This window comes from Lipophrys pholis (assembly GCF_963383615.2).
Source record: "Lipophrys pholis genome assembly, chromosome: 7".
Classification (NCBI taxonomy): Eukaryota; Metazoa; Chordata; class Actinopteri; order Blenniiformes; family Blenniidae; genus Lipophrys; species Lipophrys pholis.
The window spans coordinates 4618431-4690519 of record NC_137638.1 but is presented as its reverse complement, the minus strand read 5'-3'; the positions used below and the strand labels follow the sequence as shown (position 1 = coordinate 4690519).

Genomic DNA, 72089 nt, shown 5'->3' with positions numbered 1-72089 from the left:
CCCGTCCTCCAATCCCGCCGCTCGCCACGACTATTAAATGGCAACAAACCGTCAGGAGCGCCGTGGAAGTCAGCGGGGCCCAATCCATCACCTCGGAGGGGGAGCGGGAGCGGGAGAGGCTTCACCAGCAGAGGGGGGATGGGATGGAGTGGATATGGCGGTGGGATGGAAGGAGGTGGGGGGGGGGGGGGGGGGGTATATTTAAATGGTCCCTTATAACGTTCACCTCGGAGCAGCTGACTTATGGAGATTGGATTGGATGGTGTATCCTTGAGCAAGGTCAGAATCATGAGCAGCCCAAGTGTAAAAGCCTTCCACACGGGCAGATCAAACTGGAGCGAGGCGGCGGGCAGAACGATGCTTCCGCATGATCCACTGACACATTTCTCTTCTTCTCGCACAAGATAAATAGTCTGGCCTTGAGGAAATACTCTTTGTGTAAATCTTATATGTGACCGGAGGGTTTCCATGTCGAGCCAAATCGAACAAGATCCTGCAGCGTGTCGGCAATGAATTTTAATGGAGGACGCAGGCCGCCGTTTAATGATTGAGTGAGCGTATCTGGGGAAAGAAAACAACTCATTGTTTAAAGTACTTTTTTTTTTTTTTTTTTCTTTTTCTTTACAAAACTTGAAATTATTATTCTGGGAAAAAAAACACAAGGTGAAACTTGGCATGAAAATTCATGACTGGTATTTAGCTGAATTTGAAACTGAGTTTCTCTTTTTCTACTGTTGAGGGCGGCACAGTGCTGATGTGGTTAGAACTCTGATCTCACAGAGGGAAAACCCCGGTTCGATTCTCTAGCTTCTCCAGAGACGAATGGGCCTTTCACATTCAGATAGTCCGGGACTTGGTTCACTTGGTTAATTTTGCACGGGTGGCGTTCACATTCACTTTTGAGACCGGATCACACCACCTGGGAAATGTCACACAATTACAACAGCCCCTCACTTCCCAATCGGAAGGTTGCCGGTTCGATTCCCATCCCCATTTGTCCACGCATCGAAGTGTCCTTGAGCAAGACACTGAACCCCACACTGCTCCCAGTGGATGGACCGAGTGCCTTGCATGGTAGCCGCCTCCATCGGTGTGTGAATGTGTGTGTGAATGGGTGAATGTGATTAACAGTGTAAAGTCCTTTGGGGACTGGTGACGTGGTGGAAAAGTGGTATGTGAAGTGAAATCCATTTACCATTAAAGACTCTCCAAACCACGGACATGGCTCATCCAGGCAAATTTGCCGACGCATGATGTCAAGTAATATATATTAAGTTGTATCAGAGAGCTTTTACCGAGTACAAGTACTCAGTGTGGTATCAGACCCGATACGCAATACTGGTATCGGTGCATCCCCGCTACCCACATATGTGAAGTGACAAGTGCAAATGTGGAACCAAAAGATCTACTTACACTCGTCCCCTCAAGGCTTGTGTGACTAATGTGCCTCAATTGAAACAACGCTGGGTGTGTTTGTACCTCAGTATTAGGCTGCTTTCTGTGGGAGATGCCGGATTCCTCGGGGTCATTTACCCCGTCACCTTCACTCATCCTCACCACAAAAGGCATTTTGTCTTTTATCCTTCGCTCCGCCGCTGGCCGCCACGTTACCGTCGCGTTTCCCGGGCCCAACCTGACAGGGATGCGAGGCAGCAGATGGTGCTAAACCAGGATATCGGGTCAGTCGGTACACTTTATTGGAACGGTTGTAGACTATTAAAAACGCACATTTGAGACATTTGGGAAATCAGGCAGGTTGCCTATCAAACACTATGCATACTAATAGAAGGTCACAGCAGGTTCAGGTATTTCAAGCTCAGCTCAGCTTCACGAATAGAAACTCTGTGTTGCAGCAACAGCACTTTGTGCATTTATTCATGTGAAACACTTCAGCAGTGGGCGGCAATTAAACCCCTGCGTCCTGAAGGCTGCCATGAGTGTACAACAGGTATGAAAACCACGTTTGCGCAACAATGTTTTCGAGTGAAAATGGAAATTGTTTGTGGTGTTTGGGGTGTTGGTTCCCACTACAACGGTGCTCGGAGCCACTGAAAATGCAACTTTTTAAAAAAAACATTCTGACTCTGTCTCCATGTAAATGGAGGAAACAGCAACTTTTCGGAAATGCAACACGACTGTAGTAAATAGTTCTTCTGCACATGCTCAGTAGATGGACAATAAGAACAATGTTTCCTCCAGAGTGTCATGACTCTGAGTCCAGATTCTCCTGGGACTTGGTAGTTTTATTTTGAAAATCTCCATAATAACAATCCAACTTGGTCGTCTGTCCACTAGAATGTCCGTGTTGTTAATGTTTATAGCGTATTGTTCTCTGCTGCATCTGTGTGTGTGGTTCCATTACAAAAACACACAACAGCTCCAACTAGTGGCCCAATTTGAAAACTATATTGTTTAAAGTGTAAAACCTTTCTGAAATGAAGATGATGATGTGTTTTCTCTTGAAATGTCGTCCTCATGCCACTCTGGAGGAATGCGATCGTTCTTATTGTCCATCTTCTTGCACATGTGCAGAAGAACTTTTTACTACCACCATAGTGTGTTTTCATTGGCTCCGGCCAAAGCACAGCGAAAGTTTTCTGTTTTCAGTTGAAAACGTTGTGCGAATGGGGCCTCGAATGGTGAGTTGCAAATTTAGCCCTTGTATGGTAAATATTCTGCTTTTAACATCAATGTCAAGGACAAAATGTAAAACGCTCCACCAACTGGTGCAATGAGGAGATAATCCTTGTTATTCACCTCTCATCGCTGATTGGAGGAAGTTCGGAGTTTTTTTTCTTTTTTATTAATAACTTGTATTTTCAGACACAATGCTTGACTGATTTTACTCCTCTTGCTCGTATTGCACACAGCCTACACGTCCACCAGCCCCGTCCATTACCGTCCTGCGGGGCCGGCTCTTTACGGCCCTGCACTCCCCTCCGCAGCCTGCAGCAGCACGCTATATCACAGCTATAAACTTGTCTTGTCACGGGGGGTAGAGGTTCATGATTACACAGCACAGGCATGTTATTGCTCGCTCCCCCGTGTTGCACACACTCCTATTTATATGTATATTGTTGTTCTGCCTCGGTTAATCTGCACCGTTATGGCCTCTCTGGGATTTTAGACTGCAGATGAAAAGGGATAAAAGAGGAAAGGTCCCATCACTTTCTTTGGATTATGTGGTGGTGAAGTGGTTTATCATCAGACTGTGGTCTGATTTGATGGTGCAAGATGTAGAAAGTTGATATCAGGACACAATGACTTTATTGTAAATAAGACACCAGGTTTGGATAATAAACAAACACAAATATGCGTCGAAGCCCTCCCAGTTTTCCGATTTTTCCTTTTTGTTAAATGATAATTTTTCAAACAACAGCTTTGACTAATACACAGCAAACAGCTTGAACCCAAATATAACGTATAAACACTAAATTTGAGGACATTTCTTAATACTGGTGAAAGTATCAGTCAATGCAGCAAGTAAAGTTTACTGGATAAGAAATCTTGAATTGATGTCGATTTAAGATTATACTGCAACCGAAAATAAGTAAATGACTTTTAAAACAGGACAAAAGATCACTTATGTCTAAAAGATCTTAAATCTTGTCAAGTGAAAAATAATCAGCAGCATAGTGAAGTTGGTTCCTGGTTTAAAATTCATGTTTTTTAAAACAAAAAGTTGTACCAATACAATCAGAAAGCCAAAGCCCCGTTTATACGACAACATCTTAAGTGAAGCGCATCGCTTTCGCATCTTCAATTCAGACAAGTTTTGCTTTTGCACTGCAACGTTTTGAAAACGATGCCTGTTTACATGGAAATGCCGGAAACGCTGAATATCATGTAGTTAGCACGTTGGGCCACGAGTTGGCGGTGTTGGTTGTTTTTATCATGAAATCACACGAGAGAACGATACGCTATGATCATTAGGATGTTCGACTGTGGAGGCCGCCATTCTTGTTATTGTCTGTCAAGTCGCACATGTTCAGATGAAGTCTTTACTTTGCCAGTCGTGAGCACGCACAGTAGTGGTTTTAGAGAAGTTGCACTTTGCTCCATTTCTACAGCAACGGAGTCGGGGGGTTTTCAAAAAGTTCCACCTTGGGACCTGTTTTCAAAAAGCTGCATTTTCAAGGGGCTCAGAGCACCGTTGTGTGAACGGACTCCCAAAACGCAACGAATGTTTTACTTTTTCATTTGGATCGTTGTCTCCTGGTTTGTTGCCGTCTTTCATGGACCCAGAACATCAATTATGGCTTTGTAAAGGTATCTAGAGAAACGTTTCGTTTTCTTAAATACCCACGAGAACACAGGAGATGCCACCTGAAGGACTTGATTGAAGTGTCTATTTGAGCGTATCTAGAGTCAACCCTCTGTACGGCCCAGACCTCGAGTGCAGTGATCCCAGCAGTGACGAGTCTTTTTGAAAATGAAGAGTAGCATGGCCTCTCGCTTTATGCTGCGTCGCACAAATGTTCCACCTGAGGTGCTGCGGCTGCATCGTAAGGAACCCGTCAGGCTGATTAGCATCCCGTCTCTCTGGGCCTCGAACCTCTGCTGAGCTCGGGCTCCATCACAGTGGCTGGATTACTCTCCCTCAGAGGATTACTCTCCCTCAGAGGATTACTCTCCCTCACAGTGATGTCTAACACAGGCTTCTTATCATCCATTCTCTCAAGATGAATTATGTCGTTTTAAAAAATATATGCTGTAACTCAACTAACATCGATCTTCTGTACTTCTTGTTTTTCTTTTAGTTTCGAGTGAATTTGTAAAAAAAAAAAAAACTCAAGCAAAGAAAAGGCTTTTAGTGACATTCTGCGACAGATGAATGTCAACATAACGGGTGCTCTTTCATCTGCCTCGGTTTGGCAGCGAGGAAATGATCTGACGTGACTTGAATTGCTGTCAGCAGGCACCCACCGAGTGCTGGATACTTGTAATAAAGAGACGTATCAGGTATGCACACACATCACTGCCCAGCACAGAGGAACTTCCCTCCTGCTGCTCGTGGCTGATAAGAAAAGAGCTGTCAGAGGAGTTTTGCTGTAATTCTGATGTAACAAGTCGAGAGAGAGAGAGTGAGAGAGCGAGAGAGAGAGAAAAACATCTTACCTGTTGAAAATGCAAAATGAAAAGCAAAAGTACAACTTGTTCTCTTCGCTGTGTCCGACTCGAAGAAGACATCTGCCGGATTAAAGTGGAACATTAATCCTCTAATGGGTGGAAAATTAAATCGCTCGCATATCTAAAAGAACACAACCTGATCCCAGGTACGTAACATGAACCACGGCGTCCTGATGTCAGCGTCACACAAGCACTGAACATATTCTGGTGGCTCCTCTGGTTGGGTGATGCAAAGCAAATCCTTATTTTATTATTAATTCACCTCAAAGAGAAGCAGCCTGGTGAAAAGAGAAGAAACCCAGCTTCAGATTTAGAGAGTGACTGCTCTATATTCTGTAATCCAGATGTTAGAGGGAGGAAGATGCTCTATAATCTGGATGTTAGAAGAGGAAGATGCTCGATAATCTGGAAGTTGGAGGGAGGAAGATGCTCTATAATGTGGATGGTAGATTAAGAAAATGCTCTAATCCAGATGTTAGTGGAGGAAGATGCTCTATAATCTGGATGTTAGAAGAGGAAGATGCTCGATAATTTGGAAGTTGGAGGGAGGAAGATGCTCTATAATCTGGATGTTGGTGGGAGGAAGATGCTCAATAATCTGGATGTTAGAAGAGGAAGATGCTCGATAATCTGGAAGTTGGAGGGAGGAAGATGCTCTATAATGTGGATGGTAGATTAAGAAAATGCTCTAATCCAGATGTTAGTGGAGGAAGATGCTCTATAATCTGGATGTTAGAAGAGGAAGATGCTCGATAATTTGGAAGTTGGAGGGAGGAAGATGCTCTATAATCTGGATGTTGGTGGGAGGAAGATGCTCAATAATCTGGATGTTAGAAGAGGAAGATGCTCGATAATCTGGATGTTGGAGGGAGGGAGATGCTCTATAATCCAAATGTTAGAGGGAGGAAGATGCTCAGTAATCTGGATGTAGGGGGGAGGAAGATGCTCTATAATCTAGATGTTCGTGGGAGGAAGATGCTCTATATTCTAGATGTTAATGGGAGGAAGATGCGCTATAATATGGATTCCAAGAAGAAGATGCTCTATATTCCAGATGTAAGAGGAGGAAGATGCTCTATAATCTGGATGTTAGTTGGAGGAAGATGCTCTATAATGTAGATGGTAGAGGAAGAAGATGCTCTAATCCAGATGTTAGTGGAGGAAGATGATCTGTAATCTGGATGCTAAGAAGATGTCCAATGGTTGACCTTCCTTAAAAAACGCTTGTACTGGATCATAATCTCTTGGTGGGATAGTGATGTAAATCTGTGTGTCGTCTGTATATAGATTTGAAAACACATTTTGTTTTTATCCGAAATCTGAGCCAGTGGGAAAATGTGGATGTAAAATGGAAGTGGGCCCAGGATGGAACCTCGAGGAACTCCACATTAATTTGGGTCAAACCGATCTTGAAACTAATGGATGACACAAATAAGTCAATTTTCTCGATTGATAGACATTTATTGCCTGTAGACATGGAGTTTGACAACAATACCTTTTTTTTTTTTTTATATAGCATTAGAAATCCGAACATGAACAAACCTGCTTTCCTTGGCGTGAGCAAAAGGTGAGGGTTAGGGTTAATATCATTAATATCAGTTTGAAGTAGAGGTGTCAAACAACTACACCAGTTTCTTGGACATTTCACTTTATTTTGCACCTAAACTATCATAAAAATGGATTTAATGTTGAGATAGTAGTAATTTTTTGTAGTAAATGTTTGGTTTTGTGACAATATAGACATTTTCATCATATATACTCTGCAACAACAAAGAAAAAGTTTACATTTAAAGGCTGTTGTGGCATTACTTTGACAGTCGTTCGTCCATTCGCTCAAAATGAAATTGCCCTGCATGTGGCTCCTGGACTAAAATGTGAGCGACACGTCATTGAGATTTTAAATACAATTATTTTACGTTTTTTTTGCTGTATCCTGCTGGTGAAGTAGCTTTAAATAATAAGCAGGGGAGCTACACTTTATCACCACCTTATACAACCTTCTCATTCAGAGAAATTCTATTACAGTTTGTGCAAATTTGATTGCAAATTAGAATCCACAGACACCAAACTTCACTCTCCTGCTTGCACGCCTTCAGCAGGCGACGTCTGCGACTGAAACTCCTTACAGCCGCACATTTTGCATCCTCCGCTTGACCTTTTCCATACAGCATGTGTATAAATCACACATTGCCTTCGCACACATTGATTCACATTAAACTCCTCAGACACTTACTGCAGAGCTCCTGTCTGAAGCCCTCAGGGCCCAAACAGAATTACTTTCCAATTAAACTAAAATGCTTAATTAGTAAAATAATTGCGTTTGATAATTGGCGCTTGTGTTTCAAGATTATCGGAGTGTAAATGTGAAATATTTGAGCTCAATCATCTCTGGAGCTAAATGTGTACTGAGGAATGATGACTTCGGGTGACTATATTGGAGCTTATATCAGCTTCATGGCTCAGATGTGGCAGGAAGAGGAGTCACATGAAACCATGGCTGGGAGCGATAATGTCTTAGATGAGAGATTTGCCCCTGAGCTGTTAACTTGCCCCCGGAAACCCGCTTCTGATCGGAGAAGCGACGCACCGCAGCTCCTGTGAGTGAGGACCGAAGGTATGCCGCCTTTCTGGGCACTTCAACTTGAAGTTGAAGTGCCTCCGTCCCTCCATCGCAGTGACTCGGATCAGTAACAGCTGATCAGCAGTATCACGCCGCCATTCATCACACTCCCGCAGCTGAATTATGATCGCCACTCATTAGCGTCGCCCCCAACAGGATTGCGTATTGTTCTCATGGGGTTTTTCATTCCCCCTTTTGATGGAAGCTTTTACACGACAGGCTGTTTTCTTTGTAGTTCTACCAACCGGCCTGGATGATACACATGCAGCACTCACACACACACACACACACACCCGTCGCAGCCTCGTAGATCCTCAAACGTCTCGGTGTGTGCGATTGTTGCTCAGATCCGTCACCGTGTGAGTAGGTAAATAAATTAATTAATGCCTCCTCAAATATTCATTACAGTCGATTTGTTGACGTGCCTCACGTGCCGCAGCAGGAGGAGGAGGAGGAGGAAGATGCGGGAGGAGTGATGGATGTAGGGGGGCGTTCAGGGTCTGCAGTCTGGGGAGTGACCCCTCCTCCTGGGCTTTTCCCACTGGACTCATTAGGAAAGGAAACACTCATATTTTCTGTTTTCACACCCAAAACAGGTGCGACACGGCTCTGCTAGTCCGGCCACATGTTAGTGTTCACTTCATGCATCCTTCAATCGGTGTTCTTCACAGAGAAGCTGTTGAAGGTAATTTCTCGACGCAAATTTGCCCCGGGGTGTAAATGTGGGAGTTTGTCCGGCCGTCTGTCTGCTCGTGTTGTGAACGGCCGGCAGCAATCTCCTGCAGCGAGTCTCGACACCGAGTCGAGTCAAACGTGTCGATGGCGGGCGGACAGAGCTTGAATTTGGTAGAACTAAATGCCGGTCCACACGAAAACGGCCTGAAAATAGAATTTTTTGAAAGGCAAGACGGATAATATCTGAAAACAGTGATGTCATCGCCCCACCGCTCGATAACCACACGACCATTTCCACGACGTCACTTAACAACAATGGCGGACTGCATCTTCCACATCGAGCTGCAAAAGCTACGGATGCTATTTGGTTTAAAAAGGCCAGATGTTGGATTTGTTCGGTTTCTGCATGTCTTCTCTGTTTTGGGCGTATTTCTGTGGAAGTGTTATAGCGCCACCTACAGGCCCGGCATGTGTAGGACACCATTTTGAGTAGTTTGTCACGTGGACCAGATGTTTTCTGTGTGGATGGGAAACTTTAATAACGACAGAGAGGGAAAAAAGGATGGTTTTGGCTGGTGTGGACAGGACCTTAAACCCATCAGATTCACATTTTAACAAACACAATAATAATAATTTTCTCAAAGCTTCAGGAAGCCACGAGGTCACAGGTTGCACATCTCTATCCAGCAGGAATTACAGTTCTGGCTTCTTCATTTTCCACTGTCAACTCTGATGCTTAGAAACGGTTGGTCACATTGTTTTCTTCAGTGCAGCGAGGAAACTATTCCTCGGCAGAACATCCATCCATCTTCTTCTGCTTCAGGCGGCCGATCCCAGCTGACAGAGGGCGAAGGCAGAGTAGACGCACCGGCCCAACACAGTGGCAGAGAACCAAGCGCGCTCACATTCCCACCGACTCTCAGTTTATCTTCACCAACAAACCTCACGTGCATGTTTAGGCGCGGATAGAGCCAGAAGGAAAACTTTTGTTGCCTTTTCGGGGTCCGTTTACAGTGCCAGAGCCACTGAAAACATTGTCGGGCATGGTAAAACCCCTGGACTACTGTGCGTGCGCACCACCACCATGGTCAAGGGTTGTTTAGCACAAGCATAACTCCCAGTCCGTCTTCTCCTGGGACCTGGGAGTTTTATAGTTGACAGTCACCGTAATAACAATCCAACTTAGTCGTCTGTCCGTATGAATGTCTGTGTTCTCACATTGTTAATGTTTATAGCATTTAGTTCTTTGTACATATGTTTGTGGTTTCATTACAAAACCAAACAACAGCGCTAACTCGTAGCCTGTGGTGCTAACCGCAGCCTTTTCAGTGTTTCTCCCATTTCTATGGAAACAGACATCGTTTTCAGAATGTTGCAGTGTAAATGTGACACTTGTCATGTAAACGGGGCCTCAGTCGTTCCCTGACATTTTCATGTTCGTCTTCCTTCCGTAATTCCATGTTGGATTTGGACTTTTGCAGTTTTCTGGAGTTCTGGACTTCCTGTTCTGCCACTGGTTGTATGTGTTGGTCTTCAGTCCATGCAGTCTGACAGGTGCAAAGCAACACCAACAGTATTTTAGCATTACAGTGTTCAGTGATGAAACTAAATTGTTATTGTAATTTTGCATTGTGTTCGTGCAATCAGCCAGCGCTGGAAACCACCATGCCATATTTAATGTTGCATATGGAATCAATTCGAATGCAATCACATCATGATACAACTTGGAGACATTTTCTTGCGTTCAGCTTCTTTTTTCTTTTTCCACTAATGTCACGGCGCCCTGAGTGACCGTGCCATTGTGTGCGGAGCGAGCGGGATACGACCCCGCAGGAGCAATGTAATCACACGGTGGGTTTTTCACACTGCCAGTCTGGCATGAGTCCGCCGTGTCCACGCACTTTATTAGCACCGACACGCTGTGTTTTTTTTTTTTTCTTCATATTGAAGTCGGGGATTGTGGACTCGGATGGCGATGATGTCGCAGCTCCTCGGTGTGTGTCGCCGCTCCGACAGGCTGTCGGATGCTCCCGAGACGAGCAGCACCGAGGGCAGCGTTCGCACAGAACGTCCCCTGCACTTTGCGCCGTACACTGCACCAGCTCCCAGAACCAGATCCAGAACCAGGCAAAGAGCTGCGTTTCCCTTCCATTCTTTATGGAGGAGCAAATGAAAATCAAAGGAGCTGCTTCTGTTTGCCACACTTTTATTAATGTTAATGTAACGGTTCTAGGACCTGTGGAGAAATTAAAGAGGAAGTCCTGCTCTGATGTTCTCAAATTTTGAAGAGAATCAACTCTAATGACACGTTAACATTTACCACGTGAAAATGGGAAACTTTTGTCGTGTTTTGGGCGTCAGTATACACCACAATGTTGCTTGGAGAACTTTTCTCAACTGCTGCGACTGGGCATGCGCATCACGGCATAATGCACATGTGCAGTTAGATGGACAATAACAACAATGTTTTCCTCCAGAGTGTCATGACTCCCAGTCCATATTCTCCTGGATTTGGTAGTTTTAATTTGACAGTCACCGTAATAACAATCCAACTTGGTCGTCTGTCCACTAGAATGTCCGTGTTCTCCTATTGTTAATGTTTATAGCGTATTGTTCTCTGCTGCATGTCTGTGTGGGTTTCAGTACAACAACAAACAACAGCACCCACTAGTGGGCCTACAGGTAAACTACATCATTTTCAGTGTTTCTGACGTTGCCGTGTAAAGAAACATTGTTTTCAGAGCGTTACTCAGTAAACGTGAAACTTTTCTAAAACAAAAACGCAATAACAGTGCCTCTATACTTCACGTTTCACGTTGTCATGTAAACGGCGCTTCAATCTCATAAACACAACTGGGCCTCTCTTTGTTTCCACGTGTTCCCTGAGCCTAAATTGGTTTTCTATTCTTTTTTTTTTTCTCACACGATCCGAAATCCTCCTGTACTTTTATTTTATGTCTCTAATTTATGTAAATGTGTGTAGTGTGTTTTAATAGGTCTCACTTGTGAATTAGAACATGTGTCTCAAGGTGATTACCTGTATAAACATCTAAATAAATGCCTGTACAGAGATGAGGGCACAAATTAACGTTGATCCTGGTTTCATTATCCTGGGTAAATGCAAAGAGTGCAGAATATGTTTTAGCAGACAATCTTAGTCAACATATGATTGTCATCTTTGATGTAGTTTCGACTGTCTTAAACAACTGGTTAGACGTCGTATGCAGCAATAACAACTGGAACCGTAATAACAATCCAACTTGGTTTATGGATTTCACTCACTCTCTCACTTGTCACATTCACACACCAGTGAAGGCGGCTGTCATGCCGTGTTGCTCAAATCCACTTGCCGACAGGTAGGTAATCCAACCGTTAACCTTCCGCTTAAGAGACGACCTCTTCACCACTCGTACCGCCTACAGTGATTACATAACGCGTCTCAAGGTGGTTATAAGTGTCAGTACAGAGATGTGGGCACAAATTGTACTCCCGTCGTTAATGTTTATAGTAAATTGTTCCCTGCGTGGATGTGTGTGTTGTTTTATTACAAAAACATCCAACAGCACCAACTCCTGGCCAAACATGCTAACTACATCATTTTACAGACATCGTATTTAGAACTGCATGAAACTTTTCTGAAACAAAAACAGTTGTGATAAAGTGTTTTCATTTGTCATTGAAACGAGGTCCCTGACATGCAGGGTGAGAATCAGTCGACCCACGATTGGCGTGTGTTTAATGAAAGTTTGAACTTTATACAGAAACACCTTGAAGTGAGTACATAGCATAGTTTGTAAGTTACTTTATTAATCTGGTACCTTTTAAAATAATTGGTTATATCCTGTATTAAATAATGCAACGCTGCTCTTATGTTCCATTCCTTTCCATAAAAATATGACAAATACAAGTTTTATGTATTTAAGATTGATTATATTGATCAAGTTTTTTTTTTATTATAATATTTTTTTAATCTTTATGATAGTCTAAAATGATCAAACATTTTCTTATTGCACTTTTTCACTAAACGTTTATCCAACACATTACCACAAATTAAACCTTTTTTTTTTCAGATAAATTATTTTGTGGACCTCATTTACTTTGAATTTGAGTAAACAACAACAACAACAATAAAAAGCCCAAAACTGAATCATTTGGGAACAGAGGCAGATGTAATGATGCTTCATCTCAGACTAGTGTAGATTAAAGTTTAGTCAAGATGGAAGTCAGTGTTGCATTAGGTGATATACATTTTAATAAATATGCATACTTCAACATATAAGCCCAGTAGGAATATATACGTATGTTACTGTCAAGGAAATATATGAAAGAAAAAAACCAGACGTATGATCCATTAACTTTTAAAATGGGGTAAAATCGTCCACAATATGGTTGAATAAGCTTTTCTTTTTCCAGATATAACCCGCTGTGTTTATAGAATGAGCCCGTAAATCGTGCGCGCACCTCTTCCCATGGTGGTGGTGATGATGATGATGATGATGATGATGATGATGATGGTGAGGATGGTGATGAAGAGGAACCTGGGTGTTTTCTCTCCTCCCTCTATCACCTGTCCGGGTCGTGCTGCTCTTCCTTTTATGGTCAGGCTTCCTTCCTGCTTCTCTTCAGTCGGAGCGCAGAGGAGCGCAGAGCAGAGCGCACTCCGCGCAGCGCAGAGCGCCCCACTTCTCCTCCTCCATCACCTCCATCTCCACCTCCTCCTCTTCCAGCTGCTGCGCCGCTGCACACCGAACCGAGCCGTGCTGAGCCGGCACCTCTTTCCTGGATCATTCACCCCTCCACACCGTGTGAATATGAGCTGACCAAAGCGCAGAGTCGCCGGATGCGGATGATTTCCAGCGTTCCTCCGCCGTTTCTCTCCGCTCCGCTCCGCCCGCCGATCACTCTGTGGAATGGTCCGCGCTTTCTCCCGTGGGTCGTTTCCACTCCAGCATGGGAACTGCGGTGTCCAAAAGGAAGAATCTGAGGAGTGATGCGATATCTTCCGTGGCCGCAAAAGTTCGGTGAGTGTCCCGGGGACGGAGGGCGCAGCTGGCGGGGAAGGTGGCGCGGTGGCTGGTGCGCCGCGGAGCGCACACTGGAGCCGTCTGGGAGATGACTTCAGAGCCACTGACACTACCGAAAAACAACCTCAAACCTTAAAAAACTGCATTTATTATGCACAACTGGATCGTTTATCACGTCTTCTCTTCTTTCTTATAATTATTATAACCCTTAAAATAAAACTAATGAACAAAAAACAGAAAAACCCTGCACTAATCTTTTCTGGATATAAATGTTGAGCCCTCGTTTTTATGTTTCCATGGCTTATAAACTAGTTTGGAGGATTCAAATAGCTCAGGGGAGTTCTCACATTATGGATATCAGTATCGATGTGTCGTGTGTTCTCGGGCTGAATTTATTATCAGCTTCATAATCTCGATTTTGCATAACATTACTGGAAAAGTCAGCATTATTTAATGGTTGTCAAGCTTGAATCAAACTTTAATCATATCAACTCCCATATATGTTTGTGAATATATTATAGTGGGCTCACAATTATCAATCTGTGGAACCTGACTCTTCCTCTATGGTTCAACAGTTTGTTTCTAACGCCGCAAACATTTGATTTGATAAACTTACAGGGAGATCAGTACCTTCACCTAATGATTTGCACATTGTTCTTATCTTTTTGAAAAGTCTGGACACAATATGCTAATTGTTGTCATCAAAGATCAAAAGACAAAACATCAGCATGTAAAGTGCAATATAAAAATAATGTATTATTATTATTATTATTATTATTAGCATGGAAAGACTTTGATTAAAAGCCAAATATCTTCATTTTATATCCTGATTTTGCTGTTTGATGTAATATTTACACTAAGTTAGAGGCTCATGATAACCTCAAATGCATGTTTGTGGTCTGTATGAGAAATCCCATGCATGCACAGGGAGAACATGCAAACCTCCTCACCTCCTGCTATGAGGTGAGATTGCAAACCGCAGCACCACCGAGCAGCTATCATTTTTCATTATTGATGTATTCAGACTGTCGGTCAGACCAAACAAACCTTGAGGCCACCTGGGACTTTGTTAAACTGTGAGGGGAATTTTAAAGTCGTGCCAGTCCTGCATTCTTTTTTGTTTTTAATTCAATAAGTGAATAAACAGTGAGAATAAATTGCTATTTAATTGACATCGAATACTCTGAGGTTCCTGTTTCAGGAACCATTAGTTAAAGATAAAGTGCCACTAAATAATAAAAAAACAAACATTTGTTTTGATTCATTTGAACACATTTCTTTGCACATATAATACATCTTGAAATGCAGTGAACCAGGAATGCACCGATACTTCTTTTTTAAAGGACGAGTACTAACTTTAGCAACTCGCTGATAACAAGTACCGATACGAGTACTTGTTAAATGCTATCAAGCCCAATTGAGACTCCATACAAAGATGATATGCGAAAGCTGTATGGTACAGCAAACCGCCTCACCAGCCGCTACGTCGCATCCAACAACGTTACAGTATACAGTACACATAGCGTAGCAAATATCTACGTACTGCGCTACACGTACTGTAGACCGTAGACTGAGGGACCGAGCTCCCTGTGTGCCGCCACACGCTTGAACTCGCTGTTAATGAGTGTATCAGTTCTACTTTAATCATGTTTAACATGTAGCATCGCTGGTGTGTGAGCACCAATACTCTTTAGCATGTAGCATGTAGCATGGCTCAGAGTTTGTTTTGTTGGAAAATTAAAAACCACAACAGGAAAAGCTAAAGTTAAATACTAATAGATGCTAAGCAGACTTACTTCCCATTGCAATATTACCCTCCAGGTTGTCCTAACCCTTTGAGCCACGACCGCGTCCATGTTCTCCTCCTCCTCTGTATTGTGGTGATTTCTTCCCAAACACATAAATGCCACAACGCTGAGGCGCCGTTCATATGTGTGTTTCAGACGTTATTTATTCCGCGATTGCGTAACCCCCGCCGGCTGCGAGTCAGCATGTATGTTTGTACAATCTGCAGACAGATTATTTACATTTGTCAGTGCGAGGAGAGGCTGTGACTACTAAAAATTTTTTGAAATTGCACAGTGTGAGGAAAACTTTACTTTTGTCATTGACAATGAAGAATCTCCAAACCGCTTGACATAGCTCGTGCTCTCTTGTGTCATGCAGTAGCCGCCGGATTGTATTGCTTTTTCTGAGTATGAGCACTCTGCTGTGCAGTATCCAGTCTGATACTCAAAACTTGTATCAGTATCGTTGCATCCCTACTGTGAACCCAACAGTGAGCTCCGTTTTGCACTGTGTACACTTACTGTAGATAGAATGTGCAACCTTTGGTCTCTAATGATGCATGAACCTCCAGCTGGAGTCGCCGTACTTGTGAGTCCGATGACATTTAACTTTTGAACGTGTGAGTCATGCGATGAAAGGTCTCGGGTGTCATGGGTGTCAGATCAGTGTGTTCTTGATCCGAAGGCTGCAGGATGACTAATGGTATATTATACGGTCGGAGATTTGCACCGCGTCGCCCACTTCCCTAACTCCCAGAGACCAGAAAGAAGCAAAGCCGCCGACTTTCTTCCTCTGGAGTGCTCCTTTTCCGACTCTATCCGTCTCTGTCTTCCTCTGGCCGTTTATCTGTTTATGGCGTCCCTCTCTGCCTCTCCTGGTCACACTTAGCTCTCCATAAATCACGCTGATCGCAGCCAAAGTCTCCGGCGCACGTGTGGAGCGCGGCCAAAGACGCTCGCGCACCAGTCTCCGTCCTCGAGCGCGCCGCCGCACTCCAGTTGACGAGGAGATTAATGGCTCTCTGTGAACAATAGGCGCCCAACACCATCATCACCATCATCATCCTCGCCACCCCGAACTGGGATCTGCGGCGTCTCGAGTCTTGATCTCAGCGAAAAGGTCTCAACCCTTTTTCTTGTTTTAGATGCCTCGCCGACAAATCCAGCCGTGTGCCTTTGTGTGCACAGCGGAGGGATTACTGTGAATGTAACCGAGTGTGATAACATCTTCTTCTCTCCAGCAACCAGCCATAACATTATGACCGCTGACGGCTCGAGTGAGCAACGCTGATCTCTTTATTCTGTCAAGTGAACATTTTGTCCTGGAAGTTGAGGACAATGGGCAAAGCATCTCCTCGTATCGGAGCGTCGGTTAAAAGTGGTCCAAGGAAGGGAAAATTTTTTAACCGTGACAGGGTCTCGCTTAACCAAGGTCCCGTTTACACGACTACGTTCTCAGTAAAAACGCGTTGCTTCAGAAAAGTTTTGCGTTTACACAGAAACGGCAGAAGAAACACTGGAAACCGAGTAGTTCGCATGACAGGTCACGAGTTGGCACTGTTTGTTATTTTATGTAATGAAACAATGGCGAGCACACGGACATTCGTATGGACATGGATGCTATTGCATTGGCGTTTAACTATAAATATACCAATATGGACTAACTAGAATATTAACTGGGAGTCATGCCACTTTCTTATTCTCCAGAGAATTATTCACCACTGCAGTGTTTCCGCCATCAAAAAGGAGATGGGCCCTGAGTCTTGTTTTTGCCCGTTTCCACGGTGATGGACCCTGCGCGTTTTTGAAATGTTGAATTTTCCGTGGCTCCGAGCACCGATGTCACGTAAACAGGTTTTGTGTTTTCACTTAAAACCGTTTCTGTGTAAACGGACCCTAAAGTCCATCGGTGCGGTTGGGAAGTAAATGCTGGTTTATGTTCAGTCCAGCAGCGACTGTCCTTCAAACTGCTGCAGAGGTTCTTACTGGGTCGAATGGAAAGCAGCTGGGAAACTCAGTGCGGCACAGTTTGCTCGGTATGAGGCTGCAGGTCTGTACACTACGCAGAGCTCCACCCGGCAATACAAGACCTGATGGATCATGTTTTCTTTGGCAGCGTGCATCACTTATCTGGGGAATACATGGCACAAGGATGCATTATGGGTAAGAAGTTGATCCCGTGGAGGCAGAGCGATGCATGTTCCTGAAATATCTTGTCTTGAATATCTTAGAAGTCTTCCTGCTTCGACACATGACTACACCAAGACGCCAAGTTCTGAAGAAAACCCTATTATCAGTCCAGTCTGTGGTTTGCATTGGCCTTTTTTTTTTTCTTTGGCGGTTATTGAGATTTGGTAGTTACAGTCCAGAACAGGTCCAGTGAGCTGGCTTGTCATTTCAGTGACTCAACACGCCATCTTGTGGTGCAAACTGGTATGGCAAGAGTTAACAGCTTGAGGAATGATGATTCATTTCCTGATTTTGGTAACTATACCAGCAGTGATTCAGAATATTGTCTTTGAGACCTGATTCATCTCATTCTGCTGATTATTTTTGCTCATATGTTGATATGCAGTAAGCAAAAATATAAATGTCGTACTTTGTAAGGACCCCATTAAAAATTAAAAGTCATGACTCTGTGATGTGTCAATGTTGAGTCAATTTTAACAAAATTTCCTCATGCTTGTTCGAGTGACTCAATGCACCACCTTGTGGTGAAAAGTGGTATTGCAAAAGTTAACACTGTGAGGAAAGAAGAATTACTTGCTGATTTCTGTAAATATACCTGCAGTACCTCAGGTTAGTTCAAACCAGACAGTTCTATGAAGTGTTTTGTCTCATATTTGAGGTTAAGTTGGTATCCAGCAATTACAAATGTCATACTTTGCCACAGCCACATTGAAAACGAAAGTCTAGAGTTAGACTCTGTTGCAATGTAGAGTAAATTTTCTTCTTTTTGATTAGTAATTGGCTGGTTTGAGTGAGTCTCTTCCTTCTGCTTCTTCGAAGGACTCAATGCACCAACTTGTGGTGGAAAGTTGTACTGCAAGGCCAACTGGATCTCTTGCACATTTTGACAAATATGTTGTGCTTGTTATTTGAGGTTATATTGATTCAAATTAAAATATAATTATCTGCTATATAAGTAGAAGATTTGCGGAGATTAATTACCTCACTTTCTTCAACCAGCAAATTAATTAGAAATATCTTTAAAAACCCAGTTAATATGCGCTGTGGGTGTTCTGGCTGAAAATGCCAGTGTGCGAATGAAAAAACAAGCAGTTTACTATGTGAACCAGCCAAGAAGTGACGGGTCAAACTTCATCATCAGGTGTGCCGCTTGCATTTCCACAACCTGCCAAAAACTATTCCTGGCACTGCTTTAAAGAGCTCAGCGTCTCTGAATTTCCGCCAGTGTGGCTTGTTAACCCCTCAACATTTATTCACTTTTCCACTCATAAGCTTGAAGAGTTTTGGTTGTTGGCTCACAGAGGGAAAGAAGTTTGCAGGACATCGTGGTTCAACACGTACATGCGACTATGGGAGTCACATACTGTGGGAAACTGCTGCCGAAGTCTTTATTATTAACTTGAGGTGATATTAGTGCTGCAGTTTGGAGCCTTGAAACAACGGGCCATATGTAGTGTGATGAGAGTTGCTCTATTTAGTGGTAGCAGCAACTGCTCCAGAAAGTACAGTTACTCAACTTCAATATGATGATAGTTCAGGTAAAATACATCAGTTAGTGGGAGGAAGATGCTCTATAATCTGGATGTTAGTGAAGGAAGATGCTCTATAATCTGGATGTTAGTGGAGGTAGATGCTCTATAATCTAGATCTAAGTGGTGGGATATGCTCTATAATCTGGATGTTAGTTGAGGAAGATGCTCTATAATCTGGATGTTAGTGGAGGTAGATGCTCTATAATCTAGATCTAAGTGGGTGGAAGATGCTCTATAATCTGGATGTTCGTGGAGGAAGATGTTCTATCATTGGGATGTTAGTGGAGGAAGATGCTCTATAATCTGGGTGTTAGTGGAGGAAGATGCTCTATAATCGGGATGTTATTTTACCCATAATTGCTTGTTTCTTCTAATTCATCTAATCTGGATGAATCAAATCAGCATAATAATCCCAGTGGAACAATTATCTAAATACTTATTTTTAGATGCTGGGTGATGGATGGATGGATGTTTTGCTGATCCAGATTGGAGTTGTGCTTCCCTCTCCTCTCTTTCGCTCCCGTCCCTGAGAAAGTCGGGATTATATTTGTGTTTGCTTCTCATCTCTGAGCTGTTTTTCTCGGCACGCTGAGTCAGACACCGGCCAGGGTTTGCAAACACAAGTGAGCTGTGAAGAGTTTACCAAATAACACCTTGCAGGTTTTTGTGGGGAGGAGATATTCAACCAGATATTCAGTTTGGAGCCTTTAGATAAATACCTCTGGATCGCTGTCAATCTGTGATGTGACTGTGTGAGCAGCTGGCGACCAGAGCGGTGGATCGCTGCCCTCCAGTGACTATTAACCTGGAATTAAACCACTATTCCACTTCGATTATACGCAATGCTTTTACTGCATGAGCTGAGTTCATCAGGAAAATGGAAAGAAAGTGGCACCGGGCTCAAAAGTAAGAAGCCAAAGAGGGACTCTGCCAAAATGAATCTGCATTTGAAAATTGGCTGATTTTAAGCTCTCATTTGCATTTCGCTACCGCACACGTGCTATTTCATTGAAAAAGAGGACTTTGCAGAAAGAGAGAGGTTAAAAAATTGGAGGCTCGCCATGAAAACAGCTCTGAAATGGACAGTCTGTTTCTGCACCGGGTCATATTTTACATTTATTATCAAGTTAAGCCAAATAGTAAATTTGCAATAATAACTCCACTATTCAGAGTAGCATAGTGAAAATCACAAAGCAAATAACTTTTTGGTGAGTTTTATTTGTATTGGGATATAACCAAAACTACAAAGATTTTGAAACTGTCGAATTTTGCATTAAGACGTCACCATACTACTAGAAAAGCACAAACGATTGTGATACTATTGTGGAAATACACAATATGTACGCGAATTACAACCACAAATTGCATTAAATTGAAGTTACATTGAAATTACTGCAAAATGGCAATAATGATATATTATTAAAAAACAGACAAAGATTTCTCAATAATTCACAACTATAAACATACACTGTCAAATCATCACAGCAGAATTTAGACAATTCTAATAAATCAGTTATAATAACAAAATACTGCAAAATGTAGTATTTATCAAAAAACAAACCTGATAAAATCTTTTAAATCCAATCACAGTTAAAATCACAAAATACTGGAAAATATAGCATTAGATGAAAAAAACAACAACAGTATAATCAATAATAAATACTGCAGGGAAAAAAATCACTTGAAATATAAAAAAAAAAAATCCTGGAATATTTTGAAAATATCACTGTGAAAATTACAAAATTGGAGAATTTAATCGTTCATTAAAAGAAATATAAAACTAGTGCATTTAAAGGTAAAATCAAAATCCAAATGAAATATATGAGGATAAAAAAATAATTTGAATGAATAATTTTCCGCAAGATTGTTGAAAATCACAGAATTTAATCCACTACGCTAACAAAAAAACCTGTTAACATCACAAAATATTGTAAAATCATTCATAAATCCAGGACTGCAAAAAAATAAATAAATAGAGGGGACATATTGTACAATTTTTTTTTTTTTATTAAAGTTTCAATGGACTATAAAACTACAGTCAAAGTGCAAACAAAAACATAGTACATTTTGTATCACTGAAAAATAAGTCATTGTTTTGACGACTGGTGTAAAACGCCCTGCTATTGTGATATAATATATTTATTTCACGTGACTCTACAGTGAAAGTGTTTTACGGTAAATTACTGTGAAACAGAATTTCATGGTGCTTGCAGCAATTCTCTTAATTGTGTGTTTAATGTCTGAGTGTTTGCTTTGGAATGAGCCTGAAGCCTTCGGCGCCACGCCGCCTCTCCGTTCCTGTTCGTGACAGATCTTTGGAGAACGGCGCGCCGAAAACGGCCCGTCTGCTTCGATCAGCTGCTCGATGGGGAAGATTACGAGCACTTTGCAGTTTAATGTCGCCTTTAATATTTCAACAATGTTGGGAGTCGTACCCCTGAAAGGAATTGCGGAGCACAACAGTTTTTAGGCTTTAATAGTTTCCACTTTGAGGAAAATGTGAATTTCACGGCCTCGTTCCCCCGAGGCCGAGTGACCAGCAGCCGCCACCTCGTCGTCTTCGCTTCACCGATTAGCTCCGGCGGCGGTGGTGCGACGTGGATATCAGTGAGAACGCATCTGGTCCACTTCTGAAACACTGACTTGTCAGAATCGGTGTGGAGACGCCACATGAGAAGGAAAACACAAGACTTTATGAAAAAATAAAAAATAAAAAGCTTTTGGAATAATGGTGTGCTTGCTGAGATGCAATTATACCATTTTATAACATTAAAACGTGCAAAAGACCACATGAATATTGCAGTCACAACCATATAATCCACATAAATGCTCAACAACAGCGCTCAGCTGAATTTAATGAGGATGTAGAAACACCCAATGTAATCGCTTTAGGTCATTTCCTGACTCAGAAAAGCAGAATACATGAAAGACGTTGTCTCAGTTCCAGCATTGGTGGTGCAGTGGTTAGCACTGTCGCCTCACAGCAAGAAGGTTGTCGGTTAAAATACCGGCTGGGGCATGTTTTCTCCTTGTGTGAGTGGGTTTCCTCCTACAGTCCCTAAAAATATGAGCTGCTTTGTGGCTGCTACCGATGGGTCACTTCGGTAAAGGAGTACAAGAAATCAACGTGAGGAACTTTCAGGCCCCGTTTACCGTAAGTTCTAGACTATTGAGCACACCTAATTATAAGCTGCACCTACCAAATTTTAAAAGGAAGTTTGTAGTTACGTGATGCACCTGAACGCATCACCAATGAATTGGCGGCATGAAGCTCGTTATAAAAATCCATAAATTAGCCGCGTCATTGTTTGAGCCGCAGGGTTCAAAGCCTGTGAAAAAAGTAGCGGCTTACAGTCGGGAAATGACGGTACTTGTTTTCAAGTGAAAAGGGAAAACTTCGGGGAGGGATGCACCAATACCGACACCAGTATCATGTATCGGGTCCGATACTGCACAGAGGACTCGTACTAATACTCTTCTATTACATCCGCGGTTCTGAGATTCTTAGATATGAATGAGAATGACAAAAATCTGAAAATGATGTTCGTACAACAGCAGCAACTTAATCACAAGTTTTTGAAAATTGCCCCCCACGGTGGAACTTTTTTGAAATCTAGGTCTCTGTGTAAAAGAGAAAAGCACAACTCTCCTGAAATTCTGCTACTAGTCATACACACCACAAACGTAGCAAGTAGTTCTTCTCCACATGCGCGGGTAGATGGACAATAACAACAGGATTATAAAGTTGTGCCTTGTGTGTGTTTTTTTTATTTTTCTAACAGTTATTATATCTCATCTTTATTGTTTGAAACACCGAGGGGAGCTGTCAAAGATGAAGGACTTCACGCTTTTGGAGAGTTGCTCTAAAAGCTTCAATTTACCTGAATTCAATCACCCTGAAGCCACTCAATGTGCACTTTGGGTCACTAATCTCTCTGAGATCTCAGTATTTAAGTTGTGTACTGTTGGTTCGTCCATCCAGTTTCTGCAGAGAAGGACTTCCACTGGGAACAAAACAGCCTTGACGTGTGACTTCACCACAATTACATTAAACAGATGGCAGGTGAAGAAAGAAAAGGAACAGTTTGTAAATGCTATTGCATGCTGTACTTTTATGAATTTCCTATAAGCGGATCGCACATCAAGAGGACGGTTTAGAACCCTCAGGCTACTTCTTTCTTCTTGTATATTTCTAGTATTACTCAGTCGGGTGACGACAGTTTGTCTCCCGTCGTCCCCTCAGCTCCTCGGGAGCGCTGCAGTTGACAGGACTGTTGTTGTTGTTTTTTAAGGACCCAGATGGTTTAACGTGAAGCAGAGTCACGATTAGTTCTGACGAGCTGCAGAAACCTCCCAAGAAATCCCAATGAGGGACAAACAACCCGTCTGTCTTGTAAATCAAAAACAAAGAAACATTTCAGTAGCTTCAGCTGTTGGTTCTTACGGATTATTATGATTAATAATTAATAATAATAATAATAATAACTATGGATTTTTAAGGGATAGGCAAAAATGAATAGTCAATACCCATTTTGACTACAGAAATTGAAATTGAAAAAAAAATTGTGTGTGTGAACTTTTAAGCACCATGAACTAAATGCACAAAATTCTAAATATTTGCACTGTGACTGTAACCGAAATAATTCATTCATTCATTCATTCATTCATAATGATAAAGAGCAACATAAAACAACTTGTTTAAATAAAGAGGTTTATTAAATCCCTTCATGCTGCGTCCTTAACCTTTTGTTGTCTTGGGAAAGAGTTCTATTTAGTCTATTTCTAGGGACATATAAGGATCCGTTTACACGACAACATTTCAAGTGAAAGTGTGTTGTTTTTGTTGTTTTGAAAACGATGTCCGTTTACAGGGAAATGGCAAAAAACACTTAAAAAACAATGTAGTTTTCATCTTTGGCCGCCAGAGGGTGCTGTTGGTTGTTTTTGTAATGAAACCACACGCGTGCACAGAGAACAATGCGCTATAAACATTAACAATGGGAGAACACGGTCATTCTAGTGGACAGACGACCAACTTGGATTGTTATTCCGGTAACTGTCAAAATAAAAGTCCCAGGAGAATATGGACTGGGAGTCACGACACTCTGGAGGAACACATTGTTGTTATTGTCCATCTACTGAGCATGTGCAGAATAATTATTTACGACAATAATGGTATAACAGTAGCAGTGTTTTGGAAAGGTTGCGTTTTCCCCGCGTCTCCACGGCGACGGAGTCGGAGCGTTTTCAAAAAAATTCAACCTTTTACAAAAAGGATTGTCGTGTAAACAAACCACCAAAACGCAACGAAACGAAAGCTGGCCAATAGAAGTGTGACGACGGAGGTGAGCTCGTTTCAGCTTCCTGATGAAATCCAGTCTCCCCTGGCCCGTTTTCCTGCTGATGGGAGATTTCAGTATTCCAGCAGAGGTCAGCTGAGAAGTGGACTCCGAGGAATTTAAAGCTCTCCATCCTCTCTATGCTATTAGCTTCCATGCAGTTTACATACTGGGATATCGAACTGTGACATATTTCTTTAACAACGTTGGAGGTCACGTCATAAGTTACATGCGGGTTTTGAATTGTCCTCCAGATTTATGTGTTTGCCAAACTACATAAAGCTCTCAGCTGCAGGAGCAGAAGATCTCAATTCCCTTAAGAGTCTCCTGGGTTTTCACAATTCAGTTCAATTCATTTCTTTTTCTACAGTCATGTAGAGTCAATAATAACTGAGCTCAGAGCCTGAATCAATGAGCGGAGTGGTTTTTCAATGTGGGGGACAAATGGTTCCAAAGGGGGTATCTGAAGGTCAGGAGGAAGCTGTGTCTCGACATGATTTAATTCTCTTGACTTTTAGTTCAATTAACTTCATTATGCCTTTAGTTTGTTCATATGTGTGTTGCTTTTCTTCTTTCCGAGCGAGCAGGTTTTTCCAAAACACTTCGACCGCGTTCATCCGTCTTCATCAGAAACCTCATCTCTGGATTTTTGTGGAGAAATACTCCGCCAAAAAATAATCAGAGACTCTTACTAATTCGTTTATATTGAAACAATCAGAAAAAGTGGACGCAGAAATAAAAAGTTGGACGTGGAGTAGTGAGGAAGAGGTAGTGAGGAAGACTCTCATTGATATCTGGTATGAAGACTATACATCGCGGTTGTTTGTGGCTACCCATTAGCCACGAGCTAACTAGCCTCGCCACCACGGGCTAAAGCGGCGGGACTTCCGTTTTCGGTCCGGACCAATCAATGAGCCGTGTTTCCTCTTTACTCCCTCTCTGGTCAGTGTTTGTTTCTGGGCGACAGCACCCCCTGGCCACCAGCCGTTGTAATTGCGTGACATTTTTCCAGGCGGTTTGATCCGATCTGAAAAAGGAACGTGAACGCCACATCGAACCAACTGAAGGCGTGAAAATGAGGCTACAGTGATGTACGTACGCTGAACAATGAAGCAACAAAAAGTGTGTCAGTGATGGTGTTTGCTCGCGTTCCGGCTAAATAGGCCGGCACAATGTGTACACAGGAGCTGCACCACCAACAGAATAGACACCGTGCACAGCAGGCTGGTAAGAATTGGCAGCTGTGAGGCGGCATCTCGCGATGGAGCGAGTCCGGAGCAAGAGGGGACAGAGAGTCTCCATGTAATTACAGGTTCGGATGACGAGGGGCAGCAGTGTGATCGCAGACATCACAGTTACCATGCAAAAGGTCCCCCTGTGACAGACAAAGCTGAGAAATGACAGTAAACAGAGAATCAGTCACCGTGTGGACAGTGCGTCGCCTAATTGCTCAAAACGTTGACATCATTACACTGTCAGAAGGTGGCTGTAATTTTCACAGTAACTTTCTTGGCAGCTGGATGTTCAGGTTTAAGTTCAGCTATTTAGTATTTCACCCCCATACATCAGCAAGTCGTGTTCAAATTATCCCGTACTGGTACTATGATAGGAGTAAAACCTTATCTGAGCTGTCAGTTCTGTATGAGTCAGTCTAATGATTGAATTACCCAGTCAGTGGGAGGAAGATGCTCTATAATCTGGATGTTATAGGAGGAAGACACTCTATAATCTGGATGTTAGTGGAGGAAGATGCACTATAATCTGGATGTTAGTTGTGGAAGGTGCTCTATAATCTGGATGTTAGTGGAGGAAGGTGCTCTATAATCTGGATGTTAATTGAGGAAGATGCTCTATAATCTGGATCTTAGTGGGAGGAAGATGCTCTATAATCTGGATGTTAGTGGAGGAAGATGCTCTATAATCTGGATGTTAGTGGGAGGAAGATGCTCTATAATCTGGATGTTAGTGGGGGAAGATGCTCTATAATCTGGATGTTAGTGGATGGAGATGCACTATAATCTGGATGTTAGTGGAGGAAGGTGCTCTATAATCTGGATGTTAGTTGAAGAAGATGCTCTATAATCTGGATCTTAGTGTGAGGAAGATGCTCTATAATCTGGATGTTAGTGGGATGAAGATGCTCTATAATCTGGATGTTAGTGGAGGAAGCTGCACTATAATCTGGATGTTAGTGGAGGAAGGTGCTCTATAATCTGGATGTTAGTTGAAGAAGATGCTCTATAATCTGGATGTTAGGGGAGGAAGATGCTCTATAATCTAGATGTCAATTGAAGTTACATCAGTTCGTGGGAAGGTGCTCTATAATCTGGACGTTAATCGAGACGTTAGTGGGAGGAAGATGCTCTATCATATTGCTCTCCTGTAAACAAGGTGCTCTTTAATGGGGGACTTCACCTCGGCATAGAGAGACAGCAGCTCTGCAACTGCGACTGTGACACTGATTACATAATCCCTTCACTGCTCCTGCTGCGAAAAATCGCAGCACTATACGTACGTGCCATTTTGTCATTCTTCACCAGGGCAAGTAATGAGCTGTTCTGCAGGATAAAAACATCAGAGTTGTGTCAGAGATGGATGCCAGTCATCGTCCGCTTCGTAGAAAAAGGTCATTATATCATCATTAACATTCGCTGACCTTCAGCAGGCAGTGAAGCCCCCTCCCCACCAGACTCTACCTTTGTTCCTCAGCGATTCCGTCTGACCTGTAATTGACAGCGTGGTTCTGGTTACATCTAATGAGAGCCTAATTAAATATGGCGAAGGTCAAAACAGAAGCCAGTAACGAAGCACGGTAACGGTTGTGTCGTACCGTGTGTGTGTTCTGCCGAGGTGTTTTGGGAACGTCTTGAAGAATTGCGTTGCTGATGAGGCCGGGGACGACGGGACGGAAAGCCAGTTTTGAAAGCCACAACACTCATAACCTGCCCGCCCTCCGGAGAAATACATTATAATCATTTAGCGGCGTACAGGCAATAAACCTCTTACCACTTTAATGAAATCTGCCGTCAGCAAACCAACAGAAGGGCCTCGTTATGTCCGAACCTGCTGCTGCTGTTTGATCCGCCTCCTAGGTGGTTTCTCTTTTGGTACTTTGCATTCAGTGGGTTTTTTTTTTTGTTTGTTTTTTTTCCCTCCTCCTGCTACAGGACCGACTGATGAACCCGCCCGCTGCCTCTTGGGACACGCGGGTAATTGCTTGACTCATGGCCTTTGTTGTCGGTGGAGTGTAGTGAAGCAAGTGTCTCATAATGAAGTCATCAGCCTTTTTTACGAGCAGGGCGGGGTGACGGAGATAACGGTGAATACAGGCCTGAGAGGTGCTGCATTAAAGTGAAGGGCGGCAATGAAACCATGCGGCCGCACTGTTTTACCGTTCCCTTCGCTTTTCTTTTGATTAACCAATCATGCAGCCATCTGTGAGGCCGCTCCATGTCCCCCAGGGTGACGATTTTAACTGAAAAAGCAAAACGTTCGCTGTGCTTTGGGGGTCTGTTTACATGACGACAGTGCTGGGAGCCACTGAAAATGCACGTTTTCGAAAACGGCTCACAAAGTGGAACTTTTCGATGAAATGCAACTTTGCTGAGACGCTGCTGCTGCGCCTCCGCACGAGCCTTTCTGGAAAAGCTTGAGGTTCGTCTCCTTGTTGATGGCAAAAACGCTGCTACTGCACATGAGCACCACGGCTGTAGTAACTAGTTCTTCTGCACATGCTCAGTAGATGGACAATAACAGCAATGAGTGTCATGACTCCCAGTCCAGATTCTCCTGAGACTTGGTAGTTTTATTTTGACAGTCACCGTAATAACAATCCAACTTGGTTGTCTGTCCATTTGAATGCCTGTGTTCTCCCATTTTTAATGTTTATAGTTTACGCTTCACTGCACTCGTATGTGTGTGTGTGTGTGTGTGTGTGTGTGTGTGGTTTCTTTACAAAAATGTCCAACACTGCCAACTTGTGGCTCAACAAGAAACCTCCACTGTGTTCAGTGTTTCTGTCGTTGCTGTGTAAACATCGTTGTCGTGTAAACGTGAAACTTACCTGAAATGTAAGAGCGATGCGTTTTCACTTGAAACTTTGTGTACACCGGGCTTTAATTACCTGATTGCAGTGGCACTATCTTTTTTAAATGTTGTGAATTTTACACCACAGACCAAATGTTGTACTAGTCAAAGCTGTTGTTTTAATAATTATTAATCTGGCAAAAAAAAACAACAACCCCTGAACAAATCAAACTGAAACGAAAATGCAACAACAATGCGTCTTCACTTAGCGTTTCATGTTGTCGTGTAAACAGGGCCTCAGTCAGCAGTGTGTTCATCCGTTTTATTTTCCTCACACGATCCAATATCCTGTATTTATATGTAATTTATGTAAATGTGTGTAGCGTGTTTCAATAGGTCTCGCCTGTAAATTAGAACATGTGTCTCAAGGTGATTCCCTGTATAAACAGTAAAATAAATGTCAGATGCAATTCAGCAGACAATCTAAATCAACGTATGATTGTCATATGTGACGTAGTTTCCACTGTCAGGTGACATGAGTCGATCAGGGGCATCAACTTCACCTTAATTCAGTCGTCATTTACAACCCAGTTTGATAAAATGAGAGCATCAGAACCTTTGAAAGTCAAAAAATTCCAACGTTTTTAATCAGTTTTAGTGCAAAAACAGATTTAAAATGTTCACATTCATTGTACCTTCTGCAAAATATGACCGACGTGAATTTTCTTTTGAAAAGTGCAATTTAGAATTTTCTTTGTCACACCCTGTTCTTCAGATTAATTAATCATATCTTTTCTCAGAACATAACGTCTTTAGCTTATTTGCAGAAATTCATCTTGGTGGCTCCGGTGCTTCGCGAGCATTAGGGTCGCAAACATCTTTGATTCCAGTGTTGCATCATGACCTCGGCTCTTACTGAAACGACAGCTACTTTTGTTGAAAAGTTGCGGTTAATGTCTTTTAATGGCCCTTTTTTTTTTTTTTTTTTTTGGGCCCCAGGATTCTTGTTTAACACTGCTGGTGTCGACGTTTCATAACCGACTGGCCTCACATTCGAACCCTGCGATGCTAATTTTCTCTTTTCATCTGTACACTGAGCTTCATTAATCAGGAGTCTTGAAGGCACTCTCAGTTTCCTATAATAACGAGGATATAATGACGCCCTTTTAATGACAGGAGCCGGTAGGTGAGCGGTAGGATGGCCGGCAGTCCCCGCATTGATCCGACTAATTATGATCTGATCGCCTCCCGGCGAGCGGATGGAACATGCAGAGCTCAGCGGGGTCACAACTTACACAAACGCCCTCGGTCACGTCGAGCTGGCCTCCGTAGCGACACCCAGTCTTCCTGCTCGCTGTACGATGACAAAACCTCACTTTTAAGAAGAAGCGCTGCAGCGTTGTCTACAGCGGCGTCTTTCTCTCGGTGACGCATTGTGGCTGGTATTGTCTCTTTTATTGAATATCAGTCCATCGGTGTCAACTGCTCCAGAAAATGATTAATGTTTGTGCATGAGTGCAGTCACAAAAGAAACGGTGGAGGAAACCTATAATCGAGTTCTCGCTGTGCATTTCAGCCGCACATTCACCTGCTGAATAATGGGTTTTTGAAGCAATCATTTACACAAAGGCAGCAGTGAGCTCTGGTCCTTGTCCTTTGAAATGCTTGGAACTCGGCGCATCACAAGTTTACTTTTAATGCACCATTTAATACAAACACAAGGGATAGCAGGGGAGCCGCATTAATGATGCGAAATGCAAATGGTCATGCATTGTGTGTGCGGGCTGTGCAGCCTCAACAACTCCATAACGCACAAACAAACAGCCCAGTGTGCATAATTTTATTACCAAGAGGTCAAATGAGTTCATGCAGCATGAATGAGGTTTTCTGCCAGTGAGAAGCCCACAGAGTGGCACTTCTGCACGGCTCTGCGTTAACTGCTGGTTCAGTTCATTTCCACCGCCATGGGGCATGTGAGAAAAACCGGAACGTACCACCGCAGCTCCTTGATCCTCAATACCGAACTCAAGACAAAAGAAGCAGTAACATTATTTAGCCTGTTTACATTGGAGTGCTCTTGTTCGATATCTTCCATGGAGACTATGGACTGGATGGAGATCTGTGATAGACGGGTCCCAACGAGGTGGTAATGAGAACTGCTTGGTGTTTGGTTGAGAGACGGTGGCACCGAGCAAAGGACAGAAGACTGAACTGGAGGTGGCAGAGTTGTTGAGGTTTTCATTCGGAATAGAATGGACAGGATTAAGAATCAGAGAAATGGCAAATTGTTAAATGATATGGCGCTGTTTTGTTGATTCAGGAGTCCTCAGTGGTGATGGCTGCCATGCAAAGGGCCTCAAGCCATCCATTGGAAGCAATCTGGGTTTCAGTGTCTTGATGATGCTTGAGATGAGAGATCAAATGAATGTAGGAGAGGTGATCATTCTTGGAAAATGGATTCTTAGAATGAAGCTGCCAGACAAGATGAGAGGAGGAGGACGTCCATTGGGGAGTTTCATGGCTGCAGTGAGAACATGCAGGAGATTAGTGAGGGAAGGAAGATACAAGCAAGATGCAAGGTCAGGGAAGGAGATGACCAAAATAAGTTGGGATTTTACCACAATACATTCACTTCTGTCCAAAAATCTGCAAATTGCATGAAAACCAAGTAAAGTTTTTCCAAAAAAAAAAAGCATCATGAACATTTTCCATGTTTTCTTCATCACATAACAGTTTCTCTGCTTTTTCCAGTCCCTCACAAGTTCCTCAGAAACTCTGACCTCTTTCTGATGCTTTTTACTTTAAATTCAGCTTGGTAACCTTTTTCTTCATGGTGACATTTTGCTTGTGCAAAATCAAATAAATAAAACAAATAAAAGAACTAAACGTGAGAGTTTGAATCCGATACGTGGCCACTAAGTGGCTCTGCCATCAGATTACTTGATGAGGCTTCCTTCTGCCTTATCAGCGTCAAAGAGGCATTAAATCAGCTTGTGAGGGAGGGGTTTTGTCATTGTGGAACCGAGGCATGCCGCCAAAAACAAATCTTTTTCCTGTTATGACTCCCCTGATGAGTCCAATGAAAGAAGTGAGAATGGCTGGATGTTTATGAGGTTAAGTAATCTTGAAAAATCCAGGAGCCGAGAGAAGAGAAAGACACAAAAACATGCTGATTACTGAATAGTGCTAATATTTCGGAAGGCACCAATAGCACTACGAGTAGTAACTCTGCCGGTCCACATGTCTCTGGTGATTAAGTTGCTGGTGTTGTATGAACTATCTTTCACCTCCTGTTGATGCTTTGGCAGAATATAGTTTACAGTCTGTCTTACGTTTGTAATTCTCATTACTATAGAAGAAGCTTCAAACCATGAAGAAGAACTACATGCAAGGGTCTGTTACAACAGCTCAAGGCCATAGCATCGCTCAGTGCTTCTTTCCTCTTCACTCCTACTATTATTTACCGTTGTACACACCTCATTCAAGCAGGGCGTCTTGTGTGCACACAAAGAAAACACTCTCCATTGCAGAAGCACAAAGCCAAACCTCTTGGTCCAGCAGACTTTATTCATGTATCCTGACTGAGTCTCCGAAGCTGCGAGGCTTTCGCCTCTTTGCCCTCTCATGTAAAATGGCACCTCAGGCATGTATAAGCGCTACCATTCCTCAAATATCCATACAACCATCCATACGTCCCCTCGGTCTGCCATTCGGCCAGCTCCTGACAGCGTAATATCTCAGTTCTGCATCATCTGTCCTCTCCCTTCTTTACCTACTATGCCTCCATTCTTCATTCCGCTGCTTATTCCATCCTGAATTTCTATTTTGGGCTCATAAACACGTCTCTTTCTCTTGTCGCTGCCCCCCCCCCCCCCCCCCCCCCCCATGTCACATGGCTGAAAACATGAGTAGGAGAAGAGAAAAAAAAACCTCCTAAAGCACGAAGTGAAGCAGCAGAATCGGAGTCTGACTGCGTTCTATAATTCATGTTCTAAAACTCCCTGACACACCAGTCTTATGTTTTGTGTTTCACGGATAAATGAACGCATGTAAAAACCGGCATAAAACAAAGCGTATTGGAGGGCCACTTTGGCCCGAGGAGAACATCGAATCCTCACTGTTGCTGTGAGGAAACACACAAGACATTTCTGTGTGTTTGGTCTTATGAGGACTGAATGTCATCTCGAAAGGTTTGTGCAATTATTCACTCTGAGGAAGTGCAGAAAACGTGAGCCTTTGCATTAATGGGTTCTACATGTGCTGCCTAAACAGTTTCAACCCGTCGAGGCGTGGACTCCACCGGATCTCTGAAGATGGGTCTGGAACCGAGAGATCACCAGCAGGTCCTTTAAATCCTGAGAATTTTCGATTCGGGTTTCTATGTGATGTTGTACGTCAATTCATTCTGGAAAATCACGATTTTGCTTTCTCATCCTTTGACCACTTTTGATGAATACTGACCGTTTCTTAGTGGGAACAGAAAGTGGAAATACTTTCATCATCAAGCTCATTCCATCTTTAAACCCATCTATTTTTTTTTTTTTTTGAGGGTGGAGTTTAACTCATCACTTTCAATGAAGTGTTCGCTTGCTGCTTGATGTATCCCAACAACTAACAAGTGCCAAAATGAATTAATCCATCCATCCATCCATCCTTACATCCATACATTTATACCGCCTTAAAGTCACAGAGCGCTGGAGACGGCTCCAGCTGACTATTGGCAGGGTAAAGCTGGAAAAGAACTGAGACACAAAGAACAAGCCAACCTCAAACAGAAAAGCCCCCAAGAGATCATAAGTCTCCGTGACTTCATCTGTCAGGAGCTAAAATGTTCTGGCTGATCAGTGTCTGTGCATAATATTTACAAATTATGTAAAAAATAGTCATCCGTCCTCGGAACTGACCATTTGAATCACCTCCTGACTCCCAGAAAACTGTGTGACAGTTGCTCACAGTACCAGCAAGAGAACCAGGTGTTTAATTAGTAGAAACAAAGCAGGAGTTTGACTGCAGACTTTACTTTAAGCTCACATACAACACTTTGTATCAGGACTAATCATGGACTATAACCATTCATGCATTTTTAATGACGCGCGGCTGCTTAAACGACCAACTGTTAGGCTGCTAATAACTCCGATAAGTCGACTGATACAACTTGAGTCTGATTGCTCGTGACACCGCGTTGGGTTTTCTTCCCCGGTAAGCTGAGCGCGTTGTCACGCCGCTCTTCCCTCGCCGCAGCATGTGCAGTTTTTAACAGGGGCGCACCGAGTCAAGCAGATAGATCACAGATGATTGCATTTTCTTCTCCGTGTCCTCCTCCTCCTCCTATTTTACTCATCATCCCGGCTGGGAGGGGTGAGTTTTTTTCTTTTTTTTTCCAGCGACACTGCTGCACGTGCCGCCTCATATTTAATTACTTAGAGTGTCGTAGCAGGAAGGCATGCAGGCTGCAGCAACAACACAGCAATTCCATTCCACAGCAACCCCCAAGAGGTTTTTGCTCAAAACATGCCGTGCATGTGTGTGTGTGTGTGTGTGTGTGTTGCCTGTTTGCTTTCATGCATGCTCTTGCACACACATAGTCTGCAGATGTGGGAGAGTGTGTGAGTGAGTGAGTGTGAGTGTGTCTGTGTGCAGATGGTCGGAGTGAGTGGGAGGAGAGTGATTATAGGTTGAACTGCTTCAGTGCGAGGTGTGTTTGTGTGTGGCCTATATCTTTTAGAAGCAGTGTGTTGTGAGTGCGTGGGGGTTTCAGCAGGAGAGATGTGTATCTGACACAATAATACAAACTGTATCTGTTCGACAAAACTGCTGATTTTACTTATCTGGGGTCGACTCACACCGAACAATGGGCAGTGTTTGTTGGCTCCTCGTGGCAGGCTATCATTAATATTTTTCTACTCCAATTAAAGTTGTAGTAGACGCTTTGTTTGTCGTGCATTGTTTCAAGAAACGCAGGTCTTGCTCTTGCTCCTGTTTGCTGTTTCTCTGTCATGGGTTCATCGGTGGTGATATTGTGGGGGGAAAAAAGCAGAGCTGCTCATTGCCTTGAAATTTCACATCATAAAATGGGATTTCACATTTGAATATAAATAACCACATCATCAGCGTAGAGATTGAACATTTACTCAATAAATGGTGAACATTTGTTGAATCTCATCATCATTAAATCAATGTTTAATCACAGTATTATGGAAAAGAAATCCTGAATGATATATACTGTGTCACAGTATTTAGACATGTTTAGAATATGCAACTTGAGTTTCTTTTCAGTTAAAAACACGTTTAAAAAGCTGCAATTCAACAATTTTTCTGTCTTGTAAAGCAACAAAACATGTTCCCAATTCAGGAGCATGTTTCTGAAGAGGCAACGCGTCTGAATAAATAAAAGCCCTGTTTTCATGTTAAAAGCTTTGCAAAACGCAGCCTTTTCCCGTTTTAGAGTCTGACTTTACATGATACATGTATTTGTCTTTTTCTTATGTCAATCTTTTGAACCTGGTTTCATTCCAATGATCTACTTTAGTATATATTTTTTTATTTCTTGTGGAAGAAATAAAGGAAAAACCAAAGACTTGTATATTATATATATTTCAGGGCATGTTTTAAATGTATTTGTCCTCATGTACAATTAAAATTCCTGTTAAGTAAAAGTTTACCTAACTTAACAGTTTTTCTGGCACCAGAAGCTCCTAAAAACTTAAAATATTATGATCCCCAAAATAATTTTACTGTGCGAATAAAATGTGGGGAACCCAGGTTTGAATTCCAGTTGCAGCACCAACGTGTATATCAGGCGTAAAACCGACTATTTCTGGCGAAGCCTGTAAAAAAGGAGCAGCCAAATACACGTCTGCAATTATTATACAGTAAAGTGTGTAAGGAACAAATGCTAACACCGGTGTTGAATAGAATAATAATTCCATTTTGTCAGATTGCTTATGTCCTGATGGTTTAATTTGTAAACCATGTTGATAATCACAATGTTTAAAACTGTGGATGCTGTTGCTTTAATGCTAATGCATAAAAGGCCTTAATGGAAGACATCATGTTTCATGAAGTATGAGTGATGCATCGGTGTTGACTGACCCCCATCACACACTGTGAAGGACCCGCAACGCCTTCATTGAACTGCTGTTGCTTTTTTTCAGGCGTCACTCTGGACCAGATCTGTATCCTGTTATGCAGCAGAGTGCAGGGCACGGCATTCTGTTTCCACTGATACTGCAAATGAATACAGTCACAGTTGTGTAATGTGCTTTGGACCAAAGAAACCCATTAAGTCTCTTGTGTTTTAGCAGGTGGGGGGGAGGAATATTTTTTTTGTTTCAGAATTGTGAAGAAATAGCTGATTAAAAGCCAGAGCTTTCACAAGAAGTGCTTTGGAGAATTATCCTGAAGGGAACCCGATGTAAGAGAGGACACTTTGTTTTATAAACTACAGGCAGGCTGCCACCTCGATGCTGCACACACACACACACACACACACACACACACACACACACACACACACACACACACACACACACACACACACACACACACACACACACACACACACACACACACACACACACACACACACACACACACACACTGCCAGTTCCTCTGCTATTCCTGCCGGTATGTCTACATTTATAACATGTGTACGCTACTGCATACATTCCCTGCCTCCTGTGCTGGCGCTTGCAGTGTCACAGTCTCCTATGGGACTTATCAGCTGTGCAGGCGAGGCAAGCTGTGACTTCCAAGCTGTTTCTCAGTCCTCCTGCCACTGTATAAGATCAGACTTGTACACGGAGGATAAATGCAGGACTCAGGCAGCGTGAATCTCCCCTTGCAGGCCGCTGCGGTGCTGTAATCCACTTGAAGTGGAGAGGGCTTTCAGGGAAAAGGGCTCAGACGGGCTGTTTTATGTGGGGGAAAATCCTGTGAAGCCTCTTTGTGAGTCACTTCTCCGTGGTTGATCGCAACAGTTGCGCTGTGGGTTAACTGTTGCGTTGGTTGTGTCTCCACAGAGCAGCCCGAGCATTTGGAGATTACCTGTCCAACGGCAACCCAGAGAACCGCAACGGAGCAGGTAGGCTGGCACACAGACACCGAGGCGCCACACACGTCTTAACAGTCTGACCCCAGCTCACGTTACGTCATCAGAGGGTGTCCAACGTTTTATGAAGTTTGCTTCACAGTGATCGGACGAACATACATCAAAGAACATTCATCCATACATCAATTTGATATATTTTCACAAATAATTAAAAACGTTTTGGCCTCCTACCCGGACCAGGGTTTGAATCCCAATCACTTGGATTTCCTTAAAAAATGAGAGGTTTCATCTCGAGGGGCTTCAGCTTAAACTTTCAACTCTCAACACAGCTGCTGTTATCGCCGCTATGACCACTAGAGGTCAGAACAAAGCCCGCCGTGTCGCTCTCGTAGGTCCATTCAAGCCTTACCGACTTAATTCTTTGGGATCGATGATAATTTACCATTGGATTTCAGTGGTTCTGACAGCATTTGAATTTGGCTGTTAGCTCCTGGCAGTGAACAGAAGTGACGTATCAATCATCGACTCTACTTCATCGACTCTTCTCACTTCTTTCCAAATATTGAATGATTGCTTTTCTATTGATTCTCATACTTTTGAAAAATTAATCTTGCTTCAAAACTTAAGCAGGCAATTAAATCAAAGCAAAATACAGACAGCGAAGGTTGGTGAATCGAGCAGAAATTGGTTTTCTACTCAATTTTTATCTTTCTGCACTGAGCGAGTCCCTCACTTGTTTATCCACAGCTCACACAGTTTGATAAAAACCCAGAGATTCTCACGAGCTAACACTTATTTACAAGCCTGCAGCGATGCAGCTGCTTACTCTGGGAGAAGGAGTATCGTTTCTCCTCGACCCTCAAGGATAACTGGGCCTTTGTATCTGCCAGAGTACTTTGTGTACATCCAAATCTACCATCATTCCTCTCTTTGCTCTTTTCCATCACTCAGGCACATCTTGCTGTTCTCCTCATCCTCCCAAAAGCTTTGCTGGCTTGTAAATGTTTACCGCTCCGATGCCAGAGAACAAATCCCAATGAGGGACAAACGTCTTTCTGCATTTCAATTTTAGACATTTATCCGATGCACATTTGGAAAACTTGTTTTAAGCCCAGACAGTATAATTGATCTGTCAACCTCCACTTGTTGCTGTCCTGAACTCCTTCTCCTTTTCCTTCCATTTCTCTCCAGATCATCTTTTGTCTGACACTTTCCCCGGCCAAGACTGTGACTCTCCAGACGTCAGCCGCTTGCATAACAACAATCTGCCGGCGCAGAGCCGCTGTTTGCCTGTAGCCAAACCCAACCAGCCCGCCCAGCCCAGCCACAGCGCTCTCTCTCAGCCTCAGCCTCAGCCTCAGCCTCAGCCTCAGGTCAAGCCCCTCCAGGCCCAGGCGTCGCTCGGCCCGTCCAAACGTCGGCTCTCAGGTGAACGCAGCCTCTCTGCCGAGGACCCGCGGGGCGCGAGGGGTCACGGAGGCTTGAAGCCGTCCAGGGTGTACACGATCACCAGAGAGGGGGGCATGACCCTGGGGGGCCGCAGCAGCGAGGAGAGCCTGGAGCTGGAGGTGCTGAAGGACTCCAGGGAGAACCCCATGGCTCAGACCTCCGCCGAGGCCAACAGCAGCCTGTCCTGCACCAGCCAGTCGTCTGCTGCCGCCGCCGCCCGCAGCAGCCACCATCGCAGTGGCCACCACCGCAGCAACCACCACCATACCAGCACGCATCACGGCGAGCCATCCTCGTCCTCATCCTCGTCGTCGCAGCCGCTGCAGAGCTCAGGGAGCGCCAGCAACATCCGGGACTGGGGGATGAGGAGAGGGGGGTCGCGGGACGACTCCACCCCTGACTGCGTGGGATGCATACGAGCTCCCTGTCAAAGCCAGCGCTCCCTGGACCTGGACACCCCGCCGCGGGACGGAGTGAAACCTCGCAAGAAGCTGGAGAGGATGTACAGCGAGGACCGAGCCTCCACCGACGAACGAGGTGAAGAGAGGACGGGAGGGACGCACAGTGGGGATGGGGGTGGGGTTTAGTTTATAAATAAAACTTGAATAATTATTTACTTACCTAACATTAAAGTTACAGAATAAAATAGAACAAAGATAAAATAAACTTCGCAGCATTTTATAATAACTTGTTACATATTGCAACCGTTATTACAAAATGCAGTTTAAATGATTAGATGCACTCAGTGACACTCACAATCTGGTGTCATTTCTTCAGGAAAATAGAAATGGCTGGTGGAGATGCTGATTGGCTTGGAACTTTAAAAACCTACCAGCCACAATAGCAGGTGATTTTAAAAAGTAAAATCGCTATGTTGGCAGGATGTCAGCAAAAGCAAAGACTGACATATAATTCTAGTCCAACTGAATCTTAATTTTGTTGTCATTATTAAGCATAGAACTATGTATATAGATAAAAGGCAACATTTGTTACATAATGTACCAAATTATTAAGTTTTCGTAAAATAAAAAAAGAAAGAAAAGTGGAACACCCATATTTTGTAACAATTGTTGCAATATGTAACAAGTTTTTACAAAATGAGGCAAATCATCACAAATTGCGGTGTTATTACATAATGAGTTGAACATGTATTCTATTCTTACATATTGCACCATTATTACATAATGTGGCACCACAAGCATCTTGTAGGATCCTATAGGAAGCATCCTATAGAATCTTCTAAGATGCAGGTTTATAAATCCACACGTTCAAATAAACACAAAAATGGACAAAAGTTGCCTATTTAAAGCGCCCCAGATTAGTCGTAATGTAAATTCTGCCTGGAAAAGTCGTTGCATTGCACCCGGAGATGACTCCACTCTGTGCTCACGCACCCTCCAGCCTCCTCCGCTAATTGTAAGGGCTGCGAATAAATCTTCTTCTTTCTCGCTTGACACCACGCCATCCTTCTCTCCCTGTGTTTGCAGAGGACAATCCTAATAGCTGGTTCCCCAAAGAGAATATGTTCAGCTTCCAGACGGCCACCACCACCATGCAGGCGTGAGTATGGCACGGAGCTCCGCCCCATCTTCTATGGATCGGTGTGTCACACTGCACCTCCGCCATGTTGGCAGGACGTCACCCGGAGCTTTTCCATCCAAGACCTACACGTATCACACTTCCATCAGCACACTCACACTCCTTTAGGTTTTTATAAAGTGTCTGTCATCATATTGGATTAATACCATAAAAATCCCTGTTGCTACGACTAGTTGATTCATTAGATTGTTATTAATAAGGCATATGACCATTAGAGTTATTATAAGCACTTCACAAATTGTTGATGTTAAGCCAGAAATCCACCAGGTTAGGGTATGAAACAGTTTAAATACATGTATTTCTTCTACCTTTGCTACCCTGTTGACCAATCTTTAGTTTCACACAGCTGTTCTCAGTACCCAAGATATTTCTTTATTGGGTATGTTAAACAAATTATATTACTTAGATATTGATTTATATTTTACAATACATTAATATATGATACATTATGTTAAGACATGTTATGATATGATACGTTGGTATTTGTTCGTTAAGATACTTTACATTACTATACGATACAAAATGATACAATGCGTTATTATGCTGTGTGGTTTGAATTTATGTTTTAGTATAATACGGTACAATATGATAAAAAAAAAAAATCTCCCCGTATGATATATTAAAAATCAGGGAGGCACCGATACCACTTTCTTAAAGGACAAGTACTCACCTTTAGCTGCCCATACTGAGTAATGATTTGAATACTTATTAAGTAGAATGAAGCTTAATTCATACTACATATGCACATTATATGTGAAGGCTACGCGTTTCAAATCCCTGGATGGTACTTTATGGTGTGGCAAGTAAAGGTCCAGTACGTTTAAATGTGTGTTTCTAGCTTGAAATCTCTTCATAGATTAACGGTGATTCAGAGTACTGATATAATGCTTTTTTAATCCTCCTTAAAATATAATTAACCTTGAATCTCAAAAATATCACCTTTAACCTAAACGCCACCTCTTAGCCCTTAAAACTTGAGAGACCATGCACTTGTGTACAAATCTACACTCACACACACATGCACACACACCCTTTGTGACCAGTTAATCAGCACCTGTCAGCTTGACGCTATAATTACAACTCTCAAACAGACAAAGCTCACCCACCATGATCTTTGTCTCCCACGCTCCCTCTTCTTCCTCCATATGTCTCCTCTTCCTCCTCCCCTCTTGTTTCCATCTGCTCGTGTCCCGACCCGGGTCAGACTGTTGTGTGGGTCTAACTCTGGTCTCTGATCACCGTCTTTCCCCTCCAGGATGATGCACGTTTAACATCTAATCGATCAAACCGTGTGTGGATATAACGAACGACATATTGTATGTGGATGATCACCATGTGATAATCACAACTTCCATTAAGCTTTTGGTTCAGATTCTTTAAGTTGAGATTAAAATTTTTTTTTGCTCTCTTCAAAGTACAAAACTGCAGCATAACTCACCGTGTGTGTTTTTGTGTGTGGAGTACTTGGCTGACCCTGTTGCTAACTTCTCTTTCATTTTTGTCTTCTCTCCTTCCCTCTGCGTGGCGGATTTCCAAACCACGACTGTAGAATATCGTGAGTAACTCTTTCAAACGCCCCCACTTGTTCCTCCTCGTTGCTCTTACTTATTTTTTTGTTTTTTTTGTTTCTTGGCTCTGTCAGTTAGGTAATATGTCTTGAACCCTTTTCCTCGTGTGGCTTTGTGCTCGTCAGTCTGCTGTGTCCTTAACAATCCCACCTCCCCACAAACCCCTCGACCTCAGTGCCTGAGTGTTGAAGTTAGAGAAACGCTTATACCAGGTACTGAAGTATTTTCTAGAGATGCACCACTTTTTTTTTTTTAAAGTAAAAGAACGAGTCGTAACCTTTTTTGCTACTTGCAAATACTGAGTGCCGACACTGGTAGTTAATAAATGCCATGAAGCCTAATTCATACTTCATATGCAAAGGCTATGCGTTGCCACAAATCACCCCCGCACAGCCTCTACGGCAACGGTATGCGCACATCCAACAGTGCGCATAGCGTCTATCTACGGACTGCACTATGTCTACTGTAGACTGTAGACCGCGGGACTGAGCTCGCAGTTAATGAGTGTATCAGTCATACTTTAATCATGTTTAGCATGTAGCATCGCTAGGGTGTGAGCCCTGAAACTCTACAGCATGTAGCACGACTTGGCGCTACTGGAGCCACTGGGCAGCTAAGAACATGAGCGACATCGGGCTAACTCTGCTGGTCCAAATGGTGGTTAAGTTGCTGGTGTTGGTCGGACTATCTTTCACTTCCTCCCGATATTTTGGCAGAACATTTTCATTAATATCAAAGAATCTCCAAACCCGGGACATCGCTGCTGCTTTCTTGCGTGGCTGCGGGCGACGTTGCTGACACGTTGCGTAATACTTGATGTATTGAGGGGCTTTCATGTATTATTGGAGGATTTGACACGATACTGTTTAATTTCAAAACTTGCCTAACTACTGACCTCAGCCTAACAAATAGTGTTGGAGGACGTCCAGTCTGTTGTTGCTGTCAGGACAGTTGCCAGATAGTGGGCCGGTTGCCAAAATTTCGTCCAGCCTTTCATTGCATTTTGTTTTCTTTCTTCCGTTTCTACTCTCATGAGTTGATTGAATTTGTTGGGAAATGTGTTGGGTCTTGTCTGACGAGGTGCTGTGATGGCAGAGTCTTCTCCCAAGGAAGACGGAACAGAAATAGACAATGAAGGGAAGTAAGAGATGACGCAAACGTGGTGCACACAGGAAGAGCTACCGGCGCCTTTTCGGATAATAAGCTAGATCTGTGCAGAACGACGGTGACTTCAGCCCGTCAGCTGTCCGTCAGTCATAACCAGACCACAGGACACGACTCCATTTCTGACATACGCTGTCGCAGATGATTCTCATTATGTCTGACATCCTGTCAGAAGCATTAATGGCCCTTCTGGGAAAGACACGCCCGATGTCAATCAGCCTACACACTCTCAGGATGAAACAGTAGCGGTGAAGACAGGCACGGGATAAACATAACGATTGACAATGGCATATTGAATATAAGTAGGTAGCAGTCGTTACATTCAGCTCTTCTGGCTTTTTCTGTACGCTAACTCTCAGTTTTCATGGTGAACCCTTCCCTCAGTGTCTCTATTTGTTAGACTCCATCCTGCATTGTGGCACCAGTGTGTGCGTGTGCGTGTGCGTGTGCGTGTGCGTGTGTGCGTGTGTGCGTGTGTGCGTGTGTGCGCGTGTGTGCGTGTGTGCGTGTGTGTGTGTGTGTGTGTGTGTGTGTGTGTGTGTGTGTGTGTGTGTGTGTGTGTGTGTGTGTGTGTGTGTGTGTGTGTGTGTGTGGCTGTCTCCGCGCTAACCAAGCTAACCACTCAGCAACGCTAACCGACTCCTCACTAACCCGTATGGATATAAACCTCCTTCCCCTCCGAGACACGTCAACTGTTGCCCCAATCCCTCCCTGATTATTAATGCCCGAACTCAACTCGACCCAAAGGGCTTCAGTCGGGAATTTCACTCAAAGATAGTGAGGTTCCAAAAAAAATGTGTTCACTCGTTAAGTTCATCTGAAGATACATCAGTTAGTGGGAGGAAGATGCTCTAAAATCTCTTCGAAATTCACTTTTATTCATATCGCGCCAAATACAACAGAGTCATTTCAAGGCACTTTTAAAGAGGAAACCTAATAATTCCATGTAAGTAAGCATAAGCAACAGTGGAAAGGAAAATCTCCATTTTAAAAGGAAGAAACAGAACCAGACTCAGAGGTGGAGACTTTCTGCTGTTACTAAATAAAAGGATTCATTAACTAGTGACAACAAGAAACCAAACAGCTAACGTTAACTACCAGCGCGCAGACTACTGTCAAGCAGGGAAGCTAACATTTTGTCAAAGTGGCTAAAGAGCTCCTGTGCATTAATGCTAATGCTACTTTGGAGAAACGTTCGAGTTTTTCTTGGGAAGGCTAAAGTTAGTTTAGGATTAATTAGCCTGAAAAACAGTGACTTGCCGTTAAGAGGTGTACTTTGTTTAATGCTAAAGCTAACATTGGACCCAGTTAGCCAGACAAAGCGAGATTGTATATCTGAAGGTCTGCAAATATTTTCCACATGCAACCAACGTCGCTAAAAGTTCACTAGTTGAAACTTCATGACTGGTTATATTACAGTAATAAGGTACAAGTGCATTACTGGTAAAGGTTGAATTATTACGAAGGCTATTTTCCCCTTTGGGTCAAATTGGGTTCAGGCGGATTCGTCACCCCCCAAAAAAGGGTGAACTGTTGGGCCAGGCGTCGCTAAAACATCAACGTTCTTCCTACAATCCAAACCACTTAACGCTTTGACGTCCCGGCAGGGCTTTCCGAGGCATTGCTGAGAGAAAGAGACGGAAAAGAGAGCAGGAAGCAGCCACCCTGATGGAGAGGTACGGTGTCCTGGCTGTCCTGTCCTGTCCTGTGTGGTGCTCCAGCGTCCCTGTCGCAGCCACCCTCCCTCCCAAAGAAACACCTTTTCTCACACAGCTTCACTTCCTAATCAGATTCTAACACCTCTTTGCTTTTTTTTTTTTCTTCTCTTTGACCTGATTTCTGTTTATAGACGCAAACTTCCAGATGATCGTATAACTGCAACAGAACATCAAAAACTGCTGTCGCTTGTATGGAATGTATTTTTTTTTTTTTTACCTATAATTGACTTATAATACAATTTGATGCAATTAGACCCATCAACATTAGAAAACTGAGCCTCGCCATTCGCTTCATACCACTTTTAAATAGCAGCGAGTCATTCTCACATCACGTTTATTAAACAAACAACTTCCAACAAACTCTTTTTTGGATCCTTGTCAGGGACCATTTACACGGCAACGGTTTCAAGTGAAAACGCTAAACCTTCGGCGCGTTTTGGGGGTCCGATTACACGACAACGGTGCTTGCGGACACAGGACGCAGAACTTTTTTTGAAACGGTTCCCGCGGTGGAACTTCTCGAAAATGCTCGGTTACTTTTTTTGCTGCGTAAACGAGCAATGAGGTCAATTTCTGGAAACGCCGGGGCTCCATCCTGGGTGGATGCCATAATCACTCCTTCAACGCATACGCATTACTGCTGTGCAACATAGTTGTTCTGCACATGCTCAGTAGATGGACAATAACAACAGTGTTTTTCTCCGTCGTGTCATGACTCCCATCGTATATTCTGCTGGGAGTTGGTAGTTTTATAGTCGACGGTCACCGTAATAACAATCCAACTTGGTCGTCGGTCCATGAGAATGTCTGTATTCTCTCGTTGTTAATGTGTAGACAGTGTATTGTTCTCTACATGCATGTGTGTGTGTGTGGTTTTATTACTAAAGCCACCAACGGCGCCAATTTGTGGCCCAACATGCTTACTGCATCGTTATCAGTGTTTCTGCCGTTGCCGTGTAAATGGACATCGTTTTCAGAACGCTGCTGTACAGACGCAAAACGTTTGAGATTGTAGTGATTTTTCGTAGACATTTCCATCACAGCAACAATGAAACACTTTAGAGTTTGAGTTTAAAGATTTTTATGGCGGTATTTCAACGGTCCGGAACACTGGAGATGAACATTGGGCTGTTTTTGGTCCTTGAACTAAAATGCGTTTGACACCCCTGGACTACAGTGTAAATATAAATGTTTGAACACGAGGATCAATGTTGAAATGCCGTCCAAAGCGTCTGTTTTGATATTGATCTGCACACGACAACACAACAGAAGTTTTATCACTGCGTCGGTGGCAGGTCTGTTTTGATTGTGTTGTGTGCTGGAGTCCGTCTGTCTCCATGTTGGAGGATGACATTTAGCGAAAACCTGACGAATTACTTTGCACACCTTTTACCTCTTCTTGATTAGTGTGCTTTTCTGCCGGTATGAACAGTTTTGCTCCAGACCATTCTCGTAATTTCTATAAAGTTCCCTTACTCTGAACACTTTTTGACACGGGAATCTGGCCTTGCACTTCTCGTCCTAGGCTGCTGCTGTTACAAGAGGATCACAAATCTCCCGACTGTATCCTGTGGTGTGTGTGTGAGTGTGTGTGAGTGTGTGTGTGTGAGTGTGTGTGTGTGAGTGCGCGAGGCTGTGGGTGGCAGGTTTAATCAGTGTTCCTCACACTGAAGTGTAAAAGCAGGGTCTATCAGTACCGTGCTGTAGCTCTGCACTCAAAGCTGTCGAATGGATCGATACCTGGCAGCAGAGCTGAGACATGTCTGTCTGTCTGTCTGTGTGTGTGTGTGTGTGTGTGTGTGTGTGTGTGTGTGTGTGTGTGTGTGTGTGTGTGTGTGTGTGTGTGTGTGTGTGTGTGTGTGTGTGTGTGTGTGTGTGTGTGTGTGTGTGTGTGTGTGTGTGTGTGTGTGTGTGTGTGTGTGTGTGTGTGTGTGATGCACTGAAAACTTCATAGAATAGAAATATGGCACAAAAAAAAACTTATATTCTAAAATAGTCACTCAAACTGTGTCATATCTGTCAATATTTGAATATCGATCTGCACATGACAACATAACGGAAGATTTATTTCAACAACAGAGGCAGATCGTTTCAAACACATTTTCTTTTTTTCATATATCCACTTAAATCTTTATTAGAACTTGGTTTTTTTTGGTATACACACTTAAAATCAGTTAAGACCAATGCTTCTTGGGATATGTTAAAGACATGCTTATACATTGTTCATAATACAGAATTGTCTTGTAAACAGTCAATTTCATCCATTTCCCCCCCCCCCCCCAGATGAGCTTCTTGTCTATTTGCTCTTCCAATATGAAAATTTCATTTGTTGGTGGTGTTTCCTGATCGCTTTCTTGCTTGTGACCAACGATATCGTCATATATTATTTGACGATATTTGTCATTCTGTGGTACGATTCCTTCAGGGATTTACCAAAGATACATGACCAAACACCTCCTGTGGAGTTCATTATGATTCTTTACTTAAACTTTCCCCCCCAAAAAAACTTTTTATGACGAAAAACAAACACGAGATTGTCCACTCATGTTCACTTCTGTTTTTTACATGGAGATGATGAGGAGGAGGAACCTCCTTCATGTTTACAAGCCATCAAAGCAAGACATCAGCCTCTTATCTCGCATTTACAGCAATGCTGTTATACGACATTAACATAATTTCCATAAGTCTTTGTATGAATATGTCGTTTATTTAAAGTCGTGGAGATATATTTGATTACGTCAAGAGTCTGATTTGTGTAAAACATCCCCATTTCAATATCATATGTATTTACAAACAGACACAGCTATTACTAAGTCTCAGATACCTTCTGTTAAAATGCGTCGATATACAGTATCTGGACCTAATGAGCCACTGACACATTTTGAAGTCGGCCCATCTCGATATTTTGTCCGTTTCAGGCAAGAGAATCTGTGAAAATCCTTGAAATGAGGCTTTTTTTTCTTCCTCAACATGTCCTCTTATTTTGGCGGTGCAGAGCCTTGTCACATCCTTACAGGAGGCAACACTTTTAATAGAAAGGTACATCTCTCCGATTTTCACAAATCGAATTATGCTTGTTTGAATGAGCGAGACAGTGTTTTGGAAGGGGGAGGGGGCACAGAGGTCACAGGCAGATAGAGAGGTGTGGGGAGGAGGTGAAGGGGAGGGGGGGCGGTTGACAGGAGTTGGACTCGGTGGTCTCGCTGTGCGAGCGTTCTCACTCGGGATGAGAGCGGCTGACTGACGGATCCTCCTCTCCTCTGAGTCATGACTCTATTTCAGGCGACTTCACGCTGTAATCAACAACCGACATGTCAGCAGCGTTTCTGCCTCAAACCGCTTTGAGACCCAAACAAAGCATGAGGGAGGTCTGAGGCTTCCCGTCTCATTTTGACACTTTAGAGCAGGAGGGGTGGTATACATGAGGCCCTCGGGCCAAACCAAAATTGTCTGCGTGTATTTATTTATTGGTTTGTATGCACCAACTTTTCACAAAAACTATTCAACCAAATTACACCAAATTTTCAGGGATGATTTGTCCCTTTCCAAAGATGGTGACATTAAATTTTTAGAGCAATTGGGTCAAAGGTCAAGGTCACGAAAATTTTTTTTTTATCTTAAAGCGGTCAGTTTTAGTCCAACTGACGCCAAAATGTTTGGTTTTCCATTCTGGAGGAAAACAGTGTTCTTATTGTTTATCTACTGAGCATGTGCAGAACCTCTGGCGACCACAGCCGTGGTGCGCAGGCACAGTAGCAGCAATTCAGAAAAGTTGTGTTTTCCGCAATCTACACAGAAGTTGCACCTTTAAAAAAAATTTTTTTTAAAGTGCCTTTTCAGTGACTGAGCATCGTTGTCGTGTAAACAGAAACTCAAAAGTCAACAAAAGTTAAGCGTTTTTCACTTGAATAATGTCAATTTATTTTTTTGTCTGTATCTGTCTTTTTTTTAAACTAGTATAATGTGGGAACTGGAAATGTATTTCTATAACATTTTGAACTTGTTGAGGTTCTATCATATGACTTTTATTTAAATTCAAGATTATAGCTGAAAAAAAATGAAATTTCTATGAGTTTTCCCCAAATAAATGTAATTTAAAGGTTATTAAGCTCCTGTTTTTTTGGAGATCACGTTAGGTTCTATGTGGCCCGTTCCAGGTCATTCAATAATAGCAATATGACACTCGGGTGCTTTACAACAGAATATGTTTGGGTTTTTTTTAAAAAAGAGAAGCGTCCTCGCCTCAATTCTGCAGGGAAGTCCCTCTTCGTGACGGAGCAGCAAGAACAGCTGCAGAGGAAGCGACGGTGATAATAGGCTGCAGAGGTGGAGTTCATTAAAAATAATGAGCTGTGGGGTGTTGGCCAGCCACTGTCAAGTTAATAAATGCTTCAGCAACAAAAAAAATAAGAGCAGCTTCAATTTTAATAATTGGAAACGGAGTAGAAAAATCTGCTTGCTGTTTTCTAACTTCCTGAATCGTCAACTACGTGAACAGAGGAGAGAACTACAAGATTGATCCCTTGAAAATAAGCATTTTTTTGGGCTTTGACTTAAATATCATATTCTCAGAAATGTGTGCCGTCTTGTTTTAGTGGTTGCAGTTGGTGTGTGTTTGTGTTTTTTATTGACAGAGTGTTGACACAATGATGCTCCATTGATTTAGCTCTTTGGTAATTTGTTTTCTGTTGGAGTTCTTGTTTGGACGAATATTAACGGTTCTGACTGGATCTGATTAAACTGTGTCATTGCACCAGTATGTTTTATGCTTGATGTTAAATTAACATTACGCGGCATTTATAGATACAAAAGATTTCTAACAATTAAAAAATAAAAAATAAACAAAGGTGATATCCTTGCTTGACTGGAAACAGGAAGTCTTTAAAACTGTTTGTCTTTTTCCATTATTCCAATAATGATGCACTCGTATTTTACTTTACAGGTATTGTTTTTTCCCCCGCGTTGTTTAAACAATCATTAAATACTGTGTGGTGTACCACAGGGTTTGTTACGAGGCCCATGTCTGTTTTGAAAGTGTCTCTAAATAAAACATGGGTGGGCAAATACATTTCCCGATGGGATCACAATTAATATAAGGACTTCTATGGAGGTCTGAGCTACGGGTTTCTCCCAGTATTACTATATATTATGGATGCAGCAATACCACTTTCTCTGCATGTTTGGTCTGATTCAAATCTTTCAACATAGTAATGATGGCTGAAGGATGTGAGATGTGGACGCTGGATAAAATCATGCACCAACCGTCTAAACCAGAGCAGAGGAGTTTTATTCCATGCGTTGTTATTTCTTAACTGAATAGTATTTCCTCATTGCCCCTCCAGGGGGCCTCATGTGGTCTGCGAGCCTTTTATAAAGGCCAAACTCAGGAACAAGCTTGTTTCAATGAAACAGTACAGACCTCTTTCTCTCCCCTTTGTCTTTTATTCACCGTTTCTCTACAAGTTTGTTCTCAATCTGATTCTTCTTCTTTTCTTCCTCTCTCTCTTTCTACACGGTAGAAATTTCCGGAAGCACCTTCGGATGGTGGGCAGCCGCAGAATGAAAGTCCAGAGTAAGTCTCCCACTGAATCCGCATGCATGTGTGTTGGTGTCGATGTGTTTTCACGCACTCACGCTCTTCGGTGTCATAACATCCCGCCTGAGGCTCATCGGTGGCGGATTCGTGCTTCATGCATGGAGCTGCAGGCCTGCATGTTCACACGATGGTGAAATAAAGAAGTGCGACTGTTGGTGATTTATTCAGTTTTTAGTAGTTTGTGTCCGTGACGAGCGCGACGCCTTTTCATGTTGATTTCAACTGTACCTTGATTCCATTTCTAACTAACAAGACAAATTCACATCCAGTTCGTTTGTGCTGCTGTTTTGTTTTTCCTCAGTGAAGTTCTGTGTATTTGTTAGTTTTAATATGTCTATAATATCGTTTGTATTGGAGGATTCTTCCTATTGCTATCACAATTTTGCCTAATTCAAGTGAATAGTTGTAAAAAAAATTACTGGATTAGTGTATGAGTGGGTGATGGAGAAAAATTTAACAAGATTTAAGCTGGGAAAAGTTGCTAGTTGGCTCAAGGTTGTTGAATAATGACAAAAAACAGGCGGTACCCTACACAATTTGCCAAACTAGATACATACTTCTCCCATTTCACCAACTGAGAGACAAATTGCTTATGTTTTCAGAGAATTTGGCAAACATTAAACTATCAGTGGGCTGAGAATGTTATTATATCCAAATAGCTGCACATTTGACGTATGAATCAACTTGTTCCTCTTCTGAGCAGCAGGTGGCAGTAGTGAGTCACCGTTTCTCAAATTTGTACAGAAGAATCTGCAGCTTCTTCTGTGCTCACTCCACCATCTGGAGGAACGAAGTGGCATTACAATACGAATAAAGGCTGGTTAGCTTCAGTGTTTCACTAACCAGACCAGTTACCTAACGGCGTCACATGCTGGGTCAACAAGGCCGAGCCCCCGATTGTCTCGGGTTAATTATCCATGGGAGGGTGTGTAAATGTGCGAGTGTGTGTGAGTGACTTTCTCCCCTCCGTCGACTCCATCAGCATTCGCCGAACGCCGAGCCAAGAGCTTCAGCCGCTCGTGGAGTGACCCCACCCCCGTCAAGCCCGAGTCACTGCATGACTCCAGAGACAGTGAGTCCCAGATTCCCCCCGCACACACACACACACACACACACACACACACACACACACACACACACACACACACACACGCTGATGTCTTTTTTCTTCTTTTAAAAATCAATACTCCTGATGATTTAATCAGATTTTCCTGCAACACACTGCAAAACTATGTCCGCCACTTGAAAAAAATTGCAAGTCAGGGGAAAAACAAATTTCAACTTTTCTTTTTCAGAAGACTCTTGCAGAAAACACACTTCCGGGTGTTGTTTTGTCTTATACAATTTAGGTACCTCAAGAAGACTTAAGAGGAAGGGTTAATAATTTAAAAAAAAAAAAAAGGCTCCAATACCCAACCCTGTGGAACGCCACAACACAATTTAACTGATGATTATGCAAATGTGTCTATATTTCCTCCTTAAAAAATCTTTTTTCTTTGAAAAAGCTGAAAATTCATAGAACTCTTGAAAAAAACACAATGGTTGTGAGGTTTTGTTGAAATTGTATTAATACCCATGTTTACAACACTTCAATCTGGTTCAATAGCAATGTATAATGTATATCTGTAGTAGCTAGCGCCATAGTGTGTGTGTGTGTGTATGTATTTAATGTGTATATATATATATATTTGACCAAGTGGAAGCAGAAGAACAGAAATGGGTCTCATAGCACACCCTGTGGTACACCACACAGTGTTAAATGATAATACCTGTAAAGTAAAATATAAGGACATCATTATTGGAATAATAAAAAAATAAAAAAAACCCTGTTGAATGTCAAGGAGTCTGAAGATTGAATTGTACTGGAGGGATTGAACATACACACGGAAAATAACAGAATTTACCAACAAATATGTTCAAATCAGCAGATACATTAAACAAACATTTAACCCAGAGACTCTCTGATGGCACTCTGACACACACGCTCCCTCTTCCTGTGGATTGTGGCCGTCACTGTGTGTCCGAGGTCTACGTGTCCGTCTACAGTCCGTGCTCCTCCGGGTCCGAGTCCTCGGCTGTCCTCATCCATCCACTCAGCCGTCCTCATCTTCCAGCCCGTTGTCCATCTGCCTGTTGCTTTTGTGTGTCGTACCCGTTTCCGTTATTGTGTCGTTTTGTGTCGTCTGGTTTGAACGCCCCCGTCCCTTCCTGGAGCGGAAAAAATATATAAATAAAGGCACAGGTGCAACGCTTTAAATAAGAAGAATGGAGCGCCCACCTCTTCTCTAATCTCATTTGTGCGATTTCCTTTCATCTGAGCCTTTGTTCCCATGTGTGAGCCAGGTGGCGAGCTTCAGACCTCCACAGGGACGCTGGACGAAGGGGTGGATGAGGACGCCGACTGGGAGGAGGAGAGGGAGACGGAGAGGGCGGCCTGCGAAGGAGAGGACTTCATCCCGCCGAAGATCATGGTGAGGATGCTGGAGGTTACATCCGAAGAACAAAGATTCACGTGCATTTGAATTTACGATTCCTTCTCATATCTGCAGCTGATTTCCTCCAAGGTCCCGAAAGCCGAATATGTTCCCAACATCATCCGCAGGGACGATCCCTCCATCATTCCCATCCTCTACGTGAGTAACCAGGACCTATTGGCAGGTTGTTGAAAATAACAAAACAAAATCTAAGCATATCAGATAAAATCTAATTGAATTACACATTCTTGAAATGACATATGTTAAGAATATCATGAAATAAATGTAATTTGAGTTTCAGGTCCTGATTTTTTACAGAAGCTTACTGTTGCTTCTATGAATGATTGAGTGGATGAATGTCAATTAAAGATTTGGACAATATTTTGGGGGGAGTTGTTACCTTTCCCCCAACTGTCTTCTGTTGCTATTCGGTTTATGATGAATTATCTTCCATAGTGCTTTTCTCTAACATGTTCAATATTTACCTCCAACAAATCCATGGTAGCTCAGTTTAATCACTCAAACATGAAAACTATCCCTTCTTTTAATTCCCAGCAGATATTCATCATGTAACACACAAGTCCTCATTTGAATACGATTGTTTGCAGATGATGTTACTCTTAGTTGATCACTGTTCTTCTATTCTTTGATTTAGTGCGTTCTATACATGATCATAGTGAATCGGGCCCCTGGCGTCCTGATTTAGTTTCTCCTCTTCTAACAGAAGACTTTCGTCTCAGACGACTGACTGAGAAGTTGTGAAGAAAATTGCTTCTTTGGCTCTCTGGCGTTTATCTAACCCAAGTCGGCCAGAAGTCTGCAGAACTGAGAACCGAAGCATAAATTTAGTGTGTTGACTTCTCTGCTCCATCTGTGCTTGAAAATGAGCTCTCTGCTTTCTCAAGCATCTGGTAATGAAGATTTTTTTTTTGTTTGTTTTGTTTTTCCGTGCATAATTTCACACAACTCCATTAAACAGCCATCGGCCACCCACTCCTCTGGTTTCTTTATATACAAGTACGATGAAAGGAACAACGCTTTGAGATCAAGGAATGACACCATGAGAGACTTTGTGCACAAACAGGAGGAGTTTTGTTTGCTTTAGGTTAAAATTACCCTTTACACTAGGACGATGGACCTCAAGCGTATCGAACAAATTAATCTGAACTTGGGAGAAAATGTAGAACGTATTTGGTCAGAAATTCAAAATTGGAGGTTCAATGCATTAAAAAAAAAAAAATCACTATTCAAGTCCACAAATAAAAGTCATGGGGGAAATGCCTGCTGGTTTGTTCTTCCTTTTAAAACACATTGATAGCAGACAATCATCAACAAAACATATGTTTTTTAGTAAGTCACGTGGCCCGTGAACTATTTTACACAATCTGAGAGACATATTTCCATATTCCGTCTTTATGACGGCTAAATTGATTTTGTGTTTGTCATCAGTGTGTAAATCAACTTATACACACGATTTCACGTTTGCGCTTGTATTTTTAAGAGCACACCTTTACGAGATGAAGCCCATAATGTACATTTAGGCCCCTTTTTCACGACATTTTCAAGTGAAAATAGAAGAGTTTGGTTTGATTTTCGGTGCCCGTTTATACGGCACTCTGTCTCCGTGGAAACAGAGGGAAATGCAAATTTTTTTTAAATACTGCTGTTGTTGCTAGTTGTTCTGCACATGCTCAGTAGATGGACAATAAGAACAATGTTTTCCTCTGTCATGTCATGACTCCCAGTCCATATTCTCCTGGAACGTGGTAGTTTTATTGTTGACAGTCACCGTAATAACAATCTAACTTGTTGTCTGTCCATTCGAATGTCCATGTACTCTCATTGTTAATGTTTATATTGTTTTGTTCACTGGACTCGTGTGAGTGGTTTCATTACAAAAACAACTAACAGCACCCACTAGTGGCCCAACATGTCAACTACATCGTTTTGTGCCGTTTCCGTACAAACAGACATCGTTTTCAAAACGTTGCTATGCAAACGCAAAACTTTTCTGGGAAAAACAACAAAAAAAACTAAACACACTGTCACTTAAAACATCATATAGGTCACAGAGTCAATAAATGGAAATGAGCTCACAGTCAGAACTCGTCAGATTCCTGAACAACAGCAGCAGAATAAACTTTCCCTCATTAACTCACATTTTAATCCCATGCAACAGAAACTTTTGGGATCACGACCTCTCGGAGAGTTTAACCTGGCGTCCCATTAAAGTCATTAACGATTCTAATTTCTGCCTTCACAGGACCACGAACACGCCACGTTTGATGACATCCTGGGTGAGTGAAGAAAAGTGCTTTTTCCTCGATCATCAGCCGAAGTGAGAATGACTCTGTGGCCTGCAAATGTGGAAAAGATGAGGGTGGAATAAGCTTCAGCTTGCTGGAGTGAAGGATGACTCATTGCTTTTGTGACGCGTGCGTCTCTCCAGGGACGGCCAATTTATATGTCTCACCATTATGGCTGGGTAGGAAAACTGACACCTCTCCCTCTCTCTCCATCTCTCTCTCTCTCTCTCTCTCTCTCTCGCTCCCCCCCCCCCCCGTGATTGTCTCCCGCCCAGAGGAGATCGAGAAGAAGCTGACGGCCTACAGGAAGGGCTGTAAAATCTGGAACATGCTAATTTTCTGCCAGGTGAGCAAACAATGTTTTGACATTATGGGGTCACATTTTTCCTTTAACTCAACTGTTAGTGTGAGTCTGATAAATAACCGAGCATCAGCTCATGAGTTACAAAATAGGTTGATTCTCTTTCTCCCAAGAAAAAGTTGGAAGGAACCTGCAGAACGAGACTCCGAGGTGGAGACTTTTTGCAGAAACACTAGAGAACACTATGTATTCTATGTACAAATTTAATTCTGGAAGGATGGTTCCTTTTAATTGTGTGTTTTTATCGCTGACCCTGTATAGAAATGTCATTCTGCAGCGCATCTTTGATGTAAATTTTCAGAATGACAATAAAGTAAATCTTTCTATTTATCATTTTTATGAAAAAAGATGTTTGTGATGTAACCTAATCCCTCTTAAATTCCCCTCTTTCTGAGACTTTAATGTGGATAAATGTTGCAGTCAGGTGTAACTCTAATTAATCCTCATAGAGGCTGAAAACAAGGAACCACACAGTCTGAAAAGAAATGACAAGAAATAAAGACAGTTGTCGTCACGTGGAGGCAGGAAAAGTAAAAAGTCAAATCAAGTGCGAGAAAAATCTACTTCAGTTTATCAAAATAAAACTCACTGCCTCTGGAAAATCTGAAGGTAAGTGTATTAATAGGTCGCACACACAGAAACGTGTTAGAACTGGGGAAATGTGGGTATGAGTGAGTGATCTGCTGCTGTCTGTCTTTCTTCTGCCTCCTCACCTTGATAATGACGGTAATAATGATAGTTGATAGTCTTTTCCAGCTGCTCTCGTTCGTACTGCTGCTGAATAATGTAACACACCTCCTGCTGCCTCAATGAGACGTGAAGCACTAGAATAAATAGAAACGCTCATCTTCAAAGAATGGATGAATCTTTTTGGGAGGCATGTCGCTTGGTTACTATAACTTTTGAGATTAATTTAGGATCTTTAAATATTATTTACATACAAAGAAATATATTGGAAAGTGTAAAATTGACCAGAGTTAAACATATTTTACCCTTTAAAAAAAAAAAAAATGCAATGGATTTTTTTGCTGTTTGCAACAAAAAATGCCTAAATGACGCAACTTAATCCAACCCTCTTGTTTCCTCAGGGAGGTCCGGGACATCTGTACCTCCTAAAGAATAAAGTGGCAACTTTTGCGAAGGTGGAGAAAGAAGAGGACATGAGCCAGTAAGTTTTAGTTTATTATTATTTCTGGCTGAACGATAACTGGATGGCCTTTTTTCTTATATATTTTTTATTGTATTTTTTTCTTTTATTTTTCCCCCTTTTTCTTTTTTCATTCTTTTATCTCTTTTTTTTTTTTTTTTTTTTTTTTTTTTTTAACCTTTTTATCAGTGTTTTCTGCCGTTTTAAACCCAAAACTTTTCTGAAACAAAAATACAAAAACGATGTATTTTCTTTTGAAATGCTGTCGTTTAAACCGTTCCTGAATGTCTTTCTCTCTTCGGCTGACCTACTAAAGGTTGCTTGTGTAAAAACAGGGACAAACGGTAACATTGACGGACGATATTTAACGTGCTGAGGAACATTTCCTCTACCTTCAATCTTTATTTGTGAACTTTATTATGAAACATCTTTTGTATTCATGGACATGAAGAAAAGCATTTCAAAGTTTTATAAATAAAATAAATACAATTAACTCTTTTCTTTATACCTTTGACAGGATTTGACATGAGTCCTTCTAACATTAACTCCCAGATGTTTACGATACAGAGATAATTCCTAAACTACCATACTAACATTGAGCTCACATACTTTTCCCATATCTTAAATATTCTCTCCACTCAATCAATTAAAAAAAATCCTGTTCTGAGAGCGTTACAGTTAAGATTTAACAGTACTTTGAAGTGATGTTTGAACTAATGGACAAACAAGCGATGAGAAAATACTGTGACGTGTGTGGGTTTGGATGAGAGAGTGACAAACAAATCAGTCTGTGCCGTTCAAGCTGTGAAGCAACAACATTTTTTTTTTTTCACTGTTTCACACGCAAATCTGAGCGTCGGCTGGCGACGCGAAAGCGATTCACGAGAAAGAAATCACATCACAGAGTTCTTCAAACATTGACCTTTACCTCGCTCTGTCACTCGTCGCTGCTTGATCGCCCTCGCCTCTCCTGTGTCACCAGGTTCTGGCGGCGGCTCGGCAGGCTGATGAGCAAACTCAACCCGGCGCCGAACCTCATCCACATCATGGGCTGCTACGTGCTGGGCAGCGCTAATGGAGAAAAGGTAGTTCCAGTGTAGTAGTGTCTGCGAGCATGATACTCACAATACTCACTCACAATTAACTCCGCCAGCGGAGTTAGCCGCGAAGGTTTTGTTTTCGTCTGCTTGTATTTATTTATTTATTGGTATGTATGTATGTATTTTACCAACTTTTCACAAAAACTACTTACCTGAGTTGCATAATATTTTCAGGGTTGATTTGTCATCATCAAAGGACCAATATATGAGATTTTGGGACGTTAACGGCGAAACATTTCCGAATAAATCCCCCCAAAAATAATTCCCATACAAAGCGGACGAGAGAGACACCACCAGATCAAAGGAGATCAGCGGCTGTTGCCATGGAGACGCTCCCTGCTCATGGTTTCACACAGGGATGTTGCTACCTGACCTTGATAGTGAGCATCAATATGAGCTAACGGCTATCATGCTCGCGATGGCAAGTCGGTTCCGCAAACAAATGTGGCGTTGGCGACATTCTGCGCTCTACCGAGTGTAGCTCTAGTTCCAGATGTGCTCGCCGTCCGCCCAGATGATTCATTCAAACCACACATAGAAAACCGACTTCCTGGTGGCCACGTTTGTGCATGTACACGAAATGTGGTGATCGGCGCCATTAAAAACACAATTTATTTTTAAAACAGCTCAGAAGGTGAAACTACTGCATGTGCACATGGAAAATCCAAATGTTTTTTTTTCTTCTAATAAATCTCACAGACAGGAGAGACATGAATACTTCACCAGCATCCTCTGCAGCTCTGATTCTGCTGCAAAAGCAAAGCAGAGACAAGGTGGAGGTGGGGGGTGGGGGGGGGGGGGGGGGGGGACGACACAATACACACGTATACAACACTTCTGAATGACAGGAAAATAGACTCCTGGACACCAACTCAATTAATCTACACACACACACAGATTTGTCCATTTGCTCTCGCCGCAATGACACGCTCGCAGGTTTGCACTCACACTCCTGCCATAACCCCCCCCCCCCCCCGACACACACACACACACACACACCCACAGACGCTGACACAAACGCTTACATATGTACGTGCAGACAGACTCTCGTCCAGCATATGCACTTGAAACACTGAAATATTCATCCCCCATGTAAACACTGTGCCCAGTGCTGCCGCTGCTGCTCACTGCAGCGTTAGTCATCCTCTGGTCGTAAGCTCGGCGTAGAACTTCAACCTGCACCCTCAACCGAGGGTTTGAAGGGAGGATAAATCTCTGTGATTTAAAAGCAGGTGGCTCGTGAAGGCTTTTTTTTTTTTTTTTTTTTTTTTTTTCTTAATGTATGTGGCGCGTTCCTGTGCCTCCTCACATTATTGCCTGCATCTGCTGCGCTGTGGAACACTGTGAGGACGGGAAGGGAGTCCAGGAAGAACGGGACGCCTGTTTTGTTGTTCTGTAGTACTGTTATAGAAATTTGTTATAGAAATTTGTAGAGAAATCTGGAAGCTTCTGCAACAAAACATTTATTCTATTTTGCATTTTATGTTGCAGAAAAACAGTTAAAACACAAGGGGAGACTTAAAATGACTTCAAAACATCGACAACACGCAGAAGAAAAACGTCCAAATGGCATGATGTTGACAACACATGAGATAAACCAGAAACATGCATCAAAACAAAAAAGAGCTTGCAACTAGTATTTGGACTCAATAAACACATAAAACTTGGGATGCATCGATACCAAGACGAGTATCAGGTCGATACTGCTACTCAAACTCATAAAAGATCCTTTGTTTATCGCTGGCGTTTAGAGTATGAATTAGGCTTTATAGAATTTATTAAGTTCAAGTGGCTATAGGTTAGTACTCGTACTTGTACTTGTCCTGTTAAAACATGGTACTGGTGCATCCCTAGTTCAAATGTTCATTCTCAAAAGTACTTTAATAATGGCCGTATAAAGGGTTAAAACTGGAGCAAGTGAAAATTGTCTAAAAAAAACTAATGCTGTTAAGTTGAAAAATACATAATTTGTTGACATAAACTCTCAGTGCTGGTTTGTTTATTACGTATATCCGATTCCAAAAACGAGTTATAACTGGTAATATGTAAATGGAGTAACTAAAAAAATTGGTACAGGAGCAACATGGCTGGAAAAGTAAACTGTATGAGGAAATACCAGAGAGAGGAGCGTTTTCCAGCTAGTTAGCAGCAGTATGGTAGACGGGCAGAGTCTGTCTTATTTGACTTTCAAATGAGATTTGTGAATTTTTCACCCACAATTTCTACAATTCTACACCAAATTCATTTTACAGAGTAAATTGCAGTTTTGACTGTGCTGGTTGCAATTTCTAAAGACAGTTCCCTACTAATGCCTCTGTGTGTGCCGGTGTTCTGGGAACATCAGGAGTTGGTTCATTACTACAAACACATGACAGGTTCAGGTTCTGCAGTCGGACGCCATGGCACTGCCACAGAACTCCAGAACACACTCGTATTTTACTTTTACGAGGAAAAACCACCTCCCCTCTTCAGCCAAGTGATGAAATTTGCAATATTTGACTTTTTTTCCATCGATTCCAGGGTGTCCAAACCTGGAAAACACAACCTAGTAGGTCTCGACAGACGATTCCCATCAAATAGTTGTTCCACTCACGGCTCGGTGGAGGCCACAGGTTCATTTTGGTTTCATTACAAAGACAACCAACAGCGCCAACTCGTGGCCCTGCATGCCAGCGACATAGTTTTCAGCGTTTCTGCCGTTTCCTAGAAACAGACGTCCCATTTGAAAACATTTCTTTGTAAACGCGGAAGTTTTTCTTCAACGAAATCGCGAAAATGAGGCGTTTTCACACCTTTGATCGGGGCCTGGATGCAGGATCTTATAAAATCAGGCCCTAAGTTGGTTAAAGCTACAGAGAATATGGACGCATGGACCAGGTGCAAACTTTTAGTTTTCTTTCTTTTTTAATTTGATCCTTTGTAGTTGCATCAAGCTTAAATTAAAGTCTTCCATATACGCAGTAATGATCGAGGTTATAGAAGAAAGCGTCATGGATTTCATGTCATTAATCTCTTATTTGTTTCGGAGTAATGACAAACAGCTCTGAGGTTAATTGGAAAGTGATTTATGTGAGTTTTCCAAAGGCTGCTTATGATGTGTTCCCACCTCGGTAATTGTTTTGCACCGCCACGTTTGGCGTCTCCCCCGACTTGCACATGGAAACAGACGGATGAGCAGGAAAAGGCTTGTTCGCCGCGTTCAACGACCCCCCCCCCCCCCCCATCCCCGCCGCTGCCGCCTGCGTGCCCTCCTGCAGGCTCAGCTGGAGAGCCTCTATTAATAGACCCACCGACTGAGATCCCGTCACTCCACCGCACCTCAAACCCCACCCCTCAGCCGTCACCCGCCCTTTTGTCGAAGGTTTGAGAGGTCGGAGCCTCCTGGAACTCACAGATATGATGTTTACAAGGTGTTTACAAGCGCGACTCTTTATGGGGAACCCATTGAAACGCTTTTAAATGAAGTCACCTTGCCCGTGGAGCTTGTTGAAGTTTACTTCACAACTTACTTTTTCAAGTCAACAAAAAAAACAACTTTTAGAAAGTGCAAAATGGACAAAATTATAAATATATATAGGTATAGGTTTCTCAGGTTCTGAGACAGGATGAGGTGTAACCACACATGTTTTTTTTTTATTAAGACTGAAGATATTTATTGTCATTTATACAAATAAATAGACATTTACACTGTGCAATGAAAAGCTTACTTTGCTCGTCCCCCAACCTACAATTAACTAAATCAAATACAAAAGAAGGAACCAAGTACGTACAGATAAATAGGTTCCTGAATAAGTTCACAAATAAATAAATGACTAAATAAAAACATTTTTGAAAAGATGAGGCACATTTTAAAGTAAGACAACAGCAGCAGCTTCCTTTTTTTTTAACTGAGCAGAGTGGATTAATCTAAAAACGCAAAAAAAACACAAAATCTTGAAACGCTGACATCGTAGCTCCACTTAGTGAAAAAACCACGACAGGCGCTCCAGAATCTACTGAGCTTGTTCTGGCTTTTCCAATTAATTTTCACAATCTAATTTTTTTGGTTCTATAATCAAGTTGGAATCCAAAGCAGAAGTTCCACTTTTTCATTGAGTCACAAAAAAGACTCTTTTCTTGCTTGCGTTTCCATAATTCCCATTATTTGTGTGTATCATGTGTTCTTCTCCGTTTTTGGTGTCCGGCGACGATACAGCGCCCTCTATAGGCCCGGTAGAATTACTACAACGTTCTTGCTGGTTTTGTTTAGACAGACTTAGTTTGGTGTGTATCTTATTTTCTCGATCATTTTCACAGTCACAGATCAGAAGATTGTCAAAATCCACAGTAATTTCATGTATCAAGCCCGACATCAAGTTCTCAAGCATGTTTACTACAGTAGCTCCACGATTTGACCCGTTTTTATTCCCGATAAAGCTCCTCTGATGCCGTCGCCTTCGCTTATCTTACTGTCACCTTCAGATTTGGCAAATTTTCAGCGGCCATATGGCGCTCCTGTATGGAGAGTCTGCTGCGACGTAGGTGGAGTCAGGCGATGAATATCTCCTGAGAGAGTATTCAGTATATATTCATGGGGAAGTCAGTGTTTAATCTGACACAGATTAGTGGTTTCTGGTTTCTGGTGCCCACAAGTTGCGCTCACAAAGGCACGGATCATGATTTCGAAAACACTTCCTCTCAAGATCTTTCTTCTTTTTGGGCCGGCTGGGCGCATTCCACTATCTAGATGACGGCACTTTTATGTTAACGGGATGAATTATTGTTCCTTTAAAGAGTTGTGCCATTTAAAAGCTGGAGCGGTGACTGTGGATGATTTCACCCTCACTCCCGCCGCAGAGTCGAATCTCCCCGTACGCACAGAAAACCATCGCCACGAGTGATTTTCATTTTTATTCCGCTCTTGAAGTCCAAGTGGCACATTGACCTTTTCTGGCGTTCCTGCAGCTCTGTGCATACAGTCACATCTCTGTGTCGCCGCCGCTTCGATTGTTTTCACTTTGCAATGCTTGCTGCTGTGGAACAAAGTGTTCCCTCTAATTTAAGCCCCCCCCCTCCCCTCCACCCGCAGCTCATCCAGACCCTGAAGCGCCTGATGAGACCCTCCTCGGTCGAATTCAAGTCCCCGCTGGAGCTGTCGGCACAAGGTGAGGGGCTCCGACACTCCACTCTTCACATCTGGACCACAGACGGGCCGTCAGGCACAAACGCAAATAAAACTTTAAGTATATCCCGTGTCCGTATCGATGTGACGCTATCGGCCCCGGGCTGCACGCCGGCTGAATTTTAATGGTGACCATTAATCAATGCCAGCGCGCTGCTCGGCGGCGAAGGGAGCACTTTATGGAGTGTGAGCGAAACACACAGGTGTGAGCTGAGCCTGTGCATCCCTCATCAGTCATTCTACCAACATTCCACTGATGCCGCGGTAATTATTTTTCTATTAAAATGTCGTTATCGCCTGCGTGTGTTTCCCTGACATACACGCTCACACACACACACACACACACACACACACACACACACACACACACACACACACACACACACACACACACGGCTACATGTGTCACGTTGATCTGCATGAAATGATAATACACAACCCCAAGATCTCAGGTATTTCCATCACAGCTTTTTGCATATCGAACTGCTAAATGAACTTCACTTTGCATTAGGGGTGTCCAACATAAGGCCTGCGCGCCAAAACCGGCTCACGGGAGGCTGCGATCTGGTCGAACCACAACGCAAATTGTAAAAATATCCAAGAAAACACCGATTTCTTTTTTTTTTTTTTTTTTTTTAAACAAATGTCTTAAGAGGATTGGACACGGCATAACAGCCGAGCTGAGATATCGGTGATGCTTCTATGAAAGATAGCAAACTAGCAGTCATGCTGTGAAGGCGAGTTTGTAAAAACACCCATAATGCAACAGCTGTAGGAGAAGTTTTCTGCACATTTCAATGTGTTTTGCACCAGAAAGTATCATAAAAATTGGCATCATGTTGAGATTGTAGTAATTTTCTGTAGTAATTGTTTGGTTTTTGTGATTATATAGACATTTTCTTCATGTATACTCTGCATCACAACAAAGAGAAAACAACCCTGAACTAAAATGTGTTTGACGCTCCTGATGTGAAGCATGGTGGGGGCAGCATCATGCTTTAGGGTTGCCTCTTAAAACCTGCCCAGAACTGACTTGAAAATGCCTTTATCTTACACCTAGAGCTCCTAAACATCTCGGACTCCCTTTTTTTTAATGATTAAAAAAAAAAAGTTTTATCCCAAAACCAAAAAAAAGCCTTAACTTGCTGGAAGCCGCCATTTTACTGACAATAAATTACACAACAAACCTGATTTCTATTTTACCCATTCAAGACAAAATTGGGCTGCATTTGATCCTGAACTAAAGTGTGTCTGACCAGTGTGTAACACTGTTTGTCACATTCACCCATTCACACAAACACCAGTGTCTGTGGCCACAATGCAATGGAAAATAGCTTCATTATGGCCGACATGGTGTTACCGTCTCTCCCAAAGAGACTTTGTTTTTTGTCCGATCGAGCAGTTTAGACCTTCAGTGAAATGGATCTGAGTGCTTCATGGTGCCAAAACAGATTTACATACAGAGTCTGATGTACATTTCCCTATATTATTGATTTATTGGCAAGGCTACCCAGACCAGAGTGGAAAATAAAGGAATGGAAAGCTTGCAATAACAACACATCCACAGAACATCAGAAGATGAAAGAGGAGAAAAAAGATTGTTTACAACCGAATGACGGAGGGAAAATATGTGTGCGTTTGTCTTTTCTAGGTCATCTGTCAAATTGTATTTGATCAGAATTGATCAGGGAGATGTTTCTCAAGCTTGAAAAGGTTGAACAGTGAGTGATTTATGGTTTTCAAAATGAGGGTCTCCCAGAGGGCACGCTCTGTTACCAACGCCATGAAACAAAACAAAATAGAATACCATGATCTGACACGTCAAATTAAACAGGAACCTCCGCGAGAACAACATATGAGCCATTTTATGCAACGAACACCAATTTCGGAACTTGATGCTCTGAAATGAAAGCAGAGACTCTTTTTTTTTTTTTTTTAAACAATGGTACTCATTTAGTTGTAACAATATTCAAGTAGAGCTGTGGAGTAATTTAAAGGAAAACGGAAAGTTGAAATGTGTGAGATTTCAGTCAGTTCAGGTCAGATTCAGGTGAATCTTTATACTTTCTTTAAAATCTACGTTAATATCTTCACTTCAAACATATTCCAGTGAGTCTCCGGTGAAGCGTTGATCCGGTTTGGATCAATCTGGATTCCCTGAAGGAACAGAGACTCTGCACAAAGCTCGTCAAAGCATTCATCCAGACCTGCCAGCAGTCCCAGTGCACCTTCTGCTTTCTGCACACTTAAATTAGCTTCTTTAGGCCGTTTCTATCAAGTCTGTTTTAATTTCCCGACTCAGTTCATGGCAAGACGAGCCTGCACTCAGAAGCTTGCAGGACTCATCGATGTTACATGTACGGATCTCCTTATTGACCACAACTAAACTCGTATTTTAACCCTGAGGAACCAAGCTCGCTGTTAATGAGCGTATCAATAAAACTTAAAACACGTTTAGCGTGTGGCATCGCCGCTGTGTTAGAGTCCGATATGTAACAACGACCCAAAATGTTATAAAATATAATGTAATAAAACCCAAAATGTAATAACTGCTCGAAAATGTAACTGAGCACAAAACTTAAAAACTTTTAATATTACATTCTGGGGCAAAATATTTTTCTCCTAATATTGTAATAATTCTATTACATCAGACTTTGAACTGCTTCAATGTGAATAACACTGAAAGAATGAGAAAAGTTTGGACTATTCTTTTTTTTAATTACGTTTATATACAGTTTATGGCATTTATGTATGATTGCTGTTGCCCAAGTCATTTATAATATTCTGTTCTCCATAATCTGTAATCTATTTCTCCAATCATCATTACAAAATCACTATTAGTGCGTTCCTTATCTCAACCTTATGTTATGAAATAATTAAAAGGTTTATATCACCACTGTGATTTTAGATGCAATTCTATGCCTATTATTATATGACAGAAACTGTTTCAAAATATAACATTGACCCAAAAAGTAGGTTCATTCTATAATTTATTGCCAAAAACCAACAATTGTATGTCTTATTTGCATAAAACTACATGATTATTACTCCTTTGACGTATGTATTGCACCCAGTGGAATATTTTGTAATACAGTTGAACATTTTTCCATAATTCACTGAAACATTTAACCATAATTTCAATTTTCACCTTTCTAGCCCGCCGCCCACAATCTTTAGTCAGGTAAAGAGCTATTGAAGATCTATCCGGGCTCATTAGCTCTGGAAAAAGGACTTTAAAGTCCTTTTATACATTATTCCAGCTCACCAGGGGGCGATCAAGACATTTAGACAGCCGTCAGGTTATTTATCCTTTAATGCCTTTAATATCCTTTTGGGTCTTTTTATCCTTTTAGTCAATGGTCCTGTGGTAAATTACAGGCCAATAAAACACACATTTATCCAGTTTCCTCCACTCAAGCAGTGGAGCTTCTATGCGACGGCTGAAGAAAATACAAAGATAGTAAATAGCTCTTCTGCACATGCTCAGTAGATGGACAATAACAACAATATTTTCGTCCAGAGTGTCATTACTCAATTTTCTCTTGGAACTTGGTAGTTTTATTTTGACAGTCACTGTAATAACAATCCAACTGCCGTTTCCATGTAAATGGGCATTGTTTTCAAATCATTGCCGTGTAAACGCAAAACTTTTCTGAAACGAAAATGCAAAAGCGATACTTAAAACGTTGCCGCGTTAACGTGGCCTCAGTTAATCACCTTCAAAATAAAAGCTCATTTGCATGAGTGTGTAATTTAGCATAGAGGACCTTAGTAAATCACACACAAAGGAAAAAATGCCAAGTATTTTACGGATTACACTTTCCCAAAACCGTTAGATGGAAGGCAAAAAAGTACAACTCCCAAAAAACCACAAAAAAAACAGAAAAAGATTTAGCAAAAACCAGCGAACAGGCAGGTGTATAGTAAAAAAAACTGATGTGAGAGAAATACAGTGAAATGCCAGTTCATCTCTGGGGTGTGATTAGGAATCACTGCTCCTATTCCTCTTCCCTTTGTCCTCATTACAAGAAGCCGCTGACCGATGACACTCTGACGCAAAGTCAATCAGCACAGCTCAGTAACCCCCCCCCCCATCAGTGCACTGTCAGCACATCCCACCACATGTCAATGTCCCATCAATACTCAATATGGTCACCAGGTTTGTCTCCATCAATCTGACTTAACGCGCAAGACTCCATATTGGAAAATCTGATTTTACCATTAGTTTGAGTTAATTCATCTGCATTTGAGCAAAACCCTTCCAGAGAGATATGGTCATATTACCAGTCACTTTATTAGGTACAACTTCTTAGTAATAGTGAACTTAGCCAATCACATGGCACCAAACCTGGACTAGAGAAGAACCTTAAAGGGGTCATATTATGCAGCTTTTCAACACTTTCACATGGTCACGTTGGTCCAGCAATGTTGTATTCAAATCCAGCTTTTCCCTGATTTTCCTCCATTTGAATATTGGATCAAAGGAGCTGCATTCAGAATCTGCTGTGTCTGCGTGAGCTGGACTGGCTCCACACATGCCCATCTTTGGAAGAGGAGGAAGTACTTCCTCTCGTGGTGCCATGTGCCAGAGCAGACCTGCCTAATTGTGATTGGTTAAACCCCTGATGACACTATATAGGGTTTGATTTCTGATTGGCTGGTTGGAGCAACACACTTTTTAAAAACTGAAACAAGCCAGGGAGAGAGAGGACAGACTTTCTTCACTTCTTGGGCGTCATTCCAGGTATGGGGACGATTAGAACTGTTGGAAAATCATTAGAAAGTGAACTTAGCAGAATATGACCCCTTTAAAGGAATGAGTCAGAATCAGTCTTCATTTCTGCAGAATTTGCTTCAGACACCATGAAAGCTTGGATCCATCCTGCCTGTTATCGACAGTTCATCTGCTGCCGCTGTGACATCTTAGTCATCTTAATATGCGGTGGTTAGCGCTCTTTCTTCATTGACCAGAACGTCCCCAGTTCGATTGTGGTTTGGGTTTGGGGAACTTTCTGTGTGGAGTTACCTTCTCCTCTGGGTGGATTTACCCTCCGGTTTCCTCCCACAGCCCAAAAACATGACTAATTGGTGGCCATACAGTACATTGCCCGAAGGCATCCCCCAGGGTGTCGCCGCAGTCAGCTGGGCTCGCCTCCTGCACCCCACAGTTGGATAAAGTGATAGGATGGATGGATGCTCTTTCAGGTTGAAATGATTTATTCCACATAAATAAAGCTGTAACGTTTGCAGGCACTCTTCAGTGTTCCTAAGCTTTATTTTATGCGTCTGTTGAACTGAATTGCACGACTCAAAGCAGTTTGACCACGAGGTCAATCCAAGAGACGTTTGCACGCCGCAGCTCACACTCTGCCACCACCCTGAAAGAAACCAACAATCCACCAGCGTGACGTGAACCTTTCGTTGGAGGTCGTGTCCGCTCACCTCGACTTCTTTCTGTTTATTCTTCTGGCTGCAGGCAAAGAAATGATCGAGATGTACTTCGACTTCCGCCTCTTCCGCCTGTGGAAAAGCCGCCAGCACTCCAAGCTGCTGGACTACGACGACCTGTTGTGACGTCGCCCGACGGCGTGTTGGTTTGTGAAGCCGGTGACGGCGAGCCTCAGCTTGCTTTTGTGCGTTTCGGAGGGTTGAAAGTTGGAGTCCTGCTCTTTCTCTCTCTCTCTCTCTCTGGTCTTGAGCCGATCCCGGACCGGCTGCGTTGGCAGGGAGAGTCGGACCGCCGTCAACAGCGATGGTCCGATCAGTTTTTTGTTTTTTTTAGCCCGTCTGAAGCGACGGGCGTCCATTCAGCCGGCGGCGTCCCTTCTTCTCCTCCCTCAACCATTTTCCCTCGGCCCGTCTCTCTGAGACGGGAACCAGGAGGAGGAGCGGCCCGTCATCCTCGTGTGTCAAAGAAGCCGACTAGAGTTATAGATTCCCGAGTGCGGACACGCCGTCAGACGAAGGAGTGACGGGTGGGAACACTTTGCTGTCGCTGTTTCGCCTTGCCTTTAGCCGACCTATCTGCTCTTTATAGATGGAGGCTCACAAGGAGGGGAGCGTTCCCTTTTTTTTTTCAGGTGTGGAAGTAGAGCTCATATGTAAATAAACAAGTGCTTAACCGGGAGTATTAGAGAATAGATTTCCAGCAACTCACTCCTCACGCTTTCATGTGAAGATATAGACGTCTAACTTAAGACTTATTAAAAAGTAGAGTTGTCTATTTAACACAGCTTTTTCTTTTCTTTTTTTTTAAATTTCAGATAAATGTATTAGTATTTCGTACAGACTGTTGTATTAACTCAGGTTAAATCTCTTGTTTTCTACTGAGAATTGTCCTACGGCATACTGTAGACCCGAATCGAAGGCCTTCATCCTCTTCAGTGAACCGTCGCGATCGTCAGGGATGTCGTCGTCTTCGCCGGCGTGCGAAGGGCGCGCCTTTCCGCGTGCGCCCGTAGCCGAACGCGCCGACGCGCTCGTGCATGTTTCATGACATCACAGCGTTACGTTTGAACCCGCCAGCCGACGCTCGCCTATTATTTCCCCGAGCTGCCGGTTTTCGTTTATTTTATCGTTCCCAGCGTGTGTTCAGTGTTGCATGTGCGCGTCCATTAACTTAGCCAGTCGCACCGGCGAAGACGCTTTGTAGTGAATTTTAAAATCAAACATACATACTGTATACTTAGTTTGATAAAGCGATTTACTCACATTTTTCGATTCTTACTCGACGCTTGACTTGAATCACTCGAAGTAGCAGCAGAGTGAGCTACTTGACTTTTTCTTTGATGATATACTGAACCAGTGCCGTTTACAGTGAACACTGGAGGAAACCTTATATGTCTTTCAAATATTGTCTTCGCCGTACACATTTATGGCGTTTATAGTCATTTTGGTAAAATATTTTGCTTAGAATTACACGTGTTTAGTGGAAATAATGGATTGCATTGTGAAGATGTTTGATTTATGTAAGATAGATTGAAAAATGGACCTAATAGCTTGTAAGTTTTACACTTTATAGAAGGTTTGAGACGCCGAGGGCTCGATGCCACATTTCCCACAATGCAACTGGATTGCATTTTTATTTCTATTTACTGGTAATCAATCGTGCATTCTCACGCAAGTCTGAGTAGCCATGATGACATCGTCAGCCATCATGAAATGTGTTTTCCCTCCATTTATTGGCGGGAAAACACAGTAAACATCATAAAACAGTTTCTAAAGTCGTACCAGTTCCAGCTGAAAACACTTTTTAAATGCAAAATCTAAAATAATCCCTTGAGTGCCCGTTTAAAATTTTACCTGACAGGCGTTTTCTAACCTATTTTACAACGAAATCCAGGATCCGCAATCGTCCGAACCCGCATCTGTTGAACGGTAACTTTATTTTTCTAAGAGCAAGGGCTGATCCCAGCAGACTGTAGGGCTGCGGAACACTCACACTAACTTCAAACTAACAAAGAGATCAAATTTAAAAGGGGTGAAGTGCTGAGTAAGTGCAGAGTCTGACAGGATGAGTGACATTTACATCGCTTCATCTCACGCTTGTGCTGAGGTGGCCATGTCCTCCATTACACACCCTCTTCCTCCTCCTCTCAGCAGACCTCGTGTCCTCACAGAGACATGGGGAGACTGGAACCCGGCACCAGGATGAGCCGTTTAGGTGGAAAGACACAGGAACGATTCAGGGGAAGGACTTCTGTTTTCTACATGGTAACACAAAGACATGTCACATGCTTCCTAACTTTCTATCCAGGCTTCCCTGAACATGTTAGGCGAGCGACCGAGTCCCCTTCGCCGCGTATTTGTCCTCCCGACGTCATGTCATGTCATGTCATGTCATGTCATGTGTCGTCGTAGCTGCTGCTTCCTGATCCGTGCCGGCCCACTGAGCCGGAAAAGAAAGTGTAGCTTTTTAAAAGTGCGCAGGATTCCAGACGGAGGACTCGCCTGCCCGCCTGCCCGCCCACCGCCGCTGCTGTACGTCTTAATGCATCTGGCCGGACGCAGAGCGGACTTCATCCGGAGAGCTTCGCCCCAAAAACGGGGACACGGAGGCATTTGAAATATCTCTGTTTAATGCCGGCAGACGATGTAAGACATTAAATATTAGTGAGCTCTGTCTTCAGAGTGCTCTTTTATGGTCTTAACTGCTTTTTATCGAGGGCAATAATGACTGCTGCCGCAGGCTTTTGGACCGAAGCCCTTTAAGCGGACGAAGGACATTCGGGCGACTTTTGATTATTTTTTTCCTCAGTGACATTGACGCCGTCTTCTTTCCTCATCTGGTTTCCATTATGTGACTCTTTCTGATGAGTTTGTGTAAATGTTGTACTGCATTCACAGAAGAAGAAGAAGAAACTTGTTTATGGCTCATTATCTGGAAATTACGACATTCAGAGGTCATCGCTGTCACGACCTCAGTGTCAGTTTCCACCTGTAACTAAATTACAAATGAGAAGCAGAACAGTGCAGCTGTTTCAGCGCGTTTTGTGAAATGGTTACCACTCATATAACAGTACTAATGCTATATCTTAATCCAGTAACTGTAATCCTGTTACTGTTTCCCAACACTGCTCAGATTTTATCCAGTTCGGACATTTAATTACAAGTATTTTTATGTAATTACCAGACAAAAAGCCTAAAACTGTAGTTTTCTTTTATATATATATATATATATATATATATATATATATATTTCTCTTCGGTGAATGCAATCTTCTCTGTTCACGTTATTACTTTAAATCATGTCTGTGGTAAAACATGCAAACTGTTGTATGGTAACGCCATGAAGTAGCACGTGTCATGTGATGACTGTAAGAAACTACGATATTTTTACTTTCTGTGCTATGAACTGTAAACTCTCGAGTAGTATCTGAGTCCTTGAATTACCTCTGAAGACTTTACATGAGAGAGTGTTTTATCATGTTTTCCTGAGCTCCGTTGTTCCATTTAAAGCTTTTGCTGGTTGTGATGAATGCAGACTTCCTGCTGTTTTACTTGTCGTGATCAATGGGTCATAATGTACATTTTCCTTGCAATGTTACAAAAACAGGGTCAGCTTCTTATACAAATGGACTAGTTTGTTAGCTTTTTTCATAAAACTGAACCAAGTATATAATATCTGATGTCTGAAAATCTAAAAAAATATATATAACGTTGTCATACGGTAAAACAATGTGATCTGTTCAGTTTAGGTGATTTCAAACCAAACTTAAAACAATCAAAACTGAAACTGGTTTCTCATTATTTTAAATCTTATTTTGGCCGCTACATTTTTATTTTTGATACGACACATTTAATTCAAACGACTCAATTTGTCTCTAATGGGCAATTAAAAAGCCCTTCGACCCCATTTACACAACTTTTTCAGGGAAATCAGCAAACTTTCATTTTGTTTTGGCTTTTGATTGTGCTGCTTTTCTCTTTTCAAGAGCTCTTCTCAAACAACATGCACATTTACAACACCATCATCTGCATAAGTGGACACACACTTCTTACATGCAGCAGATACTTAGTGAGCCTATACAGCTTTGTATTGTTTTCTGTGTTTATGAGGGGTTGACGTTAACATAGTGTTGCCGCAAAAATGGCAACCAACAAGCATTTATATGTTAGTGATGCACATTGGTGTGAAAATGTACATTATGCTGAATATATCCATATACGTAAGTAGTTATTTCATCCAGGACATGTTTTTATTTAAGATTCAGACACTATCTGTATTCTGTGTAAAATCTGGCTAAATGTGCTTGTTCAGAAACACTCAATGTAGGAACGTTCGGTTTGGGTAGATTATTTTTTTTATTGGCTATTTCCCCATTTAACGGAGAAGATTTGTCGAATGTTTCCACATACTCAGCGGCTCATCCTACAAATGCATGTTCCTTACAAATGGGGATTTAATCAGTTTTTCTCATACCAATAACCACCTTTGCAATCGAGAAATAATCTACCAAAATTGAAATTGTAATTGTCATTGTCATTTATGTGTAATATTTTTAATTAGACTGCTTCAGAGTGTTTGCCGTCTCTCACGCTCTCTTCGCTAAATGTGGATCTGACCTTAATAA

General features: G+C 42.4%; 1 protein-coding gene across 1 annotated transcript; it reads left to right on the top strand.

Moving 5' to 3' along the window:
• Window positions 1–13336: 13336 nt before the first annotated feature.
• nsmfb (NMDA receptor synaptonuclear signaling and neuronal migration factor b) lies at window positions 13337–67590 on the top strand (the record flags this gene model as incomplete). Its single annotated transcript, XM_080467610.1, has 15 exons — window positions 13337–13446; window positions 36345–36406; window positions 37565–38359; window positions 39310–39382; window positions 43761–43829; window positions 49391–49443; window positions 50450–50539; window positions 51811–51938; window positions 52017–52100; window positions 54205–54238; window positions 54523–54593; window positions 55697–55776; window positions 56738–56840; window positions 61924–61999; window positions 67493–67590. The coding sequence occupies exons 1-15, from the start codon at window positions 13376–13378 to the stop codon at window positions 67588–67590; spliced, it is 1887 nt and encodes a 628-aa protein (XP_080323736.1). The 5' UTR covers window positions 13337–13375.
• Window positions 67591–72089: the final 4499 nt, after the last annotated feature.